This window comes from Poeciliopsis prolifica, unplaced genomic scaffold (assembly GCF_027474105.1).
Source record: "Poeciliopsis prolifica strain line A6 unplaced genomic scaffold, Auburn_PproV2 SCAFFOLD069, whole genome shotgun sequence".
In the NCBI taxonomy this organism is placed as follows: Eukaryota; Metazoa; Chordata; class Actinopteri; order Cyprinodontiformes; family Poeciliidae; genus Poeciliopsis; species Poeciliopsis prolifica.
Window position 1 is genome coordinate 790,650 of NW_026562444.1, and position 65,144 is coordinate 855,793.

The window sequence follows — 65,144 nt, forward strand, 5'->3', positions numbered from 1 at the left end:
ATTATGGTTTTTCTGAAAAGCTCCTTAGTGATCAGGGTGCTGATTTTGAATCTAAAACCATAAAATAACTCTGAACTTATTGGCATGAAGAAAGTGCGTACAACCCCTTACCATCCCAGGGGAAATCCGGTTGAAAGATTCAACCGCACACTTCTTCAAATGCTTGGAACACTTGATAAGTCAGATAAACTCCGCTGGAAAGACTTTGTCAAACCTCTGGTACATGCTTATAATTGTACAAAGAGTGACGTGACTGGATTTTCCCCATACGAGTTAATGTTCGGGAGACAGCCCAGATTAGCCATTGACTTGATTTTCAGATTGCCCACCAATGCTACGAAGCAGACTCATTCCCAGTATGTTGGCAATTTAAAATCTCGATTGGAAGAAAGTTACCGTATTGCTACTAGCATTGCAGAAAAGAATGCAAGTCACAATAAAGCCAGATTTGACCGGCGAGTGATTGAATCAACTTTGCAGACAGGAGACAGAGTTCTTGTGCGAAATGTGAAGCTGCGTGGAAAACATAAATTGGCAGACAAGTGGGAGGAGGATGTTTATGTTGTCCTCAAGAGAGCTGGAGAAATGCCAGTTTATACAGTTAAATCGGAAAGTAAAGATGGACCAGTGCGGACTCTGCACAGAGACCTGCTTCTGCCATGTGGATTCCTGTCAGCAGCTGCAGAGCCTGAAACAGTCAAACCTTGTCCAAACAGGAGACCCAGAACGAGACAATGTCCAGTCGTCGAGAGTGAAGAGGAAATCATCTCAGATCTGGATGATGTACCTGATTGGACATCGTTCCCTCGTTTTGTGTCAAAACCCGATGTATATGTCATAGTGCCTGAAACTCACAAGTCAAGTGAGCATCCCAGTGCAGTTCGACCATCAGCAGAAACAGGGAGATCTGTAGTTTCCCTCTCACCTGATGCTCCAGCTACTCATATTGTAGGAGATAGAAGTACTGGAGATATTCAAGATGCATCAAGTGTTCACCTACCTGAAAATGACAACCTACCGGAACATAGCAGATTATCCGAAGCAAACGTTTTACCTGAACTAAATTCAGTTAAAGGATCCCCTCAGTGTTTGGATTTGCAGCAATCTGAGGAAACTCCTCCATATAATGGGATGAGCTCAGATGCAGCATATGATGATGAGTTTTATGGAGTAAATGAACCTGTTACTGCCCAACCTGAACCCTTAAAGTTTCAGACTGAGGGACTTCAAAACTCTGAAACATTTCTTCGTCGCTCTCAAAGAGTACACACAAAGCCAAAACAGATTAGAGTATCCAAAACTGGGAAATTCTCTGATGATGGTGGTGAATTCTCTTTTCCAGGGTCTAAGTGAAGCATTGGCTAGCTCCCTGAATGGCTTGGAGAATGCATCCCATAATTCCATCAGGCATGCTTAAGCTGTGCGACTCAGTGTCGTATTGCAGATGCCCAGGGACGGGCATACCCTTCAGAGGGGAGGGTGTAACCCACATAAAGTGGGGATAGCCTTTTGGGAAATAGAGATTGGGTAGGCGGGGTAGTCTGCCTGGCCAATGGGAAGTTTGATTCCCATGAATGTTTAGACCAATCAGAGAGCGGAATGCCACAGAGGCTCCACCTTCTTTCCCGTGCTGGCAGCGTTGATTGTGAGCGGGGAGATCCGACCTGATCAGACAGCTGAGCTAGAGTGAGAGTCTTTGGTTTCTTTCTAATATCATTTATTGACTTTGAAGGAATTTTTTTTGTAATAGTTATTGTTTATGTGACCTCGGTTACCACCTTAGTTATGTGTGAAGAACCTTAAATCCTCTGGTGTTGTCTTTTTACCAGATCACACATAAGTTTGTAAAGAAAATGATCAGAGGCACTGATGCAAATTAACCACAGTTTAGTTAATCACAATAATGCTAGGCATAAATAGTCAATTCATTTTTATTGTACAATATCAACCACTTTAAAATCCTAAATCTATGCTGGCCCTGGAAACCTTACCGCTGATGACCAGTTACTTTGATTAGATAAAATCAGACTGCTTGGGGGAGAAATAATAATTTAAAAAAACAAATGTAACTGAATACACCTAGGTGTTCCCAAACAAAAACACACTCGCAACAAAAGAAAAACTCCTGGTGAATAACACAAAACAAGAAACTCCCCTTCCACTAGTCTCCTCAATCTAGATAAAACAGCTTGGAACCAGGGACAGCACAGGTTATCTACAAGCGAGCCTGGAAGGCTGAACAATAAAAACTCCCAAAAGAATAAAAAGTTTAATCCATAAATAACCAAAACAAACTAAAACTGAAACAGTAGCAGACAACAGAGAATAAAATTAAACAGATATTTTAAATAACCACATAATAATGAACTACCTTTACCTTCGCTAAAAGCTAGCAGAGCTCTGTATGTCCTCTCCAAGAGGAGGTTTCCTGCAATAAAATGGAGCCATCAGAAATAATTCTCAACCCAGCGCACACTTCATGTTAACCATACCTGCAGAGAAATCAGCCTGGACTCTCACCCTCTCAGCGATCTACCCGCTTTTAAATGTAAATACCGATTGCTTGCCTCCGTAATGAATCAGCTGCGCTAAAACAGCGTCTTCCTTATATGGGCAACCGGAAGAGTGCATAATGGACATAATGCCCCGGCTACATTTAAATCCAACTTATAAGTTAGAAAGAGTGGTAAGTTTCAGAAAACTGAAACTTCAGTTTTCTGCTGTTAGAACCACTAAGATCAGTTGGAACTGTTGCACTTTCTGGCAGTTGATTGGCAGTTGTTTTCAGTTCAACTGAAGGTAAAGCCTATAAATAATGTATTTTTATTTTACTTAATTCATTTTCTTTAAGTCAAAACTTAAAAAATATGCATTTTACACTGTCTAGTGCCCTCCGTGTCTGGAATGAGAGTCCCTGTCTAGTTGTTTTGAACGTGCTGCACTGAGATCGGTGAGCATATTTTGTAGCTTTCATTTGGTTTTTGTTCTTTTATCTTGTTGTCAAATAATGATCTTTATTGACCTACTTAGTTATTAAAACGTGAACCTTTGCTGAGTTTGTGTAAAATGTAATGTTTTATTGTTGTTCTTGGAAAAGGATTTTTCGAACAGTTATGAAACATAATAAGCTAGAATGGTTTAATAATAATTCTATGTTTCTGCTGGTCTTGTCTGTTGACAGATCAGGTTTTTTTTGTTGTTGTGTTGTTTTTGGGTTTTTTTGCTTTTTCTTCTCTTCTCCTGGATTGTTCCTGGAGTGGATTCCTCTACTGACTTTGATGGCGAGCCTTCCCACCTGGACTTAGAAAGATCTGGATTTCCCATGTTGAGTGAGACCTGAACCAGGATTTAATTTGATTCATTTGTCATCTAAAAGAGATTAGAGTGCAAACTACCAGGGTGCACCCAATAGATTTAAATTTGATATTTAGCACTTGGCCAAGTATTGTTGTTTTTATTTTATGTATTTTATTGTGTGTAATTTTATTTTCTTTATTGTATGTCTTGTCAACTTGTGAGTTTATGATTCACGTTACTAAAGCTAATTGTTTTTTAAATTCACTCAACTGTGTATGTGTGTTATTTAAACACCCATCGTGCTCCGACAGCCGAACCTATTGGCCCATCTACCTAAAACATATTGTACCCTTCTCAACTGTGTTACATTTGGATTTTCATCCAATTGGGAGAAACGTAGAAAACAAAAAGCTGATGGATGGTAAATGTCCCAGCTGGATGTTTGACTGTTGCACATTCAGATTGTGAAGAGTTCGCCTCAGGTCGTCTGCTTCCACATGAGCGGCGGTCGAGTTTTAGTCTGCGGCTGTGAAGCCGGAGCAGTCAGGCGGAGGCGCAGGGCCTCCTGTGTTTTTTGTTCTGGGTGGGTTTGTTTACGGCTCTGGGTGCTGGGATCCATCTGGGATCAGCCCTGAAAGCTGTTATCTCAACCGAGTGTGAGACTCTCACCATCTGATCCATGTTACCTCTGAGGAAAACAGGGAGATTTTCCACTGAAAGCAGAGAGCTGCAGCTTCACAGGCTCATGTTTACATAACAAAACATGCAGGAAAATATGTTCTATCCGTTCTGATCGTTTTCCAGAAAAATGTGATCATGTGACAAGAAAAGCTTCTTTCAGATCAGAAGAGAAACATGAAGGTTTCTTTCATTAAACAGCAGAGAAGATAATAAAATATTAAGAAATGGTTCAAAATGGCAGCACAGAATCATGAAGGCTTTAGAAAATGAAAAATAGGAATAAAATGTGGAGCACAGAAAAAAGCATTTATACACTATTTGTTTAGCATGTTTCATTATACAAACACAAATTTTAATGCATTTGTTGAGATTTAAACTTTGCTGAAAGAAAACCTTAAAATGTCCTAGTTAAAGTCAGAAGACCTGTAGAGAAACTGAGGGAACAGATGAAGTTAATCTAAACTTCTCAGATGGTGATTTGGTTTCATTTAATCTTTATTGGAAAACACTTTAAATTAGCCAAAGAAATAAAAATAAGAACAATAACAGAAACTAAAAGGTTTGTTAAAAGCTGAGAATTTAAAACTGGATTCTGAAAAGTGATAAAAAATGAACGAGCATCTCAAAGAGATGCAAAGATCTACTGCAGATATTTTACTATAAAAAGACTAAACCAACTTACATGCAGCTTTTCAACAAGAAATATGAACTTTTTTTCAGTACAAAAATCCTTAATATTGATTAATAAATGTCCCAGTTTCATTGGCAAATTATTTCACTTAATGAAACATTTTCCATGTTTTCCTGTTCTCTCTCTCTCTGGGTTTGTGGACAGATGTGTCTCTGGTGCTGCAGATGGAAAATGTTTTAGGGATATAAACAGTTCACATCTACAAATAAAACATTGTAAATAGTTTTTCTGTAAAAATCAGAACACTGTTCTTTCTTTCATTCATATTTTTCTGCCTCGGCTTCATTCATGTTCAGATTAAAACAACGATCTGCTTCTTTTCTGCTCCAGATTCTTGGTGAATCCGTGTTGAAGCGGAATGAAGCGGACTGAGCCTCGCCTCCTTCGGGTCGGTTCCGGTCCGTCACATGGAGTCCAACCTGTCCTGCTCCATGTCCTCCATGAGGCGTTCAGGTGCAGTTTAGAAACACTGAGATTAAAAAGTTTCAGAAGAATGTTTTATTTAATTTAAGACCAAGAGAAAATCATTATTCTGAAGACTTATTTAATGTAATTCAAACATTTTAAAAACTTCTTGTTTGAGACATTCAGCTGCAGAAAATGGAAAATCAGGAACGTTTTCTGGAAAAAGAGACAAAACTGACAGAAAATCACCTCTGAACATCTGCAGGTTTCTGCTGCTCCATTTAATAATCTCTTCATAAATCAAAGACGTTCAGATTAGAATGGAGACTTTGTACAATAAATATCTGTTTGTGCTGCAGAAAAGTAACAATTTTAGACGCAAAACGCTTCGTCCTCCTGCAGGGGACAAAGATAATCATAAACAGATGCAGGATGTGTAACAAAGGAGTTGTTTCAACAACGCAACAGGAATATAAATAATCCAGTATGTCCATAACATGACTCTGGACGTCCATCGTTGGAGACAGAAGGTCAGAGGTCATGTTAATCAGGACTAACAGGAGCTCAGTGTTAACTCTGGTTTCCTTTCAGTTATTCATCAAAACGATACAAACAGATTTTAATATTAATTTTCTTATTTTCATAGAACTTTGGGTCATTTGTTTCTGGATTTTTAATGTCATGTTGATTTCAGGTGCACAGTCCTCATCTTTGTTCAGTCCAGGAAAAAACAAGCTGAATTTTTAATTTTCCTCATTTCATCATGAAAGACGGACGTTGTTGTTTTCCCTCCCATTCAGACATTAATATATGGAAATAGCTTCACCTTTCACTTTTCAACCACATTTAAAGCTTTAAATGCACCTGCAGGATTTTTTAAAAATTTCATTTCATTCTTCTTCATTTCTTGTAGCATATGGACAAATATCTGCTTTGTAATGCAAAAACATTACAAAGCAGATATCATTAAAGGTCTGAAATATAAATAACTGAATGAATAAAGCCCTACATGATCATAATTCCAGACAGGTGAAACAAAATGTTGCCCCTGGATTATAAATCAATTCTGTTGTCACGTTTTAAAATAAAGATAATTGCAACTATTTTGCTTAATGTTAAAATGCATTAAAGTTGCACATTTTACAGCTGATTAATTTTTAAAATCTAGTTTTTCGTCTAGGTTTATAGAACAGGTGCAGAGTCATGAGCGAACGACCTTCCTGTTAGTGGATGGAGATAAGGAGCTCTGCAGCAGCTTCCTGATGTGGGTCGAGCTCACATTTCCTACAGTCCGCGAAGGCGCCACCAACCTCATTCATTGTAGACTGAAGCGGACGGACCGGAGACGCCGAACCGCACCGAGGAGCTGCTAAAAAGGACCCGGTTCCCCGCGGTGAGTCGTCCGAGACGTTTAAATGTTGGTTGGGTTGTGTTTTGGAGCCGCCCGGAGCCGCTGCCCCGCCGCGGTCTCTCCGCACGGCACGGCGCGGCGCAGTTTCCGGGTTTTACCGCCTTTGTGCACACGGCACCGGTCTGGTGCGGAGCGCACAAACCAACGTGTTTCTGTTTACCTCCGCTGTGTGAGCGGGTCCGCAGCGGGACACTGACTCGCGTGGCCGCTCAACACGGTGTTTAAAAAACGGTTTCTGGTTAAATTTGACCGGCGGGCTGCGGTCCAGACTCGGCCCGGAACCAGGCCTGATTCCGGGCCGCAGCTCCGGGAACATCCCGCCTGTCAGCATCCAGGGCGGGGAGTCCGATCGGGGCTGCTAGCCTGGGAAACCCGGTAAAAACACAGTTTATTTCAACAAGTGGCCGCATTATTTAACTCTAACTACCTCTAATGATTAGCTATAGTAAGACTAGTTTCGATCTGCGGTATGACTAATATAATCCGGAATAATCCGGTATGACTCGGGTTTTCCTTTTATTCTTTGCCAAACTCCGTTCAGAAAAACAAACATTTTAATATTTCTTTGCCACACAGATGATGAGGGATGTAATTTTTTGCCCCAGTATTTATTAAAAGCTTCTTTTTAATTCGGCTCATCTTTTAGAAAACCCTAAACATTATTTTTGCCGATCCTCATCTTTTCCTTGTATCTATCTGTCAACTCCAGAGCTTAACAGGATTTTCAGAATAAATGTTTTTAGGCTAATCTGATCCTTAAATTCCTGACATGTGGCTCCCATTGTGTAACACTGATCACTCCTTCAGTTTTCCACAGGCTACTGGAGCTTATTATAACTTTATTAAAGACACAAATAGATTCATCTGAGAAAATAATAATTTAAAAAATAAAATCCACGAGCTGAACCTTTTGTTGGGCCTTGGTGAATATTTAGGCTGATTAAATGTTAAAAATGTGGAATCTTAAGAAACGCAGAGTTCCCCTTTGGCCTGTTTCACTTCCTTCCTCTGAAGCTGCTTTTAAAGGTTAGAAGATGATTTAATTCTGGGGATTTTTGCTCTGAATGTGAAACCAAGAGGCTGATTCATCTTTAGGGAATGTTTAAACTAACCAGCATCACTCAGTAAAGGTCTGACTGGTTTAAAATGATGCATTTTAAAAAAAATCTTTCTTTATCTTTGAGTCATTCTGCTCAGCATCAGAATCTCTGAATCTTCCAGTTTTTCTGTCCTCCAGTGATCCAGACGAGACGTTTTGTCCCAGCAGAGATGCTGAATGACCAGATGGCTGCAGCCATCTTGGCTGCGACGCTCTGCTTTGCTGCCAGCTGCGTCTGGGCGGCGGCCGACTGCTCGCCGTCCCCCACCGAGGCCTCCGGCGGCGCCCGGCTCCTGACCGCCGTGGTGGACGCTCAGAGGGCTGAGCGGGCCCGAAGGCAACACCTGGAGGCGCTGTTCCATAGGTGAGCTGCTGCTGTTGCTTTGAGTGAGGAAGAAACGAAGCATCCAGGGCGGGGAGTCCGGTCCGGGCTGCTAGCCTGGGAAACCCGGTAAAAACACGCTTATTAACTACGAGAGGAAATGAGTTCATGGTACGATGTGCTGGAGCGTTTCTCTGAACATTTACAGTTCAGAACATGCAGCCACAACTAAACTGCTGAAGATTTTCCTGACACACTTTTTCCTTCCACTCAACTTTCTTTGACTATTAGGGTTCCAACAATTATTTTAGTAATCAATGATTTTGACGATTAATCAGATTAGACAGAAGGTACTTTCTGCATATTTTCCAGTTTTAGGATCATGTAAAAATGTAAATTCCTGATTTAATTCCCTATTTTAAAGGAAAATAAACATTTTATTGCCTAAAATTAAATATCAGCTTAATATTTGATCATGTTTGATCAAATATTATTTTAGCATCAACATGAGAAGTTCAGGCTTTTAAACATCCATACAGTTTAGATCTGATCCACTGATTATTTATCGATGAACTCATTAATAAATGACTGATCAATAACTGGATGTAAAAGATGCTTACAATGTGAATTAAATTCTTTTATTTTTTGATCTTTAATAATATTAAATTTTGTTAGCAGGTAAAAAAAATTAAAAAAATACTGATTTTGCATTATTGATTAATTTCATTTTGTGAATAAATGAAGATTCTACAAACAAATTGTCCTTCAAGACGATTTAGTTGAGATCAAAACACCAGAGAGAAACTTTCATCCTCCAGCTTTGGTAAAAAAAAAGACAAATAATGCAAATGGACAGAATTGATATTGTTCTAATTTAATATGTGATTTATTGATTTATTGCTTATTGTGACTACTTGACGTATTTATAGTGGTTATAAGTGATCGTGAATATTAATTATTACTGTATTGATCTGAGTTTGATCCTGCGTGTTTTTGGTCTCAGATACGGAGAGAACGGCTCCATCTCTCTGGACGGCCTGAAGCGTCTGCTGCAGAGCGTCGGCCTCGACCGGATCCGGAACGTCATGGTGAAGCACCGGGAAGAACCCGGCCACCACCATCAGCACCAAACGCATCATCACCATCACCATCCGGGTCGGCACCCGGCTGCCGACCACAACAGAACCGAGGACCTGCAGCAACCAGCCCACTGTGTCTGCGGGTCGCGACGGCAGAACCGCAGACGGCAGAACTGCAGACGGCAGAACCGCAGACGGCAGAACCGCAGACGGCAGAACCGCAGACGGCAGAACCGCAGACGGCAGAACCGCAGACGGCGCCGGATTGTTGGTGAAAACCCAAAAGAGAAGCTTGGCTGGAGAAGGAGGGACCACGGTCGTTAAAACCGAGCCAGCGGACCAGGATCATCTGCAGAACCGAGCCTGGAGAATGAAGAGGTTCGGCTGACACAGGAAGAGGTTCTCTGTAGCATAGATCTATAGATCTACAGCCCAGCTGCTCCTCCACCGGTTTCTTAGTAAACACATCTGAGTTCAAAAGCAGAAATATTTATTATTTTAATCTGGTTTTCAGATTCTTTACCAGCAAAGTTCATCTTTCAGGAACTCATGATCGTTCATGGAGCTTCTTTACAAATGTTCACGCTGACGTTAGCGATAGCCGCTACATGTTTCACATTAAGATGCCATTTTAGACTAGCATAGCGTTTCGCTAACTCCTATTAGCATAACTAAGACACAACACGAGTTTTCCAGCGTCCAATCAGATCGTTTGAAGCAGAAATGAATGGCTTCAGATGCAGCTGTGATGTAAATAACGACTGACTGAGTGTTGGTATCTCCTGCAGTGCCTGAACGCCTCGGGCCTCCTCCTCTCACACGGGATGTCCCAGGAAGGAGGCGTCGCCCTGGGAGACTTTGCCTTCCTGTGCCCCGCCCTCCTCCACCAGATCGACAGCGGGGCGTGTCTCCTGCACGGCGACGCCTCCCGACACGAAGACGCAGGTAGGAGAGTCAGACTGGAGCTTTTATCAGAGAAAACATCTGGATTACCAGGCTCTAATCTGGATTAACAGGCTCTAATCTGGATTAACAGGCTCTAATCTGGATTAACAGGCTCTAATCTGGATTAACAGGCTCTAATCTGGATTGACAGGCTCTAATCTGGATTGACAGGCTCTTATCTGGATTAACAGGCTCTAATCTGGATTAACAGGCTCTAATCTGGATTAACAGGCTCTAATCTGGATTGACAGGCTCTAATCTGGATTGACAGGCTCTAATCTGAAACTTTGTCATGTTGGCACCTAATTGCATCATCAGCAGTTTCTGCTTCTGTTTATGAAAATAATAATTTGACCAAACCAGTTTGATTTGTTGCTTTTTTAGATTCTAGTTTTTATCCAAACAAAGAACTCTTCAGAAACTGACGTTTGAAATGAATTCAGTTTCAAACTGAAAACCTTCTGAATCAAGCAGTATTTTTTGAGTCGTTTATAGAGTATCGCTTGTACCTGCTCCACACTGACCAATAGAAACGCTGTTGCTAACGGCGACCTGCATGATGATGCGTCTTATCCTTCAGAAGAAGCTCCGCCTCCAAAAATAAGATGTGATGATCATTTATAAAACTAATCTAAAAAATAAACTCTGAAAAATAAAACATAAATAAAACATGAAAAACAAAAAGTGAGGAAATCTCTGTTTTTTTTTTTTTAGGACATAAACACCATAAACATTCACACGGTCACCATGGAAACCACAGCGAGCCCCACGGCGGCGAAAACGGCAAACACATCACAACAGGTGAGATGACTTCAGGCTGGGAGGTCAAAGGTCAGTGGATGGGTTTAACGGTGAAACCAGTTTCCTGCTGACCTTCATCAAACAGATTCACACAAAACGAGGAGAAAACGTCATAAAATAAATAAATTCTTCAAGTTTTAAATCGTTCTAGATTCTCCTCTATCAGAACATTAAAGATTTGGTTGTTTTTCACCTTTAAATAAAAGCTGAGCTGCTCTTCCAGCCCCATGAAGCCAACGGTCAGTCGGGTTAAAACACAACGTGGTCAGAGAAACGCTGAGCGGTGACTGAAGTTCTGCCTCTGACGGCTCTGGGACGCTCTGGTTTGTTGCAGCCTGGGTCGGCGGCTTCGTCTCCATCACCGTCATCAGCATGCTGTCGCTGCTGGGCGTCCTGCTCATCCCGCTCATGAACAGAGTCTTCTTCAAGTTCCTGCTCAGCTTCCTGGTGGCGCTGGCCGTGGGAACGCTGAGCGGCGACGCCTTCCTGCACCTCATTCCCCACGTGAGTCAGAGCGAATTTATTTACATCAGCAGAAACTCCACCAGCAGCTTAGCTTAGCCTAGCTTAGCTTAGCCTAGCTTAGCTTAGCCTAGCTTAGCTTAGCCTAGCTTAGCTTCTGGTGTTCCACAGGGATGAGTTATTAGCTCCCTCTTCCTCTTCCTTCTGAATTTAAATGTATATTTAAGAAATAAAAAGACACTTATATTTTTATACATAAAGAAATAAAGAAGCTGCTGGAAAAACAGTCAAACTCTTTCTGATATAATTATATTGTCTTAAATTGTCTCGGCTTTGAAGTTTAAGGCTAAAACTCAAGACATTTAAAAGCCAAAATATTTTATTATGTAAAATGCTGAAAACAAAACGGACAAAAAATGGGAATAAATCCTGAATCTAAAGACGATGGTCTGGATTTAAATCTGTATCTTTCACTTTTTCCAAAAATCAAACCAATTAAAATGTTTTGTTTTTTCACACTTTTGCATACACAGCAATTTCTCAAAATAAAATTCAGCCTGCAGATTATTTTTCCATTTTGGATTTTTGACTAAAATTTCAAATGTAAAAATTGAGAAATTTTTGGGTTTCGTTGTGGATGATTAAGAAACAGAAAATAATTACTTTTCCATTTTCTGATCTTTGGATCTCAACTGTAAATCAGACCTGCATCTTTAACCATCTGACCCCATCAGCTGTAGTTTTTTCTTCCACTAAATCATCTCTGCTGCTCTGAGAGGAGATGCTGCAGGTGTCAGAGCAGCTGCAGCATCTCCTCTCAGAGCAGCATCTCCTCTCAGAGCAGCTGCAGCATCTCCTCTCAGAGCAGCTGCAGCATCTCCTCTCAGAGCAGCTGCAGCATCTCCTCTCAGAGCAGCTGCAGCATCTCCTCTCAGAGCAGCTGCATCATCTCCTCTCAGAGCAGCTGCAGCATCTCCTCTCAGAGCAGCTGCAGCGTCGCTCAGGCGTTTTGTTTTTTCTCTTCAGTCTCATGGGAACCACGACCACTACCATCACCATGACGACCACTACCATCACCTGGGCGACCAATACCATCACCATGACGACCACTACCATCACCTGGGCGACCCCAACGACCTTCACCCTCACGGCGACGCCGAGGAGAACATGGACGGCGTGTGGAAAGGCCTGACGGCTCTGGGCGGAGTCTACTTCATGTTCCTGATCGAACACTTCCTGACTCTGGGAAAAATGTACAAAGACAAGAAGCAGAAGGTCGGAGGCGAAACTTTGATGTTTTCTGGTCACGTTGATTCTGATTTTATTTTGAAAGAACCAGCAGAAGCAGCAGCACAGCCTGATGACAGCATTACCTCCGCCTCTGTGGCAACAATATCTGATCATTAATGCAGCAGGAAATAGTTCAGGAAGCCTTAAAACGAGAGGTTTGGTTCAACCAGCAGGTGGCGCCACATGCAGCTTTTTCAACAAAACTGTTTGCAGTGAATTTAGATTTTATATACAGTCCTTATAAAATAAATATTAAAACTAAACAAGTCATAATCCAGCAGAAAACAAAATGATTTTATTCTCATCATATTCAGACTTTATTGTTCAACTTTTATGTTTTTTTCCTCATTATTAGGATTTTGTAATTTTATCAATATTCTCATTATTGCGACTTTATAGTAATATTTTGACTCTGTTGTTGTAATTTGACAGTTTTTCATGTCCTGTCATATAAACATTGACCTCAGGGTTTATGGAGGTTCTGGTTCTGTTGGTTCTGTTGGTTCTGCTGGTTGTGATGTTCATGTTTGTTCTCCTGTCAGGTCCAGAAGAAGTGGGACCAGACGGACAAATCGGACCCGGAGAAGCAGCCGGCTCTGGAGGAGAGTGGGCTGAAGCCAAGCGAAGGTGCGAGTACGTTCTGGTCTGGCTCTGGTTCTGGTCCGGCTCTGGTCCGGTTCTGGTTCTGGTTCTGTTCTGGTTCTGTTCTGGTTCTGGTCCGGTTCTGGTCTGGTCCGGCTCTGGTTCTGGTCTGGTTCTGGTTCTGGTTCTGGTCTGGTTCTGGTCCGGTTCTGGTTCTGGTCTGGTTCTGGTCTGGTCCTGGTCCGGTTCTGGTCCGGTCCTGGTCCGACACAGAGCTCTCCTCTCAGACGCTTCCTGTCTGCTCTCCCTCCATCAGACGTGGAGCCGAACGGCGCCGGAGCGTTCGGCGAGCTTCCCGGCGGCGTGTCGGAGGAGGAGCAGGTGATGCTGGCGCCGCAGGTTTCCGTGGCGCCGCAGCAGACGTACGGCCGGCCCGACGGCGCCGGGTACTCGGCCGAGGACTGCGAGAACAAATGCCACTCCCACTTCCACGACACGGTGGGGCAGGCGGACAGCCTGCACCACCATCACCATGACTACCACCACATCCTGCACCACCACCACTCCCAGAACCACCACCCCCACAGCCACGCCACAGCCACGCCCACTCCTACTCCGAGGAGCACTTCCAGCAGGCCGGCGTCGCCACGCTGGCCTGGATGGTCATCATGGGCGACGGCCTGCACAACTTCAGCGACGGCCTCGCCATCGGTGAGCCGCCGGCGCCGCGGACACGCCCCCCTGGGGAGCCTGGCCCCCCTGGGGAGCCTGGCCCTGGGAAGCCGCCAGCGCCGCAGCCTGACCAGTGTCTGTGTGTCTGCAGGAGCCGCCTTCAGCGAGAGTCTGTCCAGCGGGCTGAGCACATCGGTGGCCGTTTTCTGCCACGAGCTTCCACACGAGCTGGGTGAGAGCGCCAACGCCACGAGATCGACTTATTGATCAGTGATCGCATCAATATCACCAATAAATACAGTCACTGTGAGCAGACTGGAGAAAAAATCAGACGCCTTTATGTGACTGGAGTCAGAAAGAAACGTTTTAAAACGCAAATATTTTCAAACAGCAACATTTCTGTTTGTGGGGCTGAAAGTTATGCAGTTATGTAAAAATAGACAAAAATGATTCTTAGTGTCAATTTCATTGTTTTCATAAAATATTATAACAAAATATTTTAGTTCACCAGGTAAAGGTTTTTCTTCATAGTAAAATAGTCGATCAGTTTCTGATGCTGGTCTCTCTCTCTCTCTCTCTCGCCCTCTCTCTCTCTCTCGCCCTCTCTCTCTCTCCAGGTGACTTTGCGGTGCTGCTGAAGGCGGGCATGACGGTTCGCCAGGCCATCCTCTACAACGTTCTGTCGGCCATGACGGCGTACCTCGGCTTGGTGACGGGGATCCTGATTGGCCACTACGCTGAAAACATTTCCACCTGGATCTTTGCCCTGACGGCCGGCCTCTTCATGTACGTGGCGCTGGTGGACATGGTGAGTTGGACCGAACCGTCTCCAGTCCAGAAGTGTCTCTGCAGGACCGAACCGTCTGGAGGACGGGAGCGTCTCATGTCTTCATCAGCTGCACAGTTTGGTCATAAAGTTCAAACTAACTTTGATTAAAAGCCTAAATTTTAAATATTTTCATACATTTAATAAAAATAGAATGTCATATTTTTTTTATCAGACTTTTTTATTTTAGATCAGTTAAAATCATCCAAGTTATTTCTGTTTTTAGATTTTTTTAAAATTATTTTAATTTGAGCAGAAAGATAATTTTTCTAAATTTATTTGAATTGTTTCAACATGATATCTGTTATCACTAATAGATCAATGACTCACTGATCATCTTATATTTTAATCAATACACATATTATTGAATTTGGGTTTAAAATTTTACAGTAATAAATATGAATTAAAGTTGCTGTTCTTAGTTTTTATATATTGTTTTTATCTCAATGTTGAACATTTTGATATCGGACCTTAAAGTTCTGAATTGTTCTGTGGAAACTAGAGATGCATGTTTTCACTCCCGATACGATCCGATATCTGAAAAACATCTGAATTGATTTAAAATGTTTTTTTATTAAACACAGACATAAATTTACTGTATTACTCATTTATTTAATAATTCTGAGTCAAACATGTAGAAACAACTTTAGTTTGTTCAGGCAGCAGAAAATCTATCAGTGGAAAATCAACTAAAAGTTAAATGTTTTAATTTAATTTAATTTAATTTAATTTAATTTCTTCCCTCCAGGCTGATTTATTGCTGCTTCTCTGCTTCAGGTGCCGGAGATGCTGCACAACGACGCCGGCGACCACGGCTTCAGCCACTGGGGCTTCTTCCTGCTGCAGAACGCCGGCATCCTGCTGGGCTTCTGCATCATGCTGCTCATCGCACTGTTTGAGCACAAAATCCAGCTGGACCTGGGGTTCTGACCCGCGCTGCGCTGCATCCTGCTTCAGTTTACGGCAGGAAGCCTGGAGGGAGCCTGGAGGAATCCTGGAGGGAGCCTGGAGGAATCCTGGAGGGAGCCTGGAGGAATCCTGGAGGGAGCCTGGAGGAATCCAGGCCTGGAGTCGCTCAGCCGGGTTCACAGGTGGAAACCGTCTGGAGTTTCTTCTGAGTTTCTTTCACTATGAACACATTAAGTTTCTGTCTGAACTTCATCTTTTGGGTCAATGAGTTTAGTTTTTAAATCATTTTTAGGTTTTTCTCAGTGAAACCTGATCAGTGTTATAAAGGTACAACCGTCCAAACCACAGTTCCTGTTAAACCTGATTCTGTATAAACCTGACAGGAAGCAGAAGACGGGTCATGAGTTACTTTTAGGTTTCTTTTTTTAAATGAATTCTTGTTTTTTCCGCTGATATTTGTGGAGTTTTGTGTTCATGTTGAATCTGTTTCTCGTTAAAATGACATTTTTCCCAAACAGCTTTAGAAACTTCAGCTCTGAAATGTTAAACAGGAAATAATCCCTGAAATGAAATGATTGATAGAAGCACCAACAGGCGATGCGTTCAGGAACTGAAGGAGCTTTTAGACTCACATGTTGGTCCTCTAAATGATTCGGCTGCTTTTAAAGCTCCGTTTTATTAAAATAAGTCCTGAAACTTCTGGACGGAACCGGAGAGAAAACGGATCCAGTTACAGGAAAGTCCTGAACCAAAGCTGTTAAAATGCTTTTATTTTGAAGGAAAGTTGCTGATTTGGTTAAAATCTTCAGGTTTTGGTTCTGGTTCCTGTTGGTTGAATTTGTAGGTGAAAGTTTGAATCCAGTTTGTTTCTGTTTCATATTTGGTTGTTTATAAATGAATATGGATGTTGGTTATGAATCCATCACCACTGCAGAGATTTCTCCGTTTTCCCAAACAGCCAAACTTTTTCATCCAATCAGCATCAAACTACTTTATTATGACCAGCAGCTAAAAGAGGCTTCATGTTTGCTCTGCTCTCATTGGATGATTTTTCTGCTTCAAGAAAAACGTTTATTTATTTTATTTGTTATAAAATGCACAAACTGATGTTACATTCATCGCTGTGTTTAGAGAATCGTTGTAGAAATGTTGTTCTGCTGACTGCAGGTCAGAAAAGCTTTATGGTTTCGATGGTAACAGATTAAAGATGGCAGCTCATAGAAGCAGGTTTTTCCTCCAAGTTTTAATTTTTGTTTATGTTGTTAACATAAAGCAGAAGAAACGGATTGCTCTGAAGTTCAGGTCAAAGTTTCCTCTGTGGATCCATTAATGTTACACTGTAAATATTAGGTTTATGTATCTGTGATGTTTGTCTGCATTATGTTTCACTGACACAAACCCAACCTGCTGCAGAAACCTGGGAGAAAAATGAAAAGGTTTGGGAAACAATAGAAAAAATAAAATTCATTGAAGATGAAATCTCATGTTTTCTTTATGAATTCAGTTTAATTTCAGATGTAGTTTTATGTTTTCATTGACATTCTGTCCATTCAATACATGTCGTAGTTTTATTATATATCTTTTCTATGGTTGCAGCTTTTTAGATCATAAAGTATTGATCTGTCATGGATTAGGCTGAGATGCAGTCAGACTCCCATTAGGAGCAAAAATGAATTTAATTATGATTCTTATATTACACATAAACCAGGAAACAGAAAAATATTTTTAATGTTTTTCTGATGTATCAGAGTAATAAGAGTCAGACTAGCTTCCCCAAATACATTGATTCTGATAAAATCATTTATGAAGGATTTATATTTCCTGTTTCAAACAAAGCAAAGAGCTTTAAATAAAAGCAAAGAGAGTTGTAAGAACTAAAATCTAAATGACTTTGGGACAATCTGCAGATTTAAGACCTCAGATCAAGTGACTCTTATTGGAGGAGAGGTTTTTCTCCTTTCTCCACTTTAGCCATGACTTCTGCTTTTTGTTTCATCTCCATCAGTGACTGAATCCGTTGTTTCCAGCCTGGTTTTGCTTCCTGTTTCTCTCCTTCAATCAGCAGATCAATGTACTCTGAAGTGGTGAGAGGATTGGGCTTCAGTGCTATCTCCTTCAGTCTGTTCAGACACTTTGCTGATTTGTCTATTAATTTATTCACCTCTTTCTGCATATCATATTCAGCCTGTAGTTTTCTCATTAGTCCCTCTACAGTCATCTTCTGCCCTGTGGCCTTTTCATAATTAGCTTTCAGGTCTGCGACTGTCCGTTTCTCTATAACATCTTTATAATCCCACCTGTACTTTTGGTTGAAATGAACGTTCCAGTAACATTTCCCTGGACACTGAGTGCAGTATCCATTTCTGTCCATCGCCCAACTTTTTCTTTTATCAGCATCATTTGGTATTGGACAAGGGTAATGACAGGTGAAGTGGCACTGCTGACAGTTGGTAATGTAGTTCCCAGAACCTGAGATATCAAATTGTATCGGTTTTTTCACAGTGACCTCAAACTTAAATTTCTCATTTCTACTGATCTCAGCTTCATGCTCTTTGATTTTTTCTCTAATCTCTCTGATCTCCTCCAGTTTGGCCAAACCAAGTTTAACCTGATGCTGCAGATTTTCCACTGAAACCTCGAGCTGTTGTCTTTCTCTCAGGACCTCATTGGTCAGAGTCAAACTTTTGGTTTCTATCTGATTTAGAGCAGCAAAAAACCTTTTCATGCTTTTTGTTCCCATGTTCCAAAACATCTGATCAAAGTTTCCATCGTCATCATCACTCTGAGTCTCTGCTGCAGAGGATTTATTGTCAGCAAACAGAGCAGAGTTGTTAAATTTGAAGTGAACTGGAAGACCATCTTCCCCTTTCGGACTTGGTACGCCTGAAGCTTTGATTGCTTCTAGAACTGGAGGCTTCTGACTATCTGCAAATGTCACCAGGATCCTGATGTTTTCTGCTATATCTTTGCCAAAGATGGAGAGAATGGAATCAAAGATATATTTCTGTTTTGGTGTGAGACGAGCTAAAGCAGCCTGAGCTACAAAACACACAGCATCAACCTCACTGACCCCGTCTTTACTAGTGAAGAGGTTACAGAGCTGCTCTGTGATCTCCCTGTCTCTCTCTATTCCTCTGGTGTCTCCAAAGCCTGGAGTGTCTATGATGGTCAGAGAGAAGGGAACCTGAAATCCCTCTCTGTGGTTGAGTTTGTACACAGTGACCTCAGAGGTCTGACTGTGAGCTTGGGATTTTGTTTGACCATCGTCCACTAAGATGAACCGATACGAGTCTGACCATTGAACACCTAGAATGTAATTTATCATCCCGTTGATGAGAGTTGACTTCCCAGCACCTGTAGCTCCAAGAACCATGATGGTGCGACTTTGTTTAGCAGCAGGTTCTCCAAACCTGAAGAACCTGCATCCATTTATTCTGATGTTCTCCTCCTTCAGAGGAACTTTATAAACAGGAAGTGGTCCAATCTGTGGCTGCAGCTCTTTGCTCTTAGCTTTAACAGCATCAGAAAGTCTGGTGCTGTTTGGCTTTGTTGTTTGAACATGAACAATCTTGCTTTCCTTGCTCCTACCAGCCCACCACAGTCACATGTGATCCTGAATGCATATTGTGTTTCTGACTGAAGTCCTGAAATGATGGCCGTTTCACCTTTTGACCTTGTTTGGTTCCAGGTGTGATCATCTTCTACCTTTGAATATTCCACAATGTAGCTCAGGATGTGAACATCTGGTCCGAGCTCTGCAGGTTTCTCCAACTCACTGATATCTCAGAAGAGTTTGGTTCACCTTGCGGTTCTCCAGGAGGGCTGCAGGGTAAAGTTTTAATGGGATCATTGATGACATTGGCCGGTCCAACACCTGCTGAGGTCACTGCTCTGCATCTGAACACGTACTCTGTGTTTGGCTGCAGTTGGGTCACTGTGATTTCTGATGATTTTGGTTCAGTCTGTTGTTTCCATTCATCTTGTCCAATGACACAGAACTCAACAGAGTAGGATGTGACGCTCTCTGCTCCAAAGCTGGGAGGAGAAACCTTCAGAGTCACACTGCTGTGGTTTATGTCAGCAGCTGTCACAGTTTCAGGCTTAGAAGGAGGCTCAAAGTTTTCACTGATGAGGGAGGCGTCTTTATAAAGGTAGATGGTTGAACCTTCATGTTTCTCATCTGTTAGACCTACTGCCAGGAATGCTGAGCTCTTGGTCTCAGTGTTGGCCTCTGCAAAGTCTTTGAAGAGTTTTGCTTTTGTTCTCATTTCATCTGCCAAGTTGTTTGAGAGATACCATTGTTCCTTCTCGATATCATAACTGTGTGAATCGTCCGAGCTGGTTTTGCTTTTGAGGTAGTTCAGCAAAGCAGAGAGGAACGGTTCATCTCTTTCCAGTGAGCTGAAGACAAAACACACAGCATGCTCTGCATTGAGAACTTCTTCATCAAGGATATTTTGAGATGGGATGATTTTGGTGTTCTTCATCATCCTGGTGTAGGATTTCAGGGTATGTATTTCTCTCTCTTTGCAGTCAATCCAGCCATTGAGGTTTTTGCTGCTGAAAGGTGAGGAATGAATCTCCTTCAAGACATTTGCAAGCTCAGACTCTTCTTCTCCTCCTCCTCGGATTGATGGGAATTTCTTTGCTATCGTTTGTTGAAATTCAAGCCTGAACTCAGAACACAAACTTTTAAAACGTTTAAGTTTTTTGATAATCTGTGGAAACTGCTGTGTTGTAGGGTTTTTCATTGCATCATTGCACCTTATTTCCAGGTCACTGAGCTCCTCCAGGACACTTTGTACTTCTTGAACTAACCTAATACTTATTTCACGGACAAGTTTAGCTGCAGAAGAATCTAAGTTGGTCAGAGGCAGCATCCAGACCTTGATTGGTACGGCATTTTCTCCACTGGCCCCCAGCAGCTTGGGCAGGCTTTGGTAAACTGCTACTGCATCCTGGAAGGTTGTTGGAGTTTTCTCAAGTAGGAAGTCTCCATAAAACTTACAGGAGAACTTCTGCATTAATTCCTTGTCCTTATCTTCCATGTGTAAGGAACCTTCACCTTCAATAGTTAGGGTTGGAATCTTCTTAATCAAAACTTTCAAGCTGCCATGAATGTCTTGGTGATTTTCTGTCTCAGATTTTTCTTGGTCAAAGACAAAAAATGCTTGAGCTCCATACAGAATGCCTGTGACCACATGTGTTGCTATTTTGTTCTCAAAACATATGGATGCTTCATGTTGCCTCTTCCAAGATGATTCATTGATAATTCTTGGAACTTTGTGGTAGCTTTGTACTTCAGTGTTACTCTGGCTTGATTTTTGGACGTCATCTGATCATTGAGGTATTTGGCTGATCCTTCAACTTTAACTAGGCCACCTAAAAAACTTGCTTTCAAAGATGCTTCAACATTCAGGACTGAAGATTTGTCCTCAATTGATTCAGAAGCAACTATCTCAAAGTCACTGTTTGGTTGTGGGGTTTCTCTTTTGTCTTTTTCCAAGTCATCACGATCCCAGAGTGTCAATCCTGTAGAAATAGAGAGAAGACGTTTATGTGGGAATTTCAAATGCAATTATAGATTCAAAATACTGACAGTCACTATTAAAAAACAGTCATTTCAGTATTTGAAATAATAATTTCAATTTGAGCAACTACAACATTGTATCAGTTTTTCATATCGGTATAGAGCACAAAGCTTTAAAAGAAGGCAAAGTTTTACAGGATGGACCAAAGTGCAGACAGGAATGTGGATCATGTTGAAAGTATTTAATGAAAAACAAAAGATATCAAAAATGACTGTAGTCAAGGAAAAACACAGATAATAAATCCAAAAGACATCCAGCAAGGAGACACGGGGAGAACATAGAGAAGCATAGAGAAATGACGGCCACTGACAAGAGGAACCGGCTAAGAGTGACTGAGAATGAGAAGCTTAAATACTAGGGAGGTTGAATGCTGAGCAAAAGACCTGGGCTGATGAGTTAACAGGTTGTAGGTGTGAGTGGAGAAGGAGCGTATACAGGGAAACAGGAAGTAAATCTAACACAATAACTAGACTGGAGAAACATAAAACTAGAGCGACAAAAAATAAATAGAAGCAAGAAATAAACTAGAATCAATGAGGAAAAACTGAAGTGGAAATGGAAACGAGGCAGAACTAAGAGAAAAACTGAGGAACACAAAAAATAAAAAAAAACTGAAACAAAAACAGAACCCAACACATTGAATCACCAACAGCATCACTGGCTTGTGTTAGGTATTTTCCTCGAACCTACAATAAAATAACCACAGACAACGTATATGAATTAAACATGGTCAGGCTTCTGCAGAAGGAGAAGTCTCCACCAACAACTTTCTTCAAGTTGTTCATAGAGCGTTCTGATCTGCTTTCACGTGAGCTCCCACTTTATTGTCAAAGAAAAACAGTCACGTGGTGCAGTCAGGAAACAACAGAGGTCGTAAAACATTTAACACAAACAGACCAACAACTCAGTTCCAGGTGTGATATCTAATTTACAATCTGAGCCCAGTTCAGCTCTAGGTCAAACTGTCACCTAAGACTGGGTAGATAAACACCAGAGAAGACTTTAAGGTCTGAGAACCATAAAGTTTTACTACCTCGCATGAAGACAGTCGTAACCTCCAGGTCAGCCCATACACACATAAGGAAGAGAACACTTTAACAAAATGATCATATCAAAAAATCTCTAACAGCTTGTTTGTATAAAGTCCTGAACGGATCAAAGATCAAAGGCTAAAATACTGAACTATAATCATCTACAGTAGTACGACAAAGGAAAGCAACTTAATCTTTATGTTTTCTATTTCTTTTGTTGTTGGAAACTTTTTAACCTAAAAAGTCACATGAAGAAAACAGATCCAGACGACCAAAAAAGAACTTTTACTTTACTGCATTTTCTCAGATTTTTATTTTGTGGCCCAAGGCAAAACAACCCAAACCAGCTGGTTTAACCCCCAGACCTTCAGGGCCTCCATTAAAGCTTTAACTGTAACATGGATCATTGATCTGAAAGTTTAGCATTCATTTATTGAGAATGACAATGCCAATAAATTTAATTTCATGGTTTCATTGGAGATCAAATTTGAAATGGTAAATGTAGAATTAAAAAGTAAAAATAATCTTCATATTGTGATTGTTGTGTTGCCATGGCTACAATCTGATGCTATCAGTAATTGTTGACAAATTTACCTGGTGCCAAAACTGACATTACATGGTGCATTTAAAGACTGCTAGGAAAATCCCATTATGGCATGTTAACATCAGATTTCACAGTGGTAACAACTGAAAGTGCAGGAAGCACAGAAAATACAGATATCGGATTGTGGGGATCTGCGTTAGGGTCACGTATTTTAAGACCCTGAAAATAAAACGTTAAAAAATAAACTCTATTTTTTGAATATGTTTAAGAACATGTCAGCTGCATTTCTGTCATGTTCTGTGTTTTTCTGTGTGTTCATTTTGAGTTTCTGTGTTGTCCTGTCTTCCCACTGATTGCTCCCAGGTGTGTCTCGTTCCTTGATTACCTCCTGTGTATTTCATGTCACCTGTGTCTCAGCGTCTCTGTCGGGTCCTTGTCGGATGTTCCCAGTCTGGCTGTCTGTCCATTTATATCGCCTGTTGCTACCAGTGCTGAGCCCCAGTCTCCTGCTCAACTGTGCTGCCAGGTTTTTGGACTTTTTGGATTCTGTTTAGACTGAGTATTTTTGGTTTTTCATCATTAAACATCAGCATCTCATTTCAACCTGGGTCTACAAGCGTTTTCCTCACCGCCTCCTCACACCACCTGACTATTTCCAACCAACTTCTTAATTGAATGAAAAACTCTTAAAATCTAATAATTTTGGTAGTACTTTTTTAGTTTGCATTTTATTACATTGTGGGTTTACTATGATCCATTCATGTGGTCTGTTTAGCTGTAATAATGTTTTACCAAACTTTCCAAGACTTTTGCAACGTGAAACGTTCATTCAGGTCAAATGCTGCTTCTTTCAGACATCTTGAAACAACAACTTTACCTCCACATGAGCATTTTATTTAATTAATGCTTGTTTGTGAAATAATCACTCGTGATACCGTATGAAAACAGTAAGTGTGATTTTATATTGCAGCCCACAATAAAATAAAAACTCACCACTTTTCACAACATAAATCAGTAGATGACTAGTGGGTTGGATATGAGGCAAAGTTCTTTTGTGCCCAATGAAGAAATTTCCTGTTCTCAGCAACATTATGCAAACCAGTTAAACCTGACGGCCACACCCAAAAATAACAACCTCGAAACTAAAACAGATTTAAACAAAAACCGCATAACTCATAACTGAACATATAAAAGAATAAAGGAAGGACAAAATGACAGAAAAAATGAACAACAACCCAGATCTATTCCCCTCACAAAAAGAGGTAAAATTAATCATTTATTAATGACAAAATGTAAATCTTTACCAGGAATGACTGTATCATGGCGGCAGTCGTACAGCATCCCGATTCTGAACGGTCGGCCCAGAGTCGCCACTTCCATCACTTTCTGAGGCTCCATCTTGATTTAGAAATAATAAAAGATTAACATTATGGGTCAGAACAATCTGGGAACAATTTACACACATTGAGGGTAATCTGACTGAACAGTGGTCAAAAATCTGACCAAAAACATTATTGATGAGAAGAAGAGCACGGAAAATAATTAAAAAAACACCAATATAAAGGACTGAACAGAGAGAAAACAGTTACTCAACGCAGAAATATACTGGAGCTTTGTGACAGAAGTTTCATTTTCACACTTTCATATTCAGTTAGGGAGACACTCCTCCTCATGTTTACTAAGCAAGGCTGCACTTAAAGGGAAAGAGGCTCATTTCCCATGAATGGTGACCAACACGATGAACAGCAATCCAGATCAAATATATATAACTTTTAACACAACAACAACACACTGTCTGTGTTGTTGTTGTGCTGTTGATATCTTTTTAATGTTTGTTTTTTTAACATTTTAACTGTATGTCGTTAATAAGTTAATTACATCTGATTTGAAGCCATTTGGCCTCTTGTCCAGTTTGAACTCATGTGTGTTAAAGGTCCACTATTACACAAAACTCACATTTTGCATGTTTCCATCCTTCCATTTTCCTGCTTCTAGAAATAATCTAAGAGGAAAACAAAAACATCCAATATAATATATGTAATAATCAAACTGCTTCTGTCCAATAAAAGCATGTCATTAATGAAGGGGCAAACATAAACTTTTATTTGCACACATCAGAAATCTTTGGGATGAAGTTAAGATTGTAACCAGAAAGAATTGGTTGCAGCTCCACAAACTGATGAAGTGTGAAATTCCTCATTAGTATCACATTCTTAACATAAATATTAACATAAATGTTAAATATTTACCTGAAACCAGCATGCTGTCAGCTTATAGCTACAACTAATACCTCATAACCAATAGAACAGCAATTTACTGCCATCTAGTGGGCAGAGTTTATGCCCAGCAATGCCCAATTTTCTTTAGACCAGGGTGTCAAACGTATGGCCTGCGGGCCGGAACCAGCCCGCCGAACGATTTAGTCCGGCCCGGGTCTAAATGCACCATACACTTTGTTTAATTGAAAATCTGCAATTCCTATATTGTCCACGAGGGGCGCCGTTTTATTCAGAGCAGACATCGGAAGTAACAGCAGATGGCAGCACTGAGCTTCAGGTTCTGTTAACAGCTTCGATTCTATCGCTTTATCAGCATTTTATTTTGGCCCCGGCAGCCTCATCAACGACATGTCTTTGTCAAAAAAGAGAAAGGTAGACACAGAGTGTCGGATTTTTCAAGAAAAATTGACTTCTTCCTATTTGTTCACGGAGGTGAATGGAAAACCCGTGTGCCGTGTGTGCCTGCAGCAGGTTTTGGTGCTTAAGGAATACAATATTCACCGCCACTATGAAACCCAGCATGGTGAAAAATACAAGCACTTGCAAGGAGAACTGAGAAATCAGAAGATAAATGAAATGTTGACGGTCTGAGGAAACAGCAATCTGTTTTCACCCGGAGTCGAGAGGCCAGTGATGCTGCGGTGAAAGCCAGCTAGCTAACTGCTAGCCAAATAGCGTTAGCATCAAAGCCTTCCTGTGCAGGAACTGCATGCTGAAGCTGCTCAAGTTGTGTGTCCTAAGAAGCGACAAGCTTTTGCCAATATTAGCTTGACTAGAAATACCGTCGCAGACAGGATTTCAGAACTATCAGCAGACTTGGATAACCAGCTTAAACGCAAAACGGAGTCATTTCTGGCATTTTCTGTTGCAATTGATGAGAGAGAGTACTGATGTTGCTGATGTCACTCAACTGGCCATATTTATTCCTGGAGTTAATGAGATGTTGACTGTCAGAGGAGTTTCTAGAGTTGGTGTCCATGACCGACACCATGACATCTGAAGACATTTTCCGCTCCGTTGTTGGAGCGCTGGACCGAGTCGGGGTGGACCGGTCCCGCGCCGGGTGGACCGGTCCCGCGCCATAAGCCTGGCTACTGATGGTCCAACTTTGTACAATCACTGTGATCAGTTTTTACGCATAAGGCACTTAAATAAATGTTTAACTAAGTAAAATTATTGTTAAAATTGTATATACTTTTCTTAAAAAGTCTGAAGTTATTCATAATATATTTTTGTAAAAGTGAAATTTGTTTAATATAAAAATCAACGAGTCCACTTTCATTAGTTCTATTTAATCTTGCAATGAGTTAATTTGTGCGACCCCTTGAGATCAGATTAAGCTGAATGCGGAACCTAAACCAAAATGAGTTTGACACCCCTGATTTAGACACTTGCATACATCTTTAATTGTGGTGCATAATTAAAAATTAAAAATAAATTAACTTTATTATTAACACGAAAAACCAAGATGGAAGTAGAGATGGTTTAAGTCTATATTAAATATCTCTAACTTAAAAGGGATGAATACAGACTAAATAAAATTTTTCATACATTTGATGAATTTTGCACATAATTTAAACATTTTACACATTTTCTGCCAATTGTAAAGATTCTTCAAAACAAGTAAATCAGTGGTTTGCTGTAAAATTAAGAAGAGATGTTATCTCTTCTTTCTGAGATGATCACCTCTCAGGACATTACCATGTATTTTTATTTTAAAGTCCAGAAAAAACCCTGAAATTAGACATATGCAAATGTGTGTTGACAATCAAGACTGTGGTAACTAATTAAGGATCAGCGATTGGACAAATTCATCAACAGTAAGCTTTTTTTTTTTTTTTTTTTTTGGCGTATGAGTTCATGACAGTCATAACCAAGCTTGATTAAAGCCAAAAGATTCAGGCCAAGAAAAAAAAAGAAAATGCAAACCCTGCATGAAATCAGAGATAAACCAGGTGGACCAAGCACACCTCAATCATTTAGGACGCAATGATGAGGCGGCACACAATCACGGTAATCATGGTAATCTTGGAGGACTGGAGAATTTAGGCTGAACTGAGAAAAATCTTTATCCCAACTTTTATAAACTTGTCGATGTTTTTCTGGATGCCATGAAAGGATACGATCTACAGCAGACAGAACCATGTCAGAACAGAGAGACTGTAAAACATTTTACTTTGAAGAAATAATAAAATTTTGTCCCAAGTAATATGAACATAGTTACAAAGTAACACTGTCTACATCAACAAATTATCTTGAAGAACAACAAAATAATGATGTAAACTCTATCTTTTATTAACAGAAAAACATTGTAACATGAATGCACTCTGTTTGGGAAATCTGCAGTCGGTCGGCAAAAACTTGAAGCTTGAATATATTCTCCATAGAAAAGTAGTTTTGTAAACAGTTTTCAGATAAGCTTGTAGAGTATTTGAACTCAACAAAAGAGATGCTACAAGTTACAACAAGGCTTGGAGAAAACGTTTCTACCTGTGATGAATCCCAAATTCATCACAGGTAGAAACGTGATTCTGCTCAATCTTTGGCTTTTATTAAGGAAATCAAATGGACACAAACTTAAAATAAAAACTGATTTTATAACTGATCCAGATGAAATACTGATAGCATTCTGATAGTATTTATTATAGCAAAAAGATTTCTAAACATTTTTGTTCATTTGAGTCGTTTGAGGTCAGGCAGGTTAAATTAGGTCTGGATAGACCGACATACATCTTCCAAATGTGTAATGTCTGGATGAGACAACCAACGACAAACACACCTTCATGTTAGGCGTTTAAGGAAATATTTTTAATAATTTAAATATGAATGAAAATCTATTTAAAGACAACACTAATGAAGACAAGTCACCTTTACCACCATGTTGAGTGTGAAGACAAACGCAACAAAAAGGATAAACGGAAACACTGATGAAGTCAAGGAAGTTATGGAGAAAAAAATCCTACAAAACAAAACTGAAACAAATTCCACAAACATTTCTTTTCCTCAATGCTGAACTCACCGAGCCGCATACCAAAGATTAAACTCTGACACAAGCTCTCAGTTGTTTTTAAATGAACGTGGTTTTCCTGATAGAACGGTTATTGGAAATCTTTTGAATGCTCATCCCCAGTTGCTTTTGTCCAGGCTGTGGAATATTGGAAAAGACTATTGGAAATTGTTTATGGAATCAGTTTACATTTATCAGCCAGATGTTTAAGGTCAGCTACAGATTAAAGTCATAAAAGCAGTTCTCCATGTTTCTTTGGCAAAAGTCTGATTATGTTTTTAATCCAGTGGAGAGGATGTGATAGGCAAATTACTTATGTAAGGATATGTTAATAAATTTATGAATATGAAATTGTGGTCATTCTATTACAAATACAAAGAAAAATGTGAATCCATTACAAAACCCCTCGTCAATTAGCTATAAACTGAATTCGATCGCTTTTTCTGAATATGCTTCTTTGGCATATTCAGAAATGCCAAAGAAATAAACCCTTGAAGGCTTTACTGATATGTTTTGGGGCACGGTCATGTTGCAGGGTTGAGTTACACTTCAACTTAATTATCTTGAAGTTCCCACAGACATGACAGATTCTGTTGGTTATTCTATGAAGGTTAGCTGGCTTGGTCCTGTTGTAGCAAAGAATCCCCATTTAGAGTGAGGTTCTATCCCTGATACCGTGCATAGGGATAGATTTATTTGAAATGGGATAATTTCAAATAAAAAGTGATTCTCAGTGGCTTTTGTCCTGACTGTGGACCAAATCTGCTGATAAGTGCTTCATCGGTTTACACGTTTTATGGATCTTAAGAAGACCTAAAGCCTTGTTTCCTAATTTGTGGAATATGGGGCAACTGTTATCAAATCATTTTATGCTGAAACCAAGAACTGTGTCCATATGTCCTTCAGTATGGTGATTAAATTATTATATTTTAGATTTTGTCTACATCCCCTCGAGCAAGCTTTCATCTGGCTGATTTGTTTTGTCAGAGAACAGGTTTCTCCATTTCACACTTTGGTTGGGAGTTAAATTTGTGCTGACTCTTTTTGATTGTAAAGTACCCAATAAAACATAAGAGGAGAAAAAGCCTGCTGTAGCTCAGAAGTGAAATTTTAGGGTCTTTGGAGACTGTTTAATTTACCTGACCCAGTTTGCATTCAGGGTGAGACATGTACTCAAATCATACTTTCCATGTGGTGCATCTTCTCTTTTTTTAGCTTGCAGAGGCATTTGCTGATGCTGTTCTAAAATTAGAAATGTATTGCAAAATTTGCATTGCATGAGCTGCTGTTCACATTTGCAATTATAACAGAACATAATAGAAATGCAACAAGCATTACTCCCAAGGTTTTTGTTCTGGACTGTGCCCTGTCCTGCTCTCTTCATTTCTGTCAAGTGGGAGCAACAGTCGTCACCTGCATAGCTTTGTTTTCTAGATTATAGTCCACTTGTAGAAAAGCACAATAAGGAAGCGAACAACAACAAAAGTCCCCTTTTGGTCCTGCATCTTAAATCAGAACCAAAATCCTTGAAGACTGGAGTACAACAGGAAGAATACAAAGGAATTGCAAACATAGTTGAGGAAGATGAAGAGGGAAATACAGCTGCATCATATATCAGATGAACTGAAACCACATCAGAAACTTCAAATGTTTTTTTCCCAAACTGACTGAACTACATGCCTCAAAATCTGGCACCATCTCTCATCATTTATAGGTAAAGAATTTTCCTGCTTGAACTGTTTTTTGAAATGGGATCATTTCAAATAAATAGTGATTCTCTGTGGCTTTTGTCCTGACTGTGGACCAAATCTGCTGATAAGTGCTTTGTTGGTTTATACTTTTTATGGATCTTAAGAAGACCTACAGCCTGTTTTCTAATTTGTGGAATATGGGACAACTGTTATGAAATCATTTTATGTTGAAACCAAGAACTGTGTCCACATTCGTGTCACAAAGTCCAGCCTCTCTCCAGTGCGCAATGGACTGCTAGGGCGAGTCACTAATAGAATAGAATAGAATAGAATAGAAATAGAATAGAATAGCATTTATTGTCATTGAACAGGATTCAACAAAATTTCTATTGCAACTCCCTGCAAAAAGTCAAAATATACAATATTAATAAACAAACACACAATAATAATAATAATAATATATACAACTAAAATTAACTAAAGGTACTCAACCACACCAAAGAAGAAGCAGCAGGTCCAATTATGGTAAAGTGCAGATGATGTGACAGTGCAAGTGCAATGGCTGTGTGTGGGGTGGGGGGTATGTGAGGTTATGATATGTGTGGGAGGGGGCGGCAGGGAGTAATGGCTCTGACGGCTGTGGGGAAGAAACTGTTTCTCAGTCTGTAGCAGGTGATGCTCTTTATTGTTCCTGGTTACTACTTCCCTTTATTAATGATTTTTACTTTTGCTTAAAGGAAGTTATTTTCTTCCTTTTCTTTCTGACTCATATGGGGTTTTCATATAAATGAAGCAAATTTTTAAACGTTGAAATGTAGAGCAGAATCGTTTTGACTGATGTTAAATTATTAATTTATCCTGAACAGCGATTTGACAAGAGATTTGTGAGAACATTGATAGATTCTTTAAGTTTAAATTAATACTGTTACTACCGTAATTGAATAATGTGCATGAAAATGGACTCTATGCACAAACTCCCAACATCCCCACTCTCAACTTTTAACTTTCCACTCAATTACATTTTGATATTGAGATAAAATCTCAGAATTAAACCTCTTAATTGTTTCTCCATAGGTTTTATTAACATGTTATTCATGTTGAAAATATTTTTTTTTCTGTTGAGACAAAGGCTAAAAGTACCTCAAACTTTTCTGAATTTTACACTGCACAAAGTTTTTATACAAATTAAACTCCTTCCTGGTTGGTACAAGGAAGTAAGCAAACATTTCACTTGCTTGAGGAAAAGATGGGCTTGAAATATTTTATGTGTTGTTGAATGTGAGCCAGATTAGATATAATGGTTTTTGTTTCGTTCTGAGTAAAAGTAGGTGTGTGTTTGCAAGTGTTTGTGCATAAAAAGAAGCGAGTTTAAAAGATCACAGAACCCGCTCTCATCCTCTCTGAAGAGTATCAGGAGGTAAGTTTTTGAGCAATAATTTCTTTTCATCAACATGATGTAGAACTGCTTTTTGATGTGTCTCTGCCAGCACACCTGAATCAGTGATTGGGCCCCGAGCAGCAATCTGCAGAACCCGACTACAAACTGATGAAGTAATTCAGGTTTCAGGTGTGTTGGACCAGGGACACATCTGGCAGCTGCAGGGCATCAGCTGTCAGATGTCCTGACAGCTGATGGGTCCTGATTCAGGGGGTCTGGGCCAAAGTCTGTGTAGGTAATAATTTATTTGAAACCAAATCCCACACAGTGACTACCTTTCCCATATATTTGTGAATTAATCCAGTTTAGCAAAACTCAGAACTCTGCAGAACCTGATCTACAGACAGCAGAGAACTTTCAACAAAGATTTGTATTATTTAATTTTAATACATGAAAGGGTTTTTAAAAAAAACATTTGCATAGATTTTTGGCAGAGTGATAATTTAATGCAATGCCTCACATCCCAGTCTAAATATTTTTATATTTTCATCTGAATAATTTTTCTCTTCCTTCTTATCCAAATGCCATTTTGGTGTTCAGACTTCTAACTTCTGTTTCAGACTTTGCTAATTTCATGGTGCATTTAATCATCCATTTTTGAGTCATGTTTTTCTGATTTCATTTAAAAATGCCTGAAAGTTTCCCTACAGCAAAACAGGAACATGCAAATAGGCTCTGTGTTATTTCAGGAATCTGTCACCCTATTGGAAATCAAACATCTTGAGATCATCTGGATCTGCAAATTGTTGCCAACACCAGAACAAGGTTTGTTATGAATCATCATAAGCTCAATAGACTTTTTTTTTTTAGAAATATCAGTGATTATAATTGGTTGCTTTGCATTTGAGTTATTTGCTGCAGAAGAGACCAGATATCTACAAAACTGGCATTAACAGCTAAAAACCAACAGTATATTAAAGAGGACTTTGATTTATTGTGATTTTCAGTTCTTCTAGAATGTTGCAGTGGCTCTGATTGTTAAAGCCTAAATTTACTGATTTTCAAATTTTAATCTAACATATGGGCCTCATCAGAGCACATGTTGTAACTGAATGTCGGTACATTTTATGTTGTGAAGTATTTTGCAGTCAGATGTGGCCAAGCAGCTTTCAGAGGAATTTGTTTTATCATAATAGCCAGATTTAATATTGCACCCATCAAAACTAATGAAAGATTTTGTTCGATCACATTAATGTGGCAAAAAAATCAAAAATTAGGAATATTTACATTTTACTAAAAGTATTTAAGTAGTTTGAAAGCTTGAATGCATTTTCCAAAGGAAACATGGAGTATGATGTGAATTCATGAGATCACTGGCTGTGTGGTGAATTTTGAATCTACATTAGACATAAAAATATGTTTTTAGTTTCATCATTGTTGTTTCCGTTTCTTCTAACTGCAGGCAGATTGACACCGAAGAACCAACAGGATGTGCCTGTTATTGACCACACCTCTCTTCATTGCTGTGGTTGTAATAATTTGTTACTCTGGAAGAACATCACTGTGACAGATTTAATCAAAGGAGGAAAGCAAGTTTCAGATGTAGCAATCACGGCTTTGGATGATCCAAAGATATCAGGAGCATTAACAATAACCGTCACTGTAGTATTCATTTTGACAAACTCACTGGAAACGACTCTGTTGGTTATGGTTGATATCGCACTGTGGTTGCATTGGCTCAATATCCTCCCACTGAGAGAGTTAATTAGGGTAGCTGCAGAGTTTTATCAGTCAGTCGTACCAGGAACAAATCAGACCTGCACTGATTCAAAGCCTGAAGCGAAACGATTGGCTGATGTTGTCAAAGAAAAAAGCACGTTACTGATTTCACAAACCGGCCATGCCGAGATTTACAAACTTCCTCTAGAAGAGAAACAGATTAACATTAAAGGCTGCAAGAGTTTCACTTTGGAGAGAAATCCATAAATTGTAACAGAAACATCATGGTTCTTGGAGCTGCAGGTGCTGGAAAGTCCACTGTCATCAATGCGATGATAAACTACGTTCTAGGCGTTAGATGGGAAGACTCGTTTCGGTTTAAGTTAGTGGATGAAGGTCAGTCAGACTCACAGGTTCACAGTCAGACATCAGGAATCACAGTGTACAAACTTTACCACCAGGAGGGATTCAGGGTGAACTACTCCCTCACCATCACAGATACTCCAGGCTTTGGGGGAATCGGCGGCGTAGACAGAGACAAGGAGATCACAGAGCAGCTGCGAAACCTCTTTGCTAACCAAGAAGGTGTTGGTGAAATTGATACTGTGTGTTTCGTAGTTCAGGCAGGTCTAACTGAACTGACAGCAACACAAAGATATGTGTTTGATTCAGCACTCTCAATTTTTGGCAAAGATGTGGCAGAAAACATCAGGATCCTGGTGACGTTTGCAGATGAGCAGCAGCAACCAGTTATAGAGGCCATTAAAGTGTCCGTGTCCCGTGTCCTAAAGGTGCAGACGGGCTGCCGGTTCACTTCAAATTCAATAACTCAGTGCTGTTTGCTAACAACAAATCCCTAGTGGCAAGGATTTGGGCCAATGAAGAGAAAACCTTTGAGTATTGGAACATGGGAACACAGAACATGGCTGGTTTCTTTGCTAGTCTAGCTAACATCAAAACCATAAGATTGACAATGACCAACGAGGTCCTGAAAGAAAGAAAGCACCTGGAAAGTACAGTGGAGGAGCTGCAGAAGCAGGTTAAACTTGGCCTAGCCAAGCTAGAGGATATCAGGGAGACAAATGACAAACTCAAAGAGCATGAAGCAGAGATCAGAAACAATGAGAACTTTGAGTTTCATGTTACTGTAAGAAAGAATGAACAAGTTGATATTTCTCATACTGGGAAGTTTATCACCGACTGCATGCAGTGCCATGTTACCTGTCACTCCCCTTGTAACATACAAAAAGATGAGGATAAAAAAGGATGTGATGCAATGGGCCCAGATGGATACTGTACAAGGTGTCCAGGAAAATGTTTCTGGAATGTGCATTCCAACCAGAGCTTCAGGTGGGAATATCAGGAAATTCATGAGACGAGAACAGTGAAAGAGCTGAAAGAAAAATACGAGAAAGCCTTTGGACAGAAGGAAACCTTAGAGGAGCTGATGAGGAATCTGATGTCGGAGTATCGATCTATGCAGGTTGATGTGGTGAAACTGATTGCAGAGGCTGCAAAGTGTCTGAACAGAATGAAAGAGATAGTCCTGAACCCAAATCCCCTCACCACTCCAGAGTACATTGACATGCTCATTAAAGGAGAGGAACAGGAGGCCAAGCCAGGCTGGAAGGAGAGAGTTCAGGCTCTGATGAAGATGAAGGGAAAGGCAGAGATCATAGCTAAAGTAGAGAAGGGAGAGGAAATCCTGGCGAAACAGTAATTCGCTGATTCCTTCACAACAAATCTAAACTCAGAACTGTGCAAAGGTGAAGCTAAAATAGATTTACTTCCACAAGTGGAATATAATATATAGATATATCAACTTTATCAGACATTATTTTGTGTTTATTTCTAACACAAAATATGCACATGGGACTGGGGGGAGCTTAAAGAGAGATGAGGTAAAGATTTATAGGAAAAAAGCAGGTGACATTCGAGGACATGATTGTTTTAATCTGAAATGATAAAGAAAACATACAAGTTTACCAAAATCTGTAAATTATAGTTAGTTTGCTTGACTGACCTATTTTGAAAATATGCCTTAATGGCATTTTTTTACATCATGAATAAAAATGTAAAGTACCACCTAGAATTTTGTCTAATGTTGAATCCAATTGATCCAACTTCTTTTAAAAGAAAATTCTTTCAGTTACCTTAACTGTAGCATCTATATGAGTTAGTCACCTCTAAGGTTCTGTTGATCTGGAGTATATATATTTCATTTTGGTTGGACAGTAAATAATTCTTTTTTGTTTTACTTTATTTACCGTACCTTCGTTTTCAATTTAATCATAATCATTGTTATTATTTTTTGGTGTGGTTAATTTTATTGAATTTCTAATTAATTTGAGGGAAAATGTTATTTTCTTTGTGAATCACCTAATTCTTATGAGCAGTTGAAAATATGAAACTTTTTACTGTTTTTAGTTTCTTTGGGGGTTCAATGTTTTTTTGCGTCACTTTTGTTTTTGTGTTCCAATTTTAATTTTATCTGCTTGCACACACACACACTGCTGCACGCTTACTGTTGAGAATATATAATTGTGTTTTTTCTCTGTCTTTTATAGCTATTTGCGTGCATGTATATACATACATGCATTCACATGTATATACATACATGCATTCACATGTATATACATACATGCATTCACATGTTGGGGAACGCTTTCAAAGCTAAGGGTGAAGGAAATGACACACTAGGGAACAAACTCTTAAATCTTAAAAACAGCTGAAACACTGAGTTCCTTTGGATCCAGGGTTATACCCAGTAGTTTATTGTGAACCATAATAAATGGAACATTGAGCAACTTATTTATTTGGTGGTTTTAAGGATGTCACTTGACAAAATGTAATGTCTGTTACTGGTTGTCACAATTGTTGACTATATCATCTTCATGCTTTCATGATGTAAATAACTCTGAGCTCCATTGTTGCAGATATATAATATACAAGAAATAAACTTGATTGATTGATATGAATGTCTTGTAATACTTGATCATTTTTGGGATTAAAGCTTTGGTTTATTCTCAGCTAAAATTTAATTGTTTCTCAATGTAATAATCCTGCATCCTTGGCTGTTTTCTCACCATCTTGAAAAATTAACCTGATTCTTGGTTTATTCTCTTTCTTGTGGATTATGTTCTACAGGTCTTGGGATTTTCATTGACAAATTTATAAATTAAATTCTACACACAAATACTCCATTATGACTTTGTGGCTTTTGTACAAGTATATTAAAAATTAAAAAACAATAATAAAACGTATATAGGTATCAAATCCTTCACGTAGTGCATTGTTGGTGTAGGACTGGAGTTGAAACCTCCTGCTGGAAGGAGTTTAACGTTCATTTATGATTCTCCCATTGGTAAGATCTTCTGTGAGGGCCAATGCAATAATCATGGATATAAACCAAACACAAAACTGAAAATGGGTTTGATTTGACCAACAGTTTAGTGAACTATTCTGTTCTAAGTAGTGTTAGGTGTCATAGTATTTATTTCAGATAAATGATGTTAGAATATTTTTTCTCAGAGTTGAGTGAGACGATTTAAATTAGGTGTTTATGTTGCCTGCATAGTAGGTGTGGAACTTGTTCCTTCAAAATAAAGTCAGTGGTAGAATTATTAATTATGGTGAATATATATTTAAAACTAATGCTTCTTAAGACACATGACCTGTACTATTATGAATGTGGATTGAAACAGTGGACATTGGATTGTTTCAATCGCGAATGTCCCTTTAACAGGAAGGGTTTGAGGGGATACTGATAAAGTTGAGGAAGTTATAAAGAAAAATCCATGACTACCATCATTGAAGTGAAACTATTCAAAGAACTTCAAAAGTTTTTTTAGTTTTTTTTTTGCTAAACTCATTGAGTTACATACCATAGAGAAAACTTTCCCAAGCATTTAGTCATTTCCTAATACGATAGATATTTGAAATTCTCTGTGGCGTATGCAGAACTTGAGGCATGCAGGTAAAATCTTTCCTGCCATAAGAGTTTGTCGTTGTCTAGAAGGCAACATAATGAGAATGTTAGTTAATTTCATCAATCAAAACTTATTACATTTTAATCTGATTTATGTCAATATGAAAAGTGGTTCAATTTTTGAAGTCATCGACTGGGACACCTATTAGTGTTTGAACAGTTTATTGGGTAATTTTATCGATCTATTCTTCCACAACTAATCTTTTGAAGACAATAATGATAATGCAACCCCAACATGAGTTTTGCGCTGCTGGTCTGAAGGATCATTTTAAATGAAGTAGGTTTTCTTGTTGCCTCATTGCACAGGTTCCATAGGAAATGAATGCAGGGAGTGATGTCTCCTCTAAGGTCAAATTCTATTCATTTTACTTATATAGAGCTTATTCATCAAAATGTCATCTGGATGTTTTGCAATAATATAATGGTAATGGTATAGTTGTTTATTTTGAATATTAAAATATTTTCAAGAGATTGTTTAAAGTCTAAATTTAGACTTTAAATTTAAAGTATTGATTATAAAAAAACAAATTGAATTATGACGTCTCTGTAAACACTATTATCTTTAAAAATAAAAGGTTTTTGTACAAAGAAACACTAAATTATGCAAATGGAAATTGATATTCTTTTATCATGTGATTTATTGCGACCAGCCTACATAAAGTACATTACAATTTTTCTGGTGGAAAAGCAGAGATGTCATCTCAAATAATTATTCAAATTAGTTTAAAATGTTTTCTATCTCAGTAGATAATCGCTTCCATTTTGTGAACTTTGCAGCAATTCCTCATACCGAGCAGAAAAAAATCCCCTTTAACAGGAAGAAACCTCCAGCAGAACCAGAACCTGGCTCAGTACTAGTGACTAAAACAAGCAGATGAAGTGATTCAGAAATATTTTCCTTGTTTGTCAAAAGTAAAATGCTTAGCAAAGATTTTCATCTTGGTTTCTTGCTGAACAACATGCCGTTTTCTTTCCTGGTGATCACAATGCCAATTAGTACAGTTACTGACTCATACAGCAGAGTTTTTTAATTAAGTCAGAAACATACTTTCAACCATTTAAAGGAAGAGAACAACTGTTCAGGTTGATATAAGTAATAGTTATAGAACTAAATACTCCAAAATCAAATGAATAACTCAAACCTTGAGGACATCAATATATATTTTAAAGCTTAAATCAATCTTATTATCCACTGAATAATGTGGCATTAAACTAAATCACCACATTTGGATGTATTCCATTGTTAAGACAGTTTTTGTAACATTTGTAAACTTATAAACACTAAGATTACCTCAAACTCGGTTTTTAATGAGTTCATCAAACGGTCTGCTTTTTGATTCTGTCCCTATAAGGAAGTATGCGAATGTTTCACCTGCTTGAGGAAATGACAGATGTGACATGATTATTGTTGAATGTGAGCCAAAATAGGAATAGTGGCTTTGGTTTCATTCTCGGTAAAAGTAGGTGTGTGTTTGCAAATCTTTGCATAAAGAAGGGATCTTTTGAGCAAAAACAGAACTCACCCACCATCATCTCTTCAGAATAATTGGAGGTAGGTTTTTGAGCAAGGACTTTGTTTTCTTAAACAAGATTTCTTTCAAGAAACTTCACCTGACAAATTTTCCAATATTTTTGTGAATTAACAGTTTTTCAGAACTCAACACCTTGCAGAACCTGAACTACAGAGAGCAAAGAACAAGCAAAGGTTTACATCTTTTTACTTAATCTATGCATTTTCTTTTGTAAATACATTCGTCCATTATTTAGTTTGTACCCCAGACTAAATCTACTTTCTGCTTTCATTTCAAATGTCTTAATGTGGAGAGATTTGGAGGAAAGCTTTTTTTAAAAAACTATTTCTTAATATTTCTCTGAATTATTTCTGTGTCTTCCTTCTGATCCAAATTTTTGGTGTTTAAACCTCCAACTTTTGTCAGACTTTGTTATTTAGACTGAATTTATTTAATGTTCTGTTCATCAGTTGTATTTATTTATCTTTTTAAGCAAAAATGAACTTAAATACATTTTACGTACATTTACTGACATTTGTTCTGGCTTCAATTTAAAAACGTGAATTTATGTTTTCAGAACAAGATCTAAATAGATTCTGTTCATTTCAGGAATTTACCAGATTGCAACTCAAAATCCAAAACAAAACGTCGAAATCATCTGGACCTTCAAGTTGTTTCGCCAACCAAGGTTTGTTCTGAATCAGCTCAGCTTTACAACTTTAAAAAAAGAGAAAAACGCCATCATTAGCCTCTTTTCTATGCAGCTGAGTTACCTGCAGCTGTTCAGATCAAATATCTGCATCCTTGGCATCAACTTACACAAAAACTGAGGATATGAGTTTTCTCACCAACATAGGGGTTGGTGAGAAAACAGCCAAATCACTTGTGCACATAAATGCACTGAGGCACTTTCTTACATTACGAAATATGTGCGTAAACACAACAATCTAGTGTCCAGGAGAATCATTGCATCCATCTGTAACATGGATAGATGGATTCATAGGAGAGCAAACAATGGGTGTGATTTACCTGACAGTCAAAGCAGCCTTCACTCAACTTCTTGTTGGTGCTGTGAAGAAATGGATGGATTGCTCAGAAAGAAAATGTGCCAGGCCAGATAGTCCAGCACGACTGGACAGCAACTAGGATACAGATGCAGAGGCAATGGTGTTGGGAACAACATTGCCTCTGACCAAGAAATAAAACATGTAAATATGATAAAAGCTGCGTTGCTCCGGTATTCACTTGCAGGAATATTGGTGGATTTCTTCAAACAGTGTATATGACATAACTTAATGAAGCTTTTACTGTTGCAAAGACATTTAGAAACAAAACATTCACATTTGAAAAACAAGCCACTGAAGTATTGTATGAGTTGTGATCACTCTGGTTAGGGGAGATCAATGCTGACTACAAGAACAGACTAAAAGCATATTTTACAGTGAGTTACACAGTGGCTAAAACCAGCAAGTTAAGACTTGATATGACCTCCTGCCACAGATATGGTTGGGACAAAAGGCTAAGAAAAACTGTACAGTCAATGCTTTTGTCACATTTCTCTCTGTGCCTTTCTAAAATGGCAAAGAATAACTTAAAACAATAATGACAGTGAATATGAACAAGTGTTTAGTACATTTTATGTACTAAACTGATGTGGCTTGACAGCACATCTCTATATACAAGCAATGCATTAATGAAGGGACAATTACGGAGGGCAAGGTCTTCTATAAACTTCCAGAAACAAGAATATCAGAGGAAATTTTCTAAATACTCAACAGCACTTAACAATCAAGTGGTAGAACGGCAGATGTAATTTTTCCAGATGTAACATTTTGGTTTCTGTTTTCTTGTTTAACAGGCTGATTCACAACAAAGATCTTCTCTGACCATCAAGATGTTGCTGTTTCTGACCCAAACTCTCCTCATAGTGGTTGTATTCCTGATGCTCCACTGGTTGAACATCATCACACTTACACATGTGTTCACCCGGGAGCAAGATCTCAAAGTTGCTCATCGCAGCGTTAGACGATCCCAAGATATCTGGGACGTTAACACTGACAATCACTGTGTTCTTCATCTTCTCGAACTCCCTCACAACAACTCTCTTGGTTGTTGTGTCTGCAGTATTTAGCCTGCATTGGTTGAACGTCGTTCCACTGCCAGGTTTCTTCCCATCAGCGGTAAAAGATCCTAAGATATCAGGAGCAGTAACAGTGTCAATAATGGTGTCTCTTACTCTGACAACCTCGTTGACCACAACTGTCTTGGCTACTGTGAATGTTGTACTTTGGTTTCTTTGGCTGAAAATCCTCAACCTGAAGGTGATATTTGAATGCAACCTCTTAAAGTTATTCATCCTGGTATTAGATGATCGGAAACTGTCAGGAGCTCTAACACTGACAATCACTGTGTTCTTCTTCATGTCAAACACAATATTAACAACTTTCTTAGTAACTGCATTTACAGTATTTAGTTTGCATTGGTTTGACATTGTTACTCTGACACAGTTCTTCCCGTTGTGGTTAAAGAATCCTAAAATATCAGGAGTGTTGATGGTGACGATCGCAGTGCTTCTCACCATGTCAACCTCACTGATAACGGCTCTCTCAGTTGCTGCGATTGTCATACTTTGGTCCAATTGGCTGAAAATTATCAACCTGACGTATGTATTTACATCTGAGAGAAACTTTTCAGGGTTAATCTTCGCAGCATTACGTGATCCTAAGATATCAGGAGTGTTAATGCCAACAATCACTGTGTTCTTCTTTATGTCTGACATAGTGGTAATAACTCTCTCAGTCCTTGTGTTTGTAATATTTAGTTTGCATCAGTTTGACATCATTACACTGACGCACATCTTTGATTTAGGATTAAATAATCCTAAAATATCAGGAGTGTTGATGGTGACCATCACTGTGCTTCTCACTTTGTCAAACTCCCTCACAACAACTTTTTCAGTTGCTGTGATTGTCACCCTTTGGTTATTGGCTGAACATCGTTGCACTGACTGATGCATTCACATATGCAAGGAGCCTCTCAGAGTTGGTCATCTCGGCATTAGACGATCCCAACACATCAAGAGTGTTAACGCTGTCAGTCACGATGCTTTTCATCTTCTTGAACTCTGTCACAACAAATCTCTCAGTTGCTGTGATTGTCACCCTTTGCTTAAATTGGCTGGACATCATCACGCTGTCTGATGCATTCACATATGCAAGGAGCCTCTCAGAGTTGGTCATCTCTGTATTAGACGATCCTAAAATATCAAGCATGGTGACATTGACAGTCACAGTGCTTTTTATCTTCTCAAGCTCCCTCACATCTACTCTCTTGGTAGTTGTGTCTGTAATGTTTAGTTTGCATTGGTTGGACATCGTTACACCAGCTTATGTCCCATCAGCATTAGACAATCCTAAAGTATCAAGAGCAATCGCAGCGACTATTGCAGCGTTTCTCACTCTGTCGAACCCACTGATAATTGTGTTGGCTGCTTTTAATTTTGTACTTTGGTTTGATTGGCTGGAAATCTCCACACTGACTGAAATGTTCACGCTGTGTTCAGAATTATTCATGTCATTCATTAATGAATGTAGTGATGCAAACACCTGCACTGATTCAAAGTCAGAAGGAAAGGACCTGAGAAGTAAAGGTGTGACGTTTGAGGATGTCAGGGAGGGAATCCGAGTCAAACTTGGTTTACCGAAGCGTAACATCAGCAGGAAGACGACACAAGTTAAAGTTAGCTTAGTCAAGACTGACATCAGGGAGGCGATGCGTGTTAAACTTGGCTTCACCAAGCTTCAAATCAGGGAGACAGTTGAAGACAAGAAGGATGAATAACTCAGACCATGCAGCAGAGATCAGAAAGAATAAAAACTTGGTTTCATGTCCTCATGGAAAAAAGCAGGTTTATGTTTGTCACGCTGTGTATTTCACCACCAACTGAATGCAGTGAAGCTCTTAGTTATTTGACTGACCTCTCGTTCACCAGATTTATTCTTAGGTCTTTTCAAAGTGAAACTGTTATTTTTAGCTCAATGGTTTTCATCAGTTCATGAACAAATTTAAGCAAATTTCCTAGAGTTTCCTCTCTAGATAATTTTAAATCCAGTCATCCAAATGTCAGCATGATTTTGTTTTAAGGTTGATTGGGCGTTTTCCAAACTCAACCAGGTTTTTGTTTCCCACCTCAAATGTTTTGTTCACCTGGAGAATCATGTAGTTTTGGTTTGACTTCATAGGACAATAGATTCAAAATGCACCATATCTGTTATATTGCTTTTCTTTCAGTTGTAATTCGTTTTATGGTTTGTCATTGTTGTGAATTAAAATGCTTTATTTCGCTCAGATTTACATCTTTTCTGTATTGTGGTTCCTGATGTTTCTTGGTACTGAGTTTGGGGGAAAAATCTTTAAAAATGTATATATGCTTTAAAACATCAGATTTGTTTCTTGTTGGATTCTTCCCAGGGTTTTGCTGTAACTCCATGTTTCATGTCCTGTTTTTATTGCTGAACTTTTCTCATTAAAAAACTTATAAAACGTATCATTTGAGTCTGTGCCTTGACTTTGACCACATTGACAGATATAAAAACATCACAGGATGTTGTAATTAATTCAAAGTAGAAAAAGGAAAATAAAATCCTTGCCATGCAGATTTTAGAGTGAAGTAATAGTATTATGACTCCTGTAAGATCAGACTTATTGGTTTCGTCGAGAAAATATAATTAGCTTACAAAGAAGAGCAAAAACCCGTTGGACAGAAATATGTTGCTTACTGCCAAGAGATTAGTTGTCAGTTTGTCCTTTATTCTTGGACAGACCTGGAGATGACGGCTGAGACTCGCTCACAGACGGAGAGAAAAATGGCCGGAGGATTATTCTCCCAGTTTGTAGCAAACTGGTTTTGTTGGTCTGTAAGGCCAGAGTTTCCAGAGATTTAAGGAGGGAATATTCAGGATTGATCATCTTCCAGCTCTAAAACAATACACTGATAGATCCATAATCACAATATCAATTCATTTTGTGGAGATCATCTCCCCTGCTCTAAGGAGTCTTCGTCATGGCCAGGAAATCTGGCTGATTCCCAGAAACATGTTCCTTCCTGATTCTCCCATCAATTCCAATTCATCCGTCCTGATCAATTCTGTTCCTTTATTTCTGAAATAGAAATAATGGTTTTGACATTTCAGTGACATTTTACACTGAAATGTACAATGTCTTTTATCTTGGCGTGTATTTCAGCCAAATGATTTTAAAGTATAGTTTTTCTCAGAGTTGTTTGTGGTCGTTAATGTCTGCCTAGTAAATGCTCCAAACTTGTTGTGTTCCAAAGGACATCAGGTGGTAATATTTTTAAATTTGGTGAATATTTAAATTAATGCTTCCAAAGATGTGTGACCTGTTTGTCTCTAAATGTTGATTGAAGATATGCAACAGGAATGGTAGACGGTAATAAAGATACATTTAGGAATTAGTGGAGAGAAAAATATCATATATCAGTAGAACTGAAACGACTCCAGGAACATGAAATGCTTTTTCCCCAAACTCACTGAGCCACATGCCACAAATCTGGCATGAATCATTTTTACCTCAACAGAAGTTTCCTGGTTGAACATTTGAAATGGGATCATTTTAAATATATGGCCGTTTTTGTCCTCCCAGTGGAATAATGGACCAGATCTTGACTCTCACAGATCTGCTGATGATTCTCTGGTTTTCGTGTTTTATGGATCTTCATACCAACGTCTAACCCTGTGGCAATTTGTGGAGCTGAAACTATGACAGCTTGCAGTGACATTGGAAAGAGATTTGGCTTTGAATGGTAAAACCTGTAAAATCAAACTGGCCTTGAAAGCAAAGCAGTGAGATGTAAGAGCTGATGAAACTTTCTGATGAGAAGTTTTCAATGGCATTTTGGTGTTGTTGGCTAAACAGCAAGTTCCTTCAATGCCTTTTCGGTATTTTGTCTTTCAGTGTGATTTTACAGTATTTTATTTTTGACGTCAGTGTAAATTTCCATTGGACTCTGCTGAAGACTCTACTGGTCACTGATAAAAAACGTGAAGATTTTCTCTTTCATACTATTTTATTTTTACTTCCTGTTGTTCAGAAAACTTCCTATTGCAAAGCAAAGATATTTTCTTCCTGCTACAGCAAGTGACACAAGGAAAAGTCAAAGATGAAGAGTTTTTAATCATTTGAAGGTGGAGCAGATTTGCTTTCTGATAATCTCCATACAAGGAAGTACAGAAAAATGTGACTTGCTTGGGGAAAGTAAAGGCTTCAGATGTTTCAAGTTGAATGTGAGCCAGAATGGATGTGATGGTTTTTGTTTCACTCTGAGTAAAACTAGGTGTGTTTCAGAAGTATTTGTATACAAGCAGAGCAACACTGAAAGATCACAGATCTCACTCTCATCACCTCTAAAGAACAGCTGGAGGTAAGTCTGAACGATGCTGAATTCATTTAGTGAAACTGCTCTGATGTGTTTCTGCCAGCAGAACCAATGATTGGGCCCCAGAACCTGAGTTCATACTGAGGAGGAAACCATTTCTAAATGTTTGTCCAGGGACACATCAGTGCTTTAGGTTCAACAGTCTTAGCTAATCTAGTTTCCTTAAACAAATCTCACTATGTCACTAATTCTCCATGTTTCTGTGAATTAACTCAGATTAGCAAAACTCAACACCTGCAGACCCTGAGCTACAGAGGACAGAACAGTCGGCAAAGGTTTGCATCATTTATTTTAATCTTTGACAGAAAATGTTTTAGTCCAACCCAACTGCTTTGATTTCCTCCCACAATCAAATTTTCATGGGTTTTGAAAACATGCATGACCATTTTTACATTTTTATTGAGGTGGAGACATTTGGAGGAAATATTTACTCCATTCTTCTTTGAATTATCGTTTCTGTCTCTTCTGATGGAAACTGACTTTGCTATTCTCACTATTGTTGGCATTCAATGTTTTAGTTATCAGTTGTATTTATTTTGCTTGCAAACATTTACATAAATACGTCCAGTCATATAAAGTTTGTGTTGACATCAAACATCTGGAGTCTTTTTATCGACATGCAGTTGATGCTTGAGGTTCTGAACCTCTAATATTCATAAGTTTGTAACGTTCAGAAAAACCTTTTAGCTCCTTGAAAGGGTTTTCTCTGTGTGCAGCAGAACTACATCAATAAACAGTTTTTCATTCACACAATTTTACTGATATTCATAAATATTTTATTGTTTTTCATCAGAACAAGAAAATGTAAATATGTTCTGTGTTTATTTCAGGAATTTGTCAGACTGGAAATCTAAACACTTTGAGATCTTCTGAATTAAAAAAATAAAAAACTCCCATTAATTTCAGACATGATTCTGAAAAATGTGTGTAAACCTGCCTGTCAGAAATATACATGATTTTCACCCAAACGTGTGAATCTTTCAAAGACATCCGCCTTTCATCAGAGTAGCTTCATTTAACAGAAACTATTAAAACAAATGATTTAATCTGATCACATTTATTCTGACAACAAAATGCCACATTAGGAAATATAAGAAATTTACGATAAAAGTTAGTTGTGATCTTTTTAACAGATGTTTTCCAAGAAACCCCATAATTATGTTGGAAGTTTAATTTTCTGTGAGGAATAATTTTAATTTTCCTGCTTTAATAGCTCGTGTTAATTAGATATTAAATCCAGTATTTTCTCTGTCTTCTGATTGCAGGCAGATCGACACCAATCGTGACGATCATGATGGGCCTGTTGTTCACCCTTCGCCTCCTCATTGCTGGAGTCGTGTTGGTTTTGTTGCTTTTTTACTCTGGCAGAAAATCATCACTGACAGACTTAGTCCACGTAGGAAAGCAAGTTTCAGATGTAGTAATGCCAGCGTTAAAAGATCCAGCGATATCATTTACTGTTTCGCTAAAGGTTAGCTCTTGAGAAACTGGATGCTGAGCGCAGCAGCTCAGTGGAAACATGTGGAGGAAACATAAAGACGAAACATTGGCTTGCTTGTTACAAGAGGACAAACTTCCAGTCACCCAAACTGTAGTAACTTTATTAACGTTTGAATGTATTTTATTTCTTATTTTCATGCTTCTTTTTTTCAGTTTCTGAAATTTAATTTGTAGTGTTTTTATGTTTAATTTTACTTCCATGCAGAAAACCTACAGCTTTGAATATCCAGGTCAGGTTCTCTGGATATCAGGACGAAACAGTTGCTAAGTCCTGGGAGGAAAGTGTCGACCTGAGCTGGATGAACTGTCGGTTTCATCCAGCCTTTCCAGGTTAAAGGTTGATAAAGGTGGAAAACAAAACCCCTCAAAAACAAAACAGTTCTCTCTTTGGATGCTATCCATCGTGTGGGACACAGTTAAGTCCTCAGGTTGATCATAGATAGTGTGGCTTGTAAAATAATCTTCTGATGCCATGATTGAGGAGCGAATTCAGCTTGTGTTCGGTTTGATAACACATATACACTGTAAAACATTTGAGCCGTCTTCAATTGTTTCTACTATTTCCTATGCTTTAAGTCAAACAGATTCAGAAGGTTTTAGATCTTAAACCTAAGTGTGTGAGTGCATGAAAGATCAATTTAATTGTGAGTTGTTTTAAGTATTTATTCACCTTACAAATTTCTAAGAGCCAAATGAACTAGAGTTCCTAAAACGTCACTAAAAAAATAAACTGTTCACACTAAATGTTTCTGATTAGAATTCATTATAATGTAAAAACAACATTCAGAAATTTTACAATTCTAAACAAAAATCCAAATTACTCGAAAGTAAAACAATCATTTACTTTACTCAATATTGTGAATGAAAATTACAGAGATAAGAGTATCAGAGAGTATCTGATCTTTAACTAGGTGAAGGAAAGTCGCTGATTTGGTTAAAATCTTCAGGTTTTGGTTCTGGTTCCTGTTGGTTGAATTTGTAGGTGAAAGTTTGAATCCAGTTTGTTTCTGTTTCATATTTGGTTGTTTATAAATGAATATGGATGTTGGTTATGAATCCATCACCACTGCAGAGATTTCTCCGTTTCCCAAACAGCCAAACTTTTTCATCCAATCAGCATCAAACTACTTTATTATGACCAGCAGCTAAAAGAGGCTTCATGTTTGCTCTGCTCTCATTGGATGATTTTTCTGCTTCAAGAAAAACGTCTTTATTTATTTTATTTGTTATAAAATGCACAAACTGATGTTACCTTCATCGCTGTGTTTAGAGAATCGTTGTAGAAATGTTGTTCTGCTGACTGCAGGTCAGAAAAGCTTTATGGTTTCGATGGTAACAGATTAAAGATGGCAGCTCATAGAAAGCAGGTTTTTCCTCCAAGTTTTAATTTTTGTTTATGTTGTTAACATAAAGCAGAAGAAACGGATTGCTCTGAAGTTCAGGTCAAAGTTTCCTCTGTGGATCCATTAATGTTACACTGTAAATATTTAGGTTTATGTATCTGTGATGTTTGTCTGCATTATGTTTCACTGACACAAACCCAACCTGCTGCAGAAACCTGGGAGAAAAATGAAAAGGTTTGGGAAACAATAGAAAAATAAAATCCATTGAAGATGAAATCTCATGTTTTCTTTATGAATTCAGTTTAATTTCAGATGTAGTTTCATGTTTTCATTGACATTCTGTCCATTCAATACATGTCGTAGTTTTATTATATATCTTTTCTATGGTTGCAGCTTTTTATGATGCACAGATCATAAAGTATTGATCTGTCATGGATTAAGCTGAGATGCAGTCAGACTCCCATTAGGAGCAGAAATGAATTTAATTATGATTCTTATATTAAACCAGGAAACGCAGGAGGACAGCGAGGAGACAAATGGAGACTTTGAGCAAAACTCACAGGATTAAATAAAGACGTAACCCGAGGAAACGAGGATCTGCTGACATGATGACAGGATCATACATGCACCAAATCCCCACAAACCTTATTGATGTAAAAATTAACTACAAACACATCTAATTATTATTATTATTACAGGTAAACAGTTTTACTTTCTACACTCAGGTTTTAAATGGAGGAGCTTAAAGATACAGAGACAAAATAACATTAATGTGTTGAAACATTATTTTAGTAAAACTCTTGATTTAAAGCACATCAAGTCATATTAAGTTTTTCACTTTAAGATCATCTTCCTGAAATTCTTACAAATGTTTCAGATCTTTATCCCCCTTTAAATCAAATTACAGCAAAAATATAATTAAGCCAACAATATTATAGATAATACTTTATGTTAAAGGAATAACTGAACCCAAAATTATCTTAGCAAATGAGTTTATAAAAGTAAAAAGCATCAACCTACATAACAAGGCCTTTCTTCTGTTACCAACCAGCTTTAACACTGACTAACATAAATCTAACAGGTGATGACGGCAGGTGAGCCTCACTGGCTCTGTGGCTCATTTCCCAAACTGTAGAAACTGTCACACAGTGACATCTGCTGGACGGAGAAAGTCACTGCAGGCCAGTTCAATAAAGATGGGAGAGTTGACCGGTTCATGGCCTCATGCTGGACATGTTGAAGCCTCAGCATTGTGGAAGAGCTCCGGTTCCAGGTAGACAACACCTGGAACCACATCCTACTGTTACCTACAATAAGGTCAAAGTTAATCCCTGCAAACTAATGCAAATATCATATAGAAAGAACTGAAATAAACCAAAAGAAACATGATCAAAAGTGGAAATGAGAACAGAATAATCGATCAAAATGATTCCACGCAGGACAAAACAATTTGGTGCGTTCACATGCAGACGCCACAGGAACTGTATCGGTACGCACAGCAACACAGGAAGCAATGCAGAGATTTCATGTTTTCCTGATGTGTCAGAAAGAATAATAAGAGTCAAACTAGCTTCCCTAAAAGTATTGATGCTGATAAAATCATTTATGAAGGATTTATATTTCCTGTTTCAAACAAAGCAAAGAGCTTTAAACAAAAGCAAAGAGAATTGTAAGAACTAAAATCTAAATGACTTTGGGACAATCTGCAGATTTAAGACCTCTGATCAAGTGACTCTTATTGGAGGAAAGGTTTTTCTCCTTTCTCCACTTTAGCCATGACTTCTGCTTTTTTTTTCATCTCCATCAGTGACTGAATCCGTTGTTTCCAGCCTGGTTTTGCCTCCTGTTTCTCTCCTTCAATCAGCAGATCAATGTACTCTGGAGTGGTGAGAGGATTGGGCTTCAGTGCTATCTCCTTCAGTCTGTTCAGACACTTTGCTGACTTATCTATTAATTTATTCACCTCATTCTGCATGATATCATATTCATCCTGTAGTTCTCTCATTAGTCCCTCAACAATCATCTTCTGCCCTGTGGCCTCTTCATAATTTGCTTTCAGGTCTGCAGCTGTCCGTTTCTCTATAACATCTTCATATTCCCACCTGTACTTTTGGTTGAAATGAACGTTCCAGTTACATTTCTTTGGACACTGAGTGCAGTATCCATTGTCCATCGCCGCACATCCTCTTTTCTCATCATCATTTGGTATTGGACAAGGGTAATGACAGGTGACATGGCATGTCTGACAGTTCATACTGTAGCAACCAGAACCTGAGATATCAACTTGTATCGGTTTTTTCACAGTGACCTCAAACTCAAAGTTCTCATTTCTACTGATCTCGGCTTCATTCTCTTTGATTTTTTCTCTTGTCTCTCTGATCTCCTCCAGTTTGGCCAAACCAAGTTTAACCTGAATCTGCAGATTCTCAACTGAAACCTCCAGCTGCTTTCTTTCTCTCAGGACCTCATTGGTCAGAGTCAAACTTTTGGTTTCTATCTGATTTAGAGCAGCAAAAAACCTTTTCATGCTTTTTGTTCCCATGTTCCAAAACATCTGATCAAAGTTTCCATCGTCATCATCACTCTGAGTCTCTGCTGCAGAGGATTTATTGTCAGCAAACAGAGCAGAGTTGTTAAATTTGAAGTGAACTGGAAGACCATCTTCCCCTTTCGGAGTTGGTATGCCTGAAGCTTTGATGGCTTCTAGAACTGGAGGCTTCTGACCATCTGCAAATGTCACCAGGATCCTGATGTTTTCTGCTATATCTTTGCCAAAGATGGAGAGAATGGAATCAAAGACATATTTCTGTGTTGGTGTGAGACGAGCTAAAGCAGCCTGAGCTATGAAACACACAGCATCAACCTCACTGACCCCGTCTTTACTAGTGAAGAGGTTACAGAGCTGCTCTGTGATCTCCCTGTCTCTCTCTATTCCTCTGGTGTCTCCAAAGCCTGGAGTGTCTATGATGGTCAGAGAGAAGGGAACCTCAAATCCCTCTCTGTGGTTGAGTTTGTACACAGTGACCTCAGAGGTCTGACTGTGAGCTTGGGATTTTGTTTGACCATCGTCCACTAAGATGAACCGATACGAGTCTGACCATTGAACACCTAGAATGTAATTTATCATCCCGTTGATGAGAGTTGACTTCCCAGCACCTGTAGCTCCAAGAACCATGATGGTGCGACTTTGTTTAGCAGCAGGTTCTCCAAACCTGAAGAACCTGCATCCATTTATTCTGATGTTCTCCTCCTTCAGAGGAACTTTATAAACAGGAAGTGGTCCAATCTGTGGCTGCAGCTCTTTACTCTCAGCTTTAACAGCATCAGAAAGTCTGGTGCTGTTTGGCTTTGTTGTTTGAACATGAACAATCTTGCTTTCCTTGCTCCTACCAGCCCCACCACAGTCACATGTGATCCTGAATGCATATTGTGTTTTCTGACTGAAGTCCTGAAATGATGGCCGTTTCACCTTTTGACCTTGTTTGGTTCCAGGTGTGATCATCTTCTACCTATATTTATTCCAATGTAGCTCAGGATGTGAACATCTGGTCCGAGCTCTGCAGGTTTCTCCCAACTCACTGATATCTCAGAAGAGTTTGGTTCACCTTGCGGTTCTCCAGGAGGGCTGCAGGGTAAAGTTTTAATGGGATCATTGATGACATTGGCCGGTCCAACACCTGCTGAGGTCACTGCTCTGCATCTGAACATGTACTCTGTGTTTGCTGCAGTTGGGTCACTGTGATTTCTGATGATTTTGGTTCAGTCTGTTGTTTCCATTCATCTTGTCCAATGACACAGAACTCAACAGAGTAGGATGTGACGCTCTCTGCTCCAAAGCTGGGAGGAGAAACCTTCAGAGTCACACTGCTGTGGTTTATGTCAGCAGCTGTCACAGTTTCAGGCTTAGAAGGAGGCTCAAAGTTTTCACTGATGAGGAATCCGTCTTTATAAAGGTAGATGGTTGAACCTTCATGTTTCTCATCTGTTAGACCTACTGCCAGGAATGCTGAGCTCTTGGTCTCAGTGTTGGCCTCTGCGAAGTCTTTGAAGAGTTTTACTTTTGTTCTCATTTCATCTGCCAAGTTGTTTGAGAGATACCATTGTTCCTTCTCGATATCATAACTGTGTGAATCATCTGAGTTGGTTTTGCTTTTGAGGTAGTTCAGCAAAGCAGAGAGGAACGGTTCATCTCTTTCCAGTGAGCTGAAGACAAAACACACAGCATGCTCTGCATTGAGAACTTCTTCATCAAGGATATTTTGAGATGGGATGATTTTGGTGTTCTTCATCATCCTGGTGTAGGATTTCAGGGTATGTATTTCTCTCTCTTTGCAGTCAATCCAGCCATTGAGGTTTTTGCTGTTGAAAGGTGAGGATTGAATCTCCTTCAAGACATTTGCAAGCTCAGACTCTTCTTCTCCTCCTCCTCGGATTGATGGGAGTTTCTTTGCTATCGTTTGTTGAAATTCAAGCCTGAACTCAGAACACAAACTTTTAAAATGATTAAGTTTTTTGATAATCTGTGGAAACTGCTGTGTTGTAGGGTTTTTCATTGCATCATTGCACCTTATTTCCAGGTCACTGAGCTCCTCCAGGACACTTTGTACTTCTTGAACTAACCTAATACTTACTTCACGGACAAGTTTAGCTGCAGAAGAATCTAAGTTAGTCAGAGGCAGCATCCAGACCTTGATTGGTACGGCATTTTCTCCACTGGCCCCCAGCAGCTTGGGCAGGCTTTGGTAAACTGCTACTGCATCCTGGAAGGTTGTTGGAGTTTTCTCAAGTAGGAAGTCTCCATAAAACTTACAGGAGAACTTCTGCATTAATTCCTTGTCCTTATCTTCCATGTGTAAGGAACCTTCACCTTCAATAGTTAGGGTTGGAATCTTGTCAATCAAAACTTTCAAGTTGCCATGAATGTCTTGGTGATTTTCTGTCTCAGATTTTTCTTGGTCAAAGACAAAAAATGCTTGAGCTCCATACAGAATGCCTGTGACCACATGTGTTGCTATTTTGTTCTGAAAAACATATGGATGCTTCATGTTGCCTCTTCCAAGATGATTCATTGATAATTCTTGGAACTTTGTGGTAGCTTTGTACTTCAGTGTTACTCTGGCTTGATTTTTGGACGTCATCTGATCATTGAGGTATTTGGCTGATCCTTCAACTTTAACTAGGCCACCTAAAAAACTTGCTTTCAAAGATGCTTCAACATTCAGGACTGAAGATTTGTCCTCAATTGATTCAGAAGCAACTATCTCAAAGTCACTGTTTGGTTGTGGGGTTTCTCTTTTGTCTTTTTCCAAGTCATCACGATCCCAGAGTGTCAATCCTGTAGAAATAGAGAGAAGACGTTTATGTGGGAATTTCAAATGCAATTATAGATTCAAAATACTGACAGTCACTATTAAAAAACAGTCATTTCAGTATTTGAAATAATAATTTCAATTTGAGCAACTACAACATTGTATCAGTTTTTCATATCGGTATAGAGCACAAAGCTTTAAAAGAAGGCAAAGTTTTACAGGATGGACCAAAGTGCAGACAGGAATGTGGATCATGTTGAAAGTATTTAATGAAAAACAAAAGATATCAAAAATGACTGTAGTCAAGGAAAAACACAGATAATAAATCCAAAAGACATCCAACGAGTAGACAAAAGGAGAACATGAAGAAGCACAGAGAAATGACGGCCACTGACAAGAGGAACCGGCTAAGAGTGACTGAGAATGAGAAGCTTAAATACTAGGGAGGTTGAATGCTGAGCAAAAGACCTGGGCTGATGAGTTAACAGGTTGTAGGTGTGAGTGGAGAAGGAGCGTATACAGGGAAACAGGAAGTAAATCTAACACAATAACTAGACTGGAGAAACAAAACTAGAGCGACAAAAAAATAAATAGAAGCAAGAAATAAACTAGAATCAATGAGGAAAAACTGAAGTGGAAATGGAAACGAGGCAGAACTAAGAGAAAAACTGAGGAACACAAAAAATTAAAAAACCAAACTGAAACAAGAACAGATTCCCAACACATTGAATCACCAACACATTGAATCACCAACAGCATCACTGGTTTGTTTGTATAAAGTAGTGAACAGATCAACGGTCAAAGGCCAAAATACTGAAATAAAATCATCTACAGTTGTACGATAAAGGAAAGCAACTTAATCTTTATTCTTTCTATTTCTGTCTGTTGTTGGAAACTTTTTAACCTAAAAAGTCACATGAAGAAAACAGATCCAGACGACCAAAAAAGTCAGAACTTTTTACTTTACTGCATTTTCTCAGATTTTTATTTTGTGGCCCAAGGCAAAACAAACCCAGCAGCTGGTTTAGACCCCCAGACCTTCAGGGCCTCCATTAAAGCTTTAACTGTAACATGGATCATTGATCTGAAAGTTTAGCATTCATTTATTGAGAATGACAATTTGATTCAAATATTAAACCAATGATTGCTGTATTGCCATGCCGACAATCTGATGCAATCAGAAATCCTTGTTCACAAATACACCTGGTGCCAAAACTGACCTTCCATGGTGCATTTAAAGACTGCTTGGAAAACCCCCATTATGGCATGTTTTTTTAAAAGATTTTGTTGGCTCTAGTGGGCTTTATTTGATAATTCATTGACTGGAAAGTGGGTAATGAAGATTGTGGACAACAAGTGGCAAAGGCAGAATAATAAAACAAAAGGAATATCAACCTGGAAACAACTATTTGCTTCTGCGACCTGAGGACAGGAACTGTGTTTCACTCCACTACATCGCTGCTGAGAATTCGTTTCATGTTCTAATTCAAGACTTGTCTCTACTTTGCTCAACCCTTGCTAGTATGACCTCTGACAATGTTGGGTGAAAATCATTGCAGGTACCATGGTTTGCAGTTCCATTTGTGCCTGCGGATGGTTGACTTGGGACCATAGGATAGTTTTTTCCCTCAAATGAAAGATTGACTGACAGGGTTTTTCGATCCTATGCTAATGCAACTGTTGACCAAGGGAGAGCAATGCACTATGAATTATACATTCACTGTAGGATAAACTCGTTAAGCAATATATTTAAATAAGCTTTGTAGTTATGTTATCTACATTAATATTTTATCTTCATCGTTATACGTTAGCCACCATAAGTAGACTTCTACATACAGTTCTCTTGAGGAAATCCGTAAGTACCTAGAAAATAAGTTTACTTATTTTAGGGGGGATTTGTAGAGGAATATAATTATGTTAATAGTAAATAAATATGTTGGTTCGCATAAAGACATGTTTTAACCTAAAAGAAATGTACTGTGTCAAATTGACTGGGTCAGTCTGACCTAGAAGTCAGGAAGGAATTCAGATTTGGAGAGACGTGGAATAACAATCACTTAAGAAAGGAAAGATGTTAGTTTTAAGCTGTAGTGCAAGAAGTTCTGGCACCCGACCTTTCCCCTGCTCGCCTGCAAAGGAACTGGACTGGAGCCCAAGACTTGGGAAAGATTCTGTTTGGACAGATAAGGAAAAAACAACTTGACTGATAGTTCTGCTGATGGAGGAGATTTGAGTCCAGGAGTTCAACTCATAATTATCGGAACTTCCAAATTCACATTTGGTGTAAAACGGAGCCAGAATTGCTACGCAAATGAAGGGAAGTAACGCCATTGGTCGAAGCTTCCCAGTACACACCAGTAGAGCTGGGACTCTAAAAAACTGATGTCTGAAGCAGAAGTCAAGAGATTTTAGATTTCTGTAACAATGTAAATGGGACGTTTTTGGTTCCACAGATGTTCAACTGATCTGTCAAAGTAGAATCAGAAAATTTAATTTCCAATTTAATTATTGAAATTAAACTAACATCATTCTATAATTTTGAAGGACTACACAACCAAGTAGCACTTATAAAATACATTTCTTTAAGTGAAAAAAGCAATAGAAGCAAAGGAAAATAAATAAATTAACACTATGAGTAAAGAATTGTCGACAGTAAGTGATGTTTGACAAATGGGTTTGAAAAGCACGTAAGATTAACCTTGTGGAATCATTTAAAGTATTCAAGAAAGGTTAACATCTTCTAAACTGGGAAGGCGAAACATTTTAAAAGAGGAACAAATTCAATAAATTTCCTTAATAGACTTGGTTAACGTTTTAAGGAGTAAAACTGAAGTTGAAGCTTCCATTATAGCATGAACTCTGCCCATGACAACTGATAGTAGCAGAGCACATGTAAAAGGGTCAACTGTGAAACAAAGCTGCAATACTTTTATATAATTTCAAATTATATACCTATTCCCAATTTAAATCAATAAGGTCTATATAAAAATTTGTCTTGAATCTGAAATATCTGATACGGCGATTGATCAGATATTTCAGCCTGAATTTGAAAGCAATGTTGAGGAAGTATTTCAGTGATAGACCTAAAAACTTTATACATCACAGCAGGACATATGAGTTACATGACAATTTCTAACTGCTTTCTAATAGCTGCAATAATGTAATTGGTTTAGGGTTAGTGCTTCAATGACGTTTCAGACATTTTATCTATATGTCTGAAGGAATGTGGATTTATTTAATGAAGAGAAACAAGTTAAGACTCAACTGTGTCCCCATGGGTTGAATAAAATAACAATGAAGAAGGAAATCAATAAAAACAAAAGGCCGTAATAACGGATGGAAAGTTAGTAATATCTGCACTTTGTATCGATTAGTGCTTACACTGTAGCTGCACAAGTGGACCTTAATATTCTTAAAAGTTTGAAATATCAGTATGAGCAAGTTGATAAATCTTTAGCTACACGAGTTGACCAGCTTGAGAATTCAGAGAAAGTGGTAAAGACATAATCGAGTATAACATAATTCTACTGGAATATCTTATTTTATTTCTTGCTTAAAAAGTATGCAAACCAATTGCCTCAACAGAATCATTTACAGCAAAATAAATAAAGTTACATTATGGGATTTATGCTTTGCAAACTCAAAATACTTTTTTTTTTCTGAGTAGTAAATAAACTAAGGAGCAAAACCAAGGTGATAAGAATTATACGTGATTAATCTATGTGGTCTAATCTCTCCATGGTAACAGCACTATTTAATCTGAAGTGTTATTCTCCGCAGATTGCTTTCCGGGATCAACGATAAGAGCAATATAATTAGATACACTAAAAACAAAACAGGTTCAACTGAACATATTTATATTTTAACACTGATCTTAGTTGTAAAAACATAAAACCTTATCTTGGTTGTAGTTTAACTAAGCATAAAAAGAGCAACGTCCTGAACAATAAGCATTAACCTTTACAATCCAAATCCTCATTGATTGAAATACAGTATAGGGTGCATGATTTAAGCCTCATTACTATAATTGTACATTACAACAAATAACAGAGTTAGATTTTTGGGGAAATCTGAAATATGATATTTTAACCTCCACTATTTGATAATCTTCACAAACCAGTGAGTTGATGGTGGGGAGCTCCTGGCTTAATGAGAAATAAGAGGAAGTGATTTATATTATTGCGATGTTTGATGAACTGTCGGAGCACCAACTCAGTCTCTCATCGCTTGAAATGTTGCGATCTGGAAGTATTGTAGGGAATGGAAAAAAACAGGAGTTTTCATGATAAGAGATAAGTAGACACGTTATGACAGTCCAGATGAGTAGTAAAATATTAATTTGAAGGTGAAATTCAGGTGGAGATGTTTTATGGTATAAAGCTGTACTTCAGAATAATAGGGAAAATGTTTTCATCAGAGACATTTGTAAAACTAATTGGAGAACTATCAGTACTTAGCAGCACTCAAAATAAACTAAATATTAAAGCTGCAAGCAGCCTCGAGCGGCCCTCGCAGCCAAGCGCCGCTCCGGCCTATAGGCCACCGTGGGGTACTACCAACCGACGCCAGCCACCACAGAAGCTCTCACGCAGTTTTCAGCACCTCCGCCCGCACCGCGGAAGCTGTTGCACAGTTTTCATCAACACTGCCCACATTCCAACACAGAAGTTGTTGTGCAGTTTCCGCGCCCGTCCACCAGGCGGTACGCATTGATGCGTTCGACGGCGCTCCTTGATGATGGACAAAAAATGTGGTGCAGATTTGATAATTTAGCGAGGAAATATAGCTGGTGTATTAATGTAGGGGGCGCAGTGGAGTCAAAATACATTTCAATGTTGTTGGGGTGTTTAGAGGTCAACAAAGGTCATACATATCCAGTTTGGCGCCAGTCGGATAATCAATGTACATTTAGAGCCGATCATATGCACATGGTGAAGAACTGTAGTTCGTCATTTCTACACCCCAATGCGGTTCGGTCAGCAGCCAGCAATCATAGAGTTCATCATGTTATCGTTTTTAGTCAGTATTCACATGATGAAACCCATATAAATGATAGAATAACAGTAAAATAAACAGCAGAAAAAACATGTGACTGCCTCTTCAAAGTGGGCGGGGCTACAGTGAGGTCATCAAGTGACCATGGAAATGTGTTCAGGGCTGTTCTCTAGAAAGACAGAGGAAGTGTGATGCAGCTGTGATCTTGCATTTGGAAGTCATTTAATGTTGATGTTTCATGGTAAATAGTGAAAGTTTTACACTAAGCCACACCCACATGCTTGATGTTAACTACAACTGAGATCTAAATGCAGTGCAACTTTAACGTTATCGTAAAGTGAGTTAGGAAAATGGAAAATGTTAAGATGTATCAGTTTAATAAACCGTACTGTTCAGTAATAAACCAAGGGCAATGCACAATAACAGAGCACAGTTAACTTTCAGCACAGAGTACATCTGGTTGAGAAGCACATTCCAATCTTTGGTTGAAATGGTGCATTTGATTTTATTCTGCAGTCATAATACAATTTTAAACAATACAATAAGTTTCAATTAAAGGAGCTGGAATAGGCTATGTTAAGCTTTCGCGGTCAGTTGGGGGAAAAAAGGATAACTCCCATTTGATTTTCGAAAAACGAATATGCAGGAAATGCTTTACTATTCACTTACTTCATCGAAGAGACATGAAATTTGGTACACTTGTAGAGCTCCCCAAGACGCTCAAAATTTACGATTAATGTCATAATGCAAGTATCACAGGAAGTCGGCCATTTTGGATTGAAGGTCCAATTTTCACCCCATTTTTGCCGTTTACAGCCTTCGTATTTGATGAAACTCCTCCTAGGGATTTCCATTGACCGGCTTCAAACTCGGTCAGTCTGTTCATAAGGCATGTCCCATCTAAAGTTATCAAAACGGTGAGTTTTTGAGTATGCTGAAGGGGGTTTAGCAGGGGTCAAAGTTCACCTACTCGCCATAAAAACATAAACTGCTATATCTCCTACACAGAAAATCACAGAGGCACCAAAGTTACTGTGATTGATCATCATCGGGTCTCCTACAATACCCTATGGTCGAATGATGACATCACTTAGGCCACGCCCCCTGAGAACAGGAAGTGTCATTTTTTACTGTGAACGGTTGCTATCTGACCCCTTTGACCTCATCAACATGAAACTGTGCCCAGAGACAGAAAACAGTGTTGAGGATTCCAACCCCGACCAGCTTCGATGGAGCAGGTGGGCATGGCGGCGTGGCAAACTTGACTATTCCTCATGAAGCATCAAGATTCAATAACTTCCAAATGCAAGATCACAGCTGCATAAGACTTCCTATGTCTCTCTGCAGAACTGTCCTGAACAAATTTACATGGTCACTTGATGACATCACCTTAGCCCAGCTAACGCCACAGCAGCCCATGAAATGTAGGTTTTGTTATGCAGGTAAACATATTAATTATTTAAATATACATTATTATAAGTTTTCGCTTTTTTAAATAATTTTGTTTTGTGGGTTAGAGTACAAACATTCATTGATTTTGGTTAGAAATAATAGAAAGGACGTCAATTAATTGTTGTAACTGTTTATAAACCATTTCAGTAATTCACCACTTGGGGTCATTATTACTCCACCAATAAAACAGACTGCCTTACAAACACAGTTAAACATGATGAATAACTATATCAGTATTTCGCCAGTAGGTGTCAGTGTACTCCACCAATGACAAAAAGATCGACCGGCAAATGGGCGTGAAAACATTGCCAGAGCGTCTGCCATGACATTTCCAAAAGGATAGGGCTTACATATAACCTCATAGGTTATATGTAAGCCCTCAGATAATTTTTGTTGGCTTAAAACATGCAGTAAATGTAGCGTTTTCTCACTGTTTAGAAACCACTTCAGTAATTCGCCACTTGGGGTCAGTATTACTCCACCAATGAAACAGATTGCCTTACAAACACAGATAAACATGATATATAACTATATCAGTATTTCGCCAGTAGTGGTCAGTGTTACTCCACCAATGACAAAGAGATCGACGGGTGGATGGCCGTGAAAACGTTGCGAGAGCATCTGCTGTGACATTTCCAAAAGGACAATTTTTGTTGGCTTAAAACACGCAGTAAATGTAGCGTTTTGTTAATAACTGTTATTTACTACCGCAAGTAAATGCATCAATTTCACTTGTCCCTACCTTACTGGTCAGTCAAGGGCAAAATCAAATTTAAGCAATTTAATTGGTTGTGATGGACTGAACTGTACTGGAGCTGTGCCTGGAAGCTGCTACGTACTGGCAGTCTGCCGGCGGCCGTTCATAGTGGTTCATGGTGGAGGTTCGTCGTATTCTGCTGTGGACTGTAAATTTTTTTTGCTAACCATTTGGAGCTGCCAACTTTTCCTGAACATTTCGCCTGGTTTTTGGAGCCACAGAACCGGACTACGCTGAATGTTTTGCTTGGGTTTTTGAAGCTGCAGACCCGAACCACGCTTGTCAGGCGGAACGGACTGTGTTTTATTGCCGTTCGTTTAAAAACTGGTAACTCACGATGCGGTAAGTAACGCATTCCTCCTGCTGGTTCTGAGATCCGTCATGTTTGGAACAGTTATTCTGAGGAGGATGCTAACCCAATGCCTGAGGCCTGCAACGTTTGTAAAGCTAACGGAGCGCTTGACTAATTCAAGAGACTGAATAGTGTGTTTGATACATCCAGTTTCATACATTCAGCGTTGTTTGTTGTTATGTATAGAAGATGTTTAAAATGTCGTTTCAAAGAGCTCTAAGAACATGCTAAATATCTTATTACCGATCCATTGTTGTAATATTTAGTTGTAGCACTTTCTGTGATTAATACCTAATTAATGCGTGGGATTCAGCCTGTGCTATTGTTCTAATGTGCTAAAAGTTAACTGTGCTTTGTTAATGTGCATTGCCCTTGGTTTATTACTGAACAGTGCGGTTTATTAAACTGATACATCTTCAACTTTACTGTAAGAGCCAAGTCATCTAAATGAGCATTACTGATGTGGCAGGAGCTCACAGCTGTGGCACTTGGGTGGTGGGTGTGTCGTAGTTGGGCATGACTGTCACTTATGTATGAATGAGAGCCATACTGACGCTCTGGTTTATTATGTTGGAGGAAACGGGTGCGCTGGTGGAGGGTCATAATTTCTGTTGACCTTGATAAATGTCATTTATTGTTGGCACCATTATATAGTTTAGCCTGGTCAACATGTGCCAGTTAAAGTCTGAAGTATTGCAGTTAATCTATGGAATAAATTGATAACGACAACAAAGGAAGTGGCCTGGAAGTTATTGAAGCAGGCGTCTGACAGCATGAAATTCACCGAGTTAACCCTGTGCGACCCTCTACATCATTGTTAGCTTTACCGCACAAATATTTACCATTTTCCTGACTCATTTCACGATAACGTTAAAGTTGCACTGCATTTACATCTCAGTTGTAGTTAACATCAAGCATGTGGGTGTGGCTTAGTGTAAAACTTTCACTATTTACCATGAAACATCAACATTAAATGACTTCCAAATGCAAGATCACAGCTGCATCATCACACTTCCTCTGTCTTTCTAGAGAACAGCCCTGAACACATTTCCATGGTCACTTGATGACCTCACTGTAGCCCCGCCCACTTTTAAGAGGCAGTCACATGTTTTTTCTGCTGTTTATTTTACTGTTATTCTATCATTTATATGGGTTTCATGATGTGAATACTGACTAAAAACGATAACATGATGAACTCTATGAATGCTGGCTGCTGACCGAACCGCATTGGGGTGTAGAAATGACGAAATGCATTACTTCGCCACGTGCATATGATCGGCTCTAAATGACACGTGGATCATCGGACTGGCGCCAAATTGGATACGTATGACCTTTGTTGACCTCTAAAGGGCCCAACAGCATTGAAATGTATTTTGACTCCACTGTGTCCCCTACATTAATCCGCCAGCTATATTTCCTCGCTAAATCCATGAATCAGCACCACATTTTTTTGCGTCGTCAAGGAGCGCTGTCGAACGCATCGATGCGTACCGCCTGGTGGACGGGCGCGGAAACTGCGCAACAACTTCTGCGTTGGAACATGGGCAGCGTTGATGGAAACTGAGCAACAGCTTCCGCAGTGCGGGCGGAGGCGCTGAAAACTGCGTGAGAGCTTCTGTGGTGGCTGGCGTCGGTTGGTAGTACCCCACGGTGGCCTATAGGCCGGAGCGGCGCTTGGCTGCGAGGGCCGCTCGAGGCTGCTTGCAGCTTTAATTCAATTTGTTTTTTCATAATCAATACTTTAAATTTCAATTCAAAGTCTATATTTAGACTTTAAACAATCTCTTGAAAATATTTTAATATTCAAAATAAACAACTATACCATTACCATTATATTATTGCAAAACATCAAGATGACATTTTGATGAATAAGCTCTATATAAGTAAAATGAATAGAATTTGACCTTAGAGGAGACATCACTCCCTGCATTCATTTCCTATGGAACCTGTGCAATGAGGCAACAAGACAAAACCTACTTCATTTAAAATGATCCTTCAGACCAGCAGCGCAAAAACTCATGTTGGGGTTGCATTATCATTATTGTCTTCAAAAGATTAGTTGTGGAAGAATAGATCAATAAAATTACCCAATAAACTGTTCAAACACTAATAGGTGTCCCAGTCGATGACTTCAAAAATTGAACCACTTTTCATATTGACATAAATCAGATTAAAATGTAATAAGTTTTGATTGATGAAATTAACTAACATTCTCATTATGTTGCCTTCTAGACAACGACAAACTCTTATGGCAGGAAAGATTTTACCTGCATGCCTCAAGTTCTGCATACGCCACAGAGAATTTCAAATATCTATCGTATTAGGAAATGACTAAATGCTTGGGAAAGTTTTCTCTATGGTATGTAACTCAATGAGTTTAGCAAAAAAAAAACTAAAAAAACTTTTGAAGTTCTTTGAATAGTTTCACTTCAATGATGGTAGTCATGAATTTTTCTTTATAACTTCCTCAACTTCATCAGTATCCCTCAAACCCTTCCTGTTAAAGGGACATTCGCGATTGAAACAATCCAATGTCCACTGTTTCAATCCACATTCATAATAGTACAGGTCATGTGTCTTAAGAAGCATTAGTTTTAAATATATATTCACCATAATTAATAATTCTACCACCTGACTTTATTTTGAAGGAACAAGTTCCACACCTACTATGCAGGCAACATAAACACCTAATTTAAATCGTCTCACTCAACTCTGAGAAAAAATATTCTAACATCATTTATCTGAAATAAAATACTATGACACCTAACACTACTTAGAACAGAATAGTTCACTAAACTGTTGGTCAAATCAAACCCATTTTCAGTTTTGTGTTTGGTTTATATCCATGATTATTGCATTGGCCCTCACAGAAGATCTTACCAATGGGAGAATCATAAATGAACGTTAAACTCCTTCCAGCAGGAGGTTTCAACTCCAGTCCTACACCAACAATGCACTACGTGAAGGATTTGATTACCTATATACGTTTTATTTTTTTTAATTTTTAATATACTTGTACAAAAGCCACAAAGTCATAATGGAGTTTTGTGTGTAGAATTTAATTTATAAATTTGTCAATGAAAATCCCAAGACCTGTAGAACATAATCCACAAGAAAGAGAATAAACCAAGAATCAGGTTAATTTTTCAAGATGGTGAGAAAACAGCCAAGGATGCAGGATTATTACATTGAGAAACAATTAAATTTTAGCTGAGAATAAACCAAAGCTTTAATCCCAAAAATGATCAAGTATTACAAGACATTCATATCAATCAATCAAGTTTATTTCTTGTATATTATATATCTGCAACAATGGAGCTCAGAGTTATTTACATCATGAAAGCATGAAGATGATATAGTCAACAATTGTGACAACACCAGTAACAGACATTACATTTTGTCAAGTGACATCCTTAAAACCACCAAATAAATAAGTTGCTCAATGTTCCATTTATTATGGTTCACAATAAACTACTGGGTATAACCCTGGATCCAAAGGAACTCAGTGTTTTAGCTGTTTTTAAGATTTAAGAGTTTGTTCCCTAGTGTGTCATTTCCTGCACAAACAGAGCACTAACGAAGTAGACCATTTTGGTCTGTTTTGGAGCAATATGGTGACGTCATCGGCCAAAATTATAATTTTTAATATCTCAGCAGCGAAAGCTGCACAAACGAAAATTTTAACGGCACAAACCTGCACAAATGGAGCACTAACCAATCAGACTATTTGCTGGATTTTTTGACAGTATATGTACATAGGTGATATTAACTTTTTGATGAAATGTAAGATTTCCGAGGACTGTGAGGATTAGGATGAGAGTTTATTGGGAGGTCAGATAGTAACTAAATTTGACTCTCCTGACAGCAGATGCATGCTGTGCAAAACATTTAGGTTATTACTGAAAATGTGACCCCTTAGACACTTTTTAACATTTACCTGGTCAGGGATGTTTTGTTTTACTGCCGTCTTGGTTTGCTTTCATTCTTACCAGGACACCCTGGAGAATGACATTCAAGGTTTCAATAGGTCATTACTGAATAAATGAAGCAAACTCAATCCTGACATTCCCCCAGCAAACCCCAAAAAAGCATTTCTATATGAAACTAGAATACTTTTAACAGCACATTTTGGGTTGAGCCAGTGTCTTTCAATGTTTCTGATTCATCCATCCATCTTCTGCCGCTTATCTGGGATCGGGTCGCGGGGGTAGCAGCTTAAAAAGGGAGGCCCAGTCTTCCCTCTCCCCAGCTACTTCCTCCAGCTCCTCCGGGGGAATCCCGAGGCGTTCCCAAGCCAGCCGAGAGACGTAGTCCCTCCAGCGTGTCCTGGGTCTTCCCCGGGGCCTCCTCCCGGTGGGACGTGCCCGAAACACCTCACCAGGGAGGCGTCCAGGAGGCATCCTGACCAGATGCCCGAGCCACTTCAACTGGCTCCTTTGTTTCTGATTCCTCAGCATCAAAATATTTTATTTTATTTTTTAGCTATAGTGGCAGCTTTTTCTAGCACATCCAAGTCCAAGAGAAATTTTTCCTACAGAGAAAATACATATTTATGTGTGTTTATATAAAAATGAGCAATAAATGTACAGATCCTATTTTACATGTTCACTTTTTTACTTAACATTAACAAGAGCACTTCATACATTTAAGTTGCAATCAAAGGACCTCAAACAGAAGAAGACAAAAGAAATTCTGTTGGAAAATTTATTTTAGTTAAACTAAAACACATATTTTCTTAAGGTTTTCTCTCACCAGCATCATTTTACTA

General features: G+C 38.8%; 5 protein-coding genes, 1 long non-coding RNA gene and 1 pseudogene across 6 annotated transcripts; 3 read left to right on the forward strand and 4 right to left on the reverse strand.

Annotated features, from left to right (window-relative positions):
- The first annotated feature begins 6,761 nt into the window (after positions 1-6,761).
- Positions 6,762-16,162, forward strand: LOC129351769 (zinc transporter ZIP6-like). The gene is given in 15 exon segments (XM_055020671.1): positions 6,762-6,860; positions 7,723-7,948; positions 8,910-9,118; positions 9,195-9,344; positions 9,347-9,384; positions 9,774-9,930; positions 10,645-10,731; positions 11,066-11,235; positions 12,220-12,468; positions 13,026-13,110; positions 13,382-13,647; positions 13,650-13,776; positions 13,889-13,969; positions 14,355-14,545; positions 15,341-16,162. Coding segments are annotated over 14 exon segments (2,157 nt in total). The 5' UTR covers positions 6,762-6,860; positions 7,723-7,754; the 3' UTR covers positions 15,494-16,162.
- Positions 16,163-17,129: 967 nt separating this feature from the next.
- Positions 17,130-19,061, reverse strand: LOC129351647 (uncharacterized; the record flags this gene model as incomplete). The annotated part of the gene is made up of 1 exon (XM_055020596.1): positions 17,130-19,061. A coding segment is annotated over one exon (1,656 nt), but the record flags the coding sequence as incomplete, so codon positions are not given.
- Positions 19,062-19,200: 139 nt separating this feature from the next.
- On the reverse strand, positions 19,201-24,036 carry LOC129351648 (neoverrucotoxin subunit alpha-like; annotated as a pseudogene).
- A 14,181-nt stretch (positions 24,037-38,217) lies between these two features.
- On the forward strand, positions 38,218-41,222 carry LOC129351649 (uncharacterized). The gene is made up of 4 exons (XM_055020598.1): positions 38,218-38,252; positions 38,347-38,405; positions 38,821-38,899; positions 40,070-41,222. The coding sequence occupies exon 4, from the start codon at positions 40,188-40,190 to the stop codon at positions 41,220-41,222; it is 1,035 nt and encodes a 344-aa protein (XP_054876573.1). The 5' UTR covers positions 38,218-38,252; positions 38,347-38,405; positions 38,821-38,899; positions 40,070-40,187.
- Positions 41,223-44,604: 3,382 nt separating this feature from the next.
- Positions 44,605-46,022, forward strand: LOC129351783 (uncharacterized). The gene is made up of 3 exons (XR_008604779.1): positions 44,605-44,653; positions 44,885-44,943; positions 45,934-46,022. It is a non-coding gene; the product is annotated as an uncharacterized LOC129351783 (long non-coding RNA).
- Positions 46,023-49,246: 3,224 nt separating this feature from the next.
- On the reverse strand, positions 49,247-51,013 carry LOC129351650 (uncharacterized). Its single transcript, XM_055020599.1, has one exon. The coding sequence runs from the start codon at positions 51,011-51,013 to the stop codon at positions 49,247-49,249; it is 1,767 nt and encodes a 588-aa protein (XP_054876574.1).
- Positions 51,014-51,048: 35 nt separating this feature from the next.
- On the reverse strand, positions 51,049-54,080 carry LOC129351651 (neoverrucotoxin subunit alpha-like). The gene is made up of 2 exons (XM_055020600.1): positions 54,041-54,080; positions 51,049-52,846 (listed from the first exon to the last, which is right to left on the reverse strand). Exons 1-2 carry the CDS (start codon positions 54,078-54,080, stop codon positions 51,198-51,200), a joined length of 1,689 nt encoding a protein of 562 aa, XP_054876575.1. The 3' UTR covers positions 51,049-51,197.
- Between the last annotated feature and the right edge of the window lie 11,064 nt (positions 54,081-65,144).

Bases quoted from the DNA above. Each gene is read 5' to 3' on its own strand.
- LOC129351649 (XM_055020598.1), top strand. From the start codon at position 40,188: ATGTGTTCACCCGGGAGCAAGATCTCAAAGTTGCTCATCGCAGCGTTA.
- LOC129351651 (XM_055020600.1), bottom strand. From the start codon at position 54,080: ATGGGGGTTTTCCAAGCAGTCTTTAAATGCACCATGGAAG. The intron at 52,847-54,040 runs GTCAGTTTTGGC...CTATTTCTACAG, and splicing joins CTTTAAATGCACCATGGAAG to GATTGACACTCTGGGATCGT.
- LOC129351650 (XM_055020599.1), bottom strand. From the start codon at position 51,013: ATGATCACACCTGGAACCAAACAAGGTCAAAAGGTGAAACGGCCATCA.